The sequence below is a fragment of the Cynocephalus volans genome, chromosome 12 (genome assembly GCF_027409185.1).
Source record: "Cynocephalus volans isolate mCynVol1 chromosome 12, mCynVol1.pri, whole genome shotgun sequence".
NCBI classification, from domain to species: Eukaryota; Metazoa; Chordata; class Mammalia; order Dermoptera; family Cynocephalidae; genus Cynocephalus; species Cynocephalus volans.
Window position 1 is genome coordinate 101,441,090 of NC_084471.1, and position 72,089 is coordinate 101,513,178.

The 72,089-nt window shown below is 38.0% G+C and overlaps 3 protein-coding genes and 2 pseudogenes across 3 annotated transcripts; 3 read left to right on the forward strand and 2 right to left on the reverse strand.

Annotated features, from left to right (window-relative positions):
• The first annotated feature begins 1,207 nt into the window (after positions 1-1,207).
• LOC134361265 (olfactory receptor 9G4) lies at positions 1,208-2,164 on the forward strand. Its single transcript, XM_063076305.1, has one exon. The coding sequence runs from the start codon at positions 1,226-1,228 to the stop codon at positions 2,162-2,164; it is 939 nt and encodes a 312-aa protein (XP_062932375.1). The 5' UTR covers positions 1,208-1,225.
• Positions 2,165-5,892: 3,728 nt separating this feature from the next.
• On the reverse strand, positions 5,893-6,833 carry LOC134361220 (olfactory receptor 9G19-like; annotated as a pseudogene).
• Positions 6,834-33,208: 26,375 nt separating this feature from the next.
• LOC134360991 (uncharacterized) lies at positions 33,209-39,964 on the forward strand. The gene is given in 2 exon segments (XM_063075862.1): positions 33,209-38,729; positions 38,731-39,964. Coding segments are annotated over 2 exon segments (5,064 nt in total). The 5' UTR covers positions 33,209-34,076; the 3' UTR covers positions 39,142-39,964.
• A 110-nt stretch (positions 39,965-40,074) lies between these two features.
• Positions 40,075-41,010, forward strand: LOC134360372 (olfactory receptor 2G3-like). Its single transcript, XM_063074653.1, has one exon. The coding sequence runs from the start codon at positions 40,075-40,077 to the stop codon at positions 41,008-41,010; it is 936 nt and encodes a 311-aa protein (XP_062930723.1).
• Positions 41,011-52,251: 11,241 nt separating this feature from the next.
• Positions 52,252-53,223, reverse strand: LOC134391774 (olfactory receptor 5AR1-like; annotated as a pseudogene).
• Between the last annotated feature and the right edge of the window lie 18,866 nt (positions 53,224-72,089).

Below are 72,089 nucleotides of genomic sequence, written 5' to 3' on the forward strand. Positions count from 1 at the left end.
AGAAGCCTTGAGTTTGCATTCTAGCTATGACACTGACTGAAGCTTTGTCTGAAGGAAAATGTTTTAGACATTGAGATTATCAACATCCTCTCTTAGCTTCAGCTTTTTCTCCCTCTCCCTTAATAGACAGAAGAGCGTAAGCTGGTTTCTGGGACCTTGGCCTTAATTTGGCAATGTTTTAAATTAGACACCTTTTCTTAGCTTCTCTTTGGGAGCCTTTGAGCTTCAGGATATGAAATGTAATGAATTCATGGTTTCTCAATGCCTTGCCACCAAAAATTGGTTCTCCCTAATGTTCAGCATTCATTGTATCAAAATGTGCCTGAATATGAATAAAAATCTTAAGGAGAGGAAGATGGAAAATAAAGTATTCTGAATAGAAATATTTTTTAAAAACTCTTTTCTTTTTTTAGGGGTTGTTAGAGGGCTGTGCCTTAACTAGGAGTATGTGAAAGAAAAACTATTCACCTGAAAAAGAGAGGTAAATGGCTAAACCACTGAGAGCATAAATTCTTGACTAAGAAGATTCTGGGTTCAAATACCAGCTCTGTTGTTCACCAGTTCTGTGACATGGAGCATGTTACTTGAAATCTCTGTATTCATTTTTATCAAGCATGACATAAGGATTATAATAACACCTACTTGATAAAGTTGTGATGAGACTTGATTGGATTAAGTACAGGACTTAGAATAATAACTAGCACATAGTAATGTATGTATATATTTCTATTTGTACTAATAGCAGCAGGAGTAGTGTAATATATCTGTATTCATATACCTAACACCATAAGAATGCCTGACACATAAGAAGTTCTCGATTACTTCTGGAAGGATACTGAAATTTTTGAATGCATACTATGTACGAAACATTGAGCTAAGTGTTTTCAACTATATCTCCTTTGCTCATCAGACAATTTGTCAGGAAGTTATTCATCATCTTCTTGAGATTCATTTTTCTCATCTCTTTCATGAGAATAAGGGACTTGCCCTGCATTAAACAGTTCATAAGTGAAATCCCTAATTCAAAAATAATTTCTGACTCCATTCCAGGGGTTTCCCTAAGTCATAGACCGAAGTTCTATAATTCCAGATGGTAAGGGATAAAAGTTCACGTCATCTTTATAATTGATTTAATTAATATCCTTGTTTACTTATTTCAGTAGAAAAATCAACAAGTGATTTTTTCCCCCCTCTTAATGTTAATCAGGCTTTAACCTCTGTGGACATGGAAGTGGGAAATCGCACTGTCCTGACTGAATTCATCTTGATGGGCTTCTCAGCCAATCCTCAGTGGCAGCTGATTCTATTTGGAATATTTCTGACACTCTATTTGGCAACCTTGTCAGGAAACATGATCCTGGTTGTCTTAATCCGGATTGATTCCCGCCTGCACACCCCTATGTACTTTTTCATTGGCAATCTGTCTTTTTTGGATTTCTGGTATACTTCTGTGTATACCCCCAAAATCCTGGCCACTTGTGTCTCAGAAGATAAGCGCATTTCCTTGGCTGGATGTGGGGCTCAGTTATTCTTTTCCTGTGTTGTAGCCTACACGGAGTGCTATCTCCTAGCAGCCATGGCATATGACCGCCATGTGGCAATTTGTAATCCATTACTTTATTCGGGTACCATGTCTGGTTCTCTCTGTATTGGGCTTGTTGCTGGCTCCTACATAGGAGGGTTTTTGAATGCCATAGCCCATACTGCCAACACATTCCGCCTGAATTTCTGTGGTAAAAATATCATTGACCACTTTTTCTGTGATGCACCACCATTGGTAAAAATGTCCTGTACAGACACCCGGGTCTATGAAAAAGTTCTCCTGGGTGTAGTAGGCTTCACAGTCCTCTCCAGCATTCTTGCCATCCTGATTTCTTATTTCAACATCGTCTTGGCTATCCTGAGGATCCGCTCAGCCTCAGGAAGACGCAAAGCATTTTCCACCTGTGCTTCCCACCTAATCTCGGTCATGCTCTTCTATGGATCTTTGCTCTTCATGTACTCAAGGCCTAGTTCCACCTATTCCTTGGAGAGAGACAAAGTGGCTGCCCTGTTCTACACTGTGATCAACCCATTGCTCAACCCTCTCATCTATAGCCTGAGAAACAAAGATGTCAAAGAGGCCTTTAGGAAAGCAACACAGACCGTTCGACCACAAACATGAAGGTTGTCATTTTTGCTGAATGCTGTTATGGCATTTTCCAAATAACTGGGTTATAGCTATGTTTGTACCTATTTTTGTACTTCATTTAAATTCAACAAATTATACTTAAAACAATAAAATACTGAGCAAACCATTCTTCAATTATTATTTTGTTGTGATAATAATAATAATAATAAGTTTTAAAACTTATAGTACTGAATTGTTTGATGCTGTGCAGTATGGTATTTTGCCTCTTTGCAGTTCTAGATTTTTCATAAATTTCATTCTGTTGGTTGTCTTTGGAAGATCTTGGGGGAAAAGAAGAAAATCATGGTTTTATGGATATAGTTTGACTTTGAAGCTTGGTGAGCAATCTTTACTGGGTGAGGAGAAGATTTGGAATGGCAAGATTCCTGAAAATTTCCCCAAGAGTTTACAAATACTTGTTGGGTAAGGAGTTAAATTCTTTCATAAAGCTCAAAATCACAACATTAAGCCAAATAAAACAAATCAACAATAAAAACAACAACAACAAAACGTTTGGAGGGTCCCCCAGTTCCTTCTGCTTTTTCCTTTGTGCTGATGGAGAAAAACAGAGTACTCGACTGCTCTGTGACTTGACCAGTTGTGTGTTTTCTCCTGCGGGCCTGAACCCAAGCCAGAGACTTGAACATTCCCAAGCACTGAAAAATTTTTTTAGGTTGTTGCCTAAAAGACTGAAAGATCAAACATACTGCTAAACATGTAGGAGCTAGCGATGGTTCTGGGCCCAATTCCTTAAAACTTCATATAAATTCCATAACTCATTCTCTTAAGTTCCCCTAATAAATGCTTTAGACTGATCACTCTGGCATTTAGTGCTTCCTCCTTGGAATCGTAACGGGCCACTTCTCAGGACAGTACGGGGCAGTCTCATATGGGACTTCCCCTGCTGCTGCTTTTGTGAAAACTCCTGTCACGAGTTCTTGGGGATAGAACTACATTCTAGACCCAATGCTTGTGTTTTTTCACCTGATTTCAATTAGGAAAAAAACTTATTGCACATTATTCAGTATATAGCAGGTTGAGATGATATTTTATTTAATACCTTAAAAAGACTGCAAATTGAGGATAATTTTAAAACATATTTTAATCACTGTAATTTTTTTCTGATTTATTTTTTAATGAAATGTATTGATTATACATATTTATGGGGTACAGAGTTATATTTCACTAAATCTATAAAATGTGTAATGATCAAATCAGGGTAATAGCATATTAATCATTGCAAAACATAGTCATTTCATTGTGATGTGAATATTTGATCTCTTCTATACTACCCATTTGATAACATGCAATAATTATTAATTATAGACGCCAAGCTCAACTGTATGCCAATAGAACTTATTTTTCTCTTCTAGCTGTAATTTTGCATCCATTATCCAGTCTTTCACTTTCCCCCACCCCCTCCACTTTCCTACCTCTCATAAACTCAGTTCTACCCTCTCCTTCAAAAAGTTCAACTTTTTATTGATTGATTGGTTGACTGATTGATTTGCTCCCACATATGAATGAGAACATGCAGTATTTCTCTTTCTTTGCCTGGCTTATTTCACTTCGCATTATTTTCTCCAAGCTCATCCACACTGCTGCAAATGATAGAATTTCATTCTTTTTTATGGCTAAGTAGTATTCCATTGCATATATTCTCTCTATCCAATCATCCACTGATGCACATTTAGGTTGGCTCCATATCTTGGCTATTGTGAATAGAGCTGTGATAAACATGTGAGTGAATATATTCCTTTACATGATGGTTTCCGTTTCTTACAGTATATACCCAGTAGTGTGATTCCTGGATTATATGGTAGTTCCATCTACAGTTGTTTGAGAAACTACCATACTCTAAGCCATTTTTTAATCAGATTATTTGTTTCTTTTTTACTATTGTATTTTTGAGTCCCTTCTATATTCTTGATATTAATATCTTTTTTGTTGCTTAGTTTGCAAATATTTTCTCTCATTCTGCAGGTTGTCTCTTCTCCCTGATGATTCTTTTCTTTGCAGTGAAGAAGCTTTTAAGTTTGATATAATCCTATTTGTTTATTTTTTCTGTTGTTGCCTATGCTTTTGGGGTCTTATTCATAAACTCTTTGCCTGATCCTACATCCTGAAGCATGTTCCCTGTGTTTTCTTCTAGAAGTTTTTATAGTTTCAGGTCTTATATTTAAGTCTTTAATGCTTTTTAAATTGACTTTGGTATAGGGTGAGAGATAGGGGTGTTTTTCCATTCCTCTTTGCATGGATATCCACTTTATTCAGCACTATTTATTGAACAGGCTCCCCTTTTTCCAATGTATGGTCTCAGTGCTTTTGCCAAAGATCAGTTGCCAGTAAATACATAAATTTATGTTTGGGTTTTTTTTATTCTGTTCTACTGGTCCATGTATCTGTTTTTATGCCAGTATCATGCTGTCTTCGTTACTATAGCATTGTAGCATATTTTTAAGTCAGGTAGTATAATGCTTCCAGCTTTATTGCTTTTTCTCAGGATTGGTTTGGTTACTTGGGGTCTTTAGTTGTTCTATAGGAATGTTAGGATTATTTTTTCTATTACTCTGATGGATTCTGTTGGTATTTTGATAGGGGCTTCAAAGTAATCTGTAGATTACTTTGGATAGTGTGGTCATCTTCACAATATTATTTCTTCCTATCCATGAATATGGAATGTCTTTCTATTTTTTGTGTCCTTTTTAATTTCTTTCAGCAGTGTTCTGTAGTTTTCTGCACAGAGATCTTTCATCCCCTTGGTTAATTTTCTTTCCTATGTATTTTTTTTTTTTTTTGGTAGCTATCGTAAGTAGGATTAATTTCTTGATTACTTTTTCTTCCAGTTTGCTATTGGTGTATAAAACTGCCAGTGATTTCTGTATATTGTTTTTGTATCCTGCAACTTTCCTGAATTTATTTATCTGCTCCAAGAGTTTTTTTGGTAGCATCTTTTGATTTTTCTCTGTATCAGATAATGTCATCTGCAAACAGAGACAATTTGACTTCCTTGGCCAGCTGACAAAAATAATAATAATAATAATAAAAAAGTAAAAGATTATAGTTACATTTTACAAATTAGAAGCTTTCAGCTCAGAGGTTAGCAATGTTATATTGAAAGATTATAGCAATTGCTAGAATGAGCAAATTTTCAAAATTCATTAAAATTAAAAAAATTAGGACAAATTGTTGTAGCCACTTATCATTTTATTATCTCCAACATTTATCATCTTTGCTTTTCAACACAATTCTGTACTATCTCTTTCCATCAAGAAAATTAAAAAATTTCTGTTACTTTATTAACAAGAAAGCCCTGTGAGTACTTGACTAGACGGATTTGGAGTGTATTCTCCAAATGTCAATGATCCATATTATGTTTTATTCACATCTCTATAATACATATTATGTAGGGAGAAATTATTGATTCAGCATTATGGGAGAGAACAAAGTAAAATTAATTCTCTGAGATACAAGAAGTATTCACCCTTCTATTATGCATTAATTTGAGATACTGATTTAAAAATAGTATATTAATATTGAATTGAATCTGTAATTCTATAGGATAGATTACAATCTGATAACAGAAACAAAACAAATAAAAATTTTTCTTGTTGAATTTTTGAATTTAATAGGAAAACATTTTTTTTTTCCACTCCAGTTCCCCAACCTTGCCCTGAAGCAATGCGTTAGACTTAGCACTGATTAGAGAAATCGATGTCAGTTTAGACTTCGGCTTGGGCTAACTTGAAGAATTTTTTCAGAGCTTCTTTCACATCTTTATTCCTCAGACTGTAGATCATGGGATTCAACATGGGAAACAACACAGTATAAAAGGTAGAAACCACTTTGTCCCTCTCAAGGGAATAGCTGGAACTTGGGCGAGAGTAGATGGAGAGAATGGAGCCGTAGTACAAGGTGACAGAGATCAGGTGGGAGGAGCAGGTGGAGAAGGCTTTGAGGTGGCCCCGTGTGGAGTGGATCTGCAAGACAGTGGCAATGATGAAGAGGTAGGAGGCGAGTATGAGCAGCATGGGGGGGGGATGACATTGGAGGCCAGGAGGAAGTACAGCACGGCCTGGTAGCTATCCTTCACATCACATGCCAACTTCAGCAGGGGTGGGACATCACAGAAAAAGTCATCGATGACATTGTCACCACAAAAATCCAATGTGAATGTGTTGCTTGTTAATATTATTGTGTTGACAAAACCCCCAGTATATGAATGGACAACCAAACAGATGCACAATCTCCTTGACATGGCCTGAGCATAAAGCAAGGGGTTGGAAATGGCCACATAGCGGTCGTAAGCCATGGCAGCCAGCAGGTAGCACTCACTGTAGGCCAGCCCTGCAGGAAAGAAGAACCGAGACAGGCAGCCAGCAAAGGAGATGCTTTTGTCTTCAGAGATGCAGGTCACTAGGATCTTTGGGGTGTAGACAGAGGAATACCAGAGATCCAGAAAAGACAGATTTCCATTAAAACATACATACATGGGAATGTGGAGTTGGGAGTCATTACAGATCAACATTATGAGTGTGGTATTTCCTGCTAGGGTCACAGAGCACACGCCAAGGAACACCACAAACAGGACGAGCTGCATCACAGGGTCTGTTGTGAAGCCCAACAGTATGAACTCAGTCACTGTGTGATTGCTCCTCTCCATGGCTGTCGGGAATCTCACGTAAGAAGAAAATGTGAGCTCAGTTTGAATCACCATGCTGGATAAATAAAAAACAGGCTAAATAAATATCATATCTGTGGTAATTCTAGAAGTCTGGGATCCAAAAATCTAATTGGATTTTAGATTATAAAATCCGATTATATTATAATCAAAATAATAAAGATTTTTTATTTTGCAATAATCAGTCAGACTTTACAATTATGTATTTTTTAAAAAAATTTTTAATCATTTTTTAAAATTTGAATTGCCACTTTGTAATTTTACATGCTTTTGGTACAATCTGATATTTTGATACATGTTATGTTGTATATTAATCAGATTAAGGTAGTTAATGTATCAATCATCTCATGCATTTACATTTCTTTGTGGCAAAAATATTCAAAACCATCTCCTCTAACTATTATGCAATATAGAAAACTTAACTTTTAACTATAGTCACCTTACTGTGCAATAGAAAGTCAGAACTTATTTCTTCTATGTAATTGAATTTTGTGCCCATCAGTCAACCTCTTCCTTGCACCCTTTTTCCCCTTCCTTGCACCCTTCCCAGTCTCCGGTAACCACTGTTCTACACTTTGCCTTTATAATATCAAGTTCAAAAAATCTTTTTTTAATTGACACACAGCAATTGCACATATTTATGGAATACAGAGTTATGAGAGTATTTCAATACATGTACACAATGTGTGATGATCAAATCATGGTAATGAGCATATCCATCACTACAAAAATGTATCATTTCTCTGTGATGAAAGCATTTGAGCTCCTCTCTTTTAGTGCTTTTTTAAATTGGCTATTTTTTTTCATTAGGAATGACTATTCATCTAATAAAATGGATTCATAATTTCTATTCTTATACTTTGTTCCTCTTCCTCATGTCAGTTTTGTTTTTTGCTCAGTGTCTGAATTTCTAGTTTTAAGTGTCACTTGTTTGTATTTGAAATAATGGATTTTCCCCTTTTAAAATTTATTTTAAAAAGAATCTAGCATTTTTCTTTTAGTGATTCCATGTATTCAAACACCATGATGACATTATACATGTATATCTCGTAATATTATGTATAGGCATAATAAAGCCCTTTGGAAATTATAAGGAAAAAGAAAATAGACATAATGCCTTGGGAAAAACGTATACAGAAGAATTACATACAATGAGGGGAGTATGAAGTACACAGTATGTACTGTATTTTGTACATATTCCACAATAAATACTTAATATATGACAATAGTTTTAAAAGCCAATTTTAAATGTAATTTACATATATAACATAAATAATATAGTACTAGAAATTTATGCATTAATTTAAATTTTTATTAATTTTGTAATTTTACTGTTCAGGATATTTTTCTTAATGATAACAATTAAGCAACATATATAGGTCCTGGTAGATGATGATGAAACAGTATTCCATGTGATGACAGAAATCTGCCAACTCTCTTCTGGATTCTCTGTGCATAGAATTGTACACGTTTTATTGACATGAGTGGACAAGAATATCTGTAGCAAATGTACATCTATATGACACTTTAAGAACAATTCCAGTCACACTAACTTCTCATCAATCTCAGTCATTTTGTAGATAACTAAACAAAAATCCCAGTGTGCATGATTTTTAAGTACATTATTTTATTTATTTATGCCCATTCTCTTGGGAACTAGGAGAATACTCAATTTATACTCAACTCTCAATATTAGTGTTAATAAATATCAATGTAATAAATACTCTTATTTTTGAGTAATGTATGCAACGATATAAGATTGCTTCACTTGAGCTTTTGCTACTAGGACTCCACCAAAGTTTCAATGACCTCTCGTGGCTTAATCCAGTAAGTAAATTTGAGCCCTTATCTTGTGAGGTCTATTTGTAGCATTTGTCATAGTTTATCACTTTTTCCTGCTGGAAAATATTTTCTTTACCTGGTTTCCAGGTTGTGATACTTGCCTGGTTTTCCTATGCTTCTTGTGCTGCATGTGCTCTGTGTTACTGTCCCACGTTTGGAGTGCCTCTAGAATTGACTCTTGGACTTCTTGTCTTTTCCATCCACAGTCAGTCCCTGCTGATTTCATCCAGTCTGATGACTTGAAATGCTCTCTACACGTGAATGAGTCTTCGTGTTACATCTTTCGACCATGTCTCTTCTCTGAACTCCAGACTCATGGATTCAAATGCCTACTTCAAACCCCTTACCTGATGTCCTCTGGGAAGGTAAAGAAAAAAAATTGAGTTCCTGACAACCCTTTCTAAACCTGCTTCTTCTTCAGACTTCTCTACTGTGGTAAATGTCATTATTCCAGTGCAGGGAAAGTCATTTAATATCATTCTTGACTGCTCTTCAGCTTTCTCACTGTTTCTGTTTAGCCACATCTTTGGGCCCTACCTTCAAAATATATCCAGAATCTGGCCAATTTTCCCCAGCTCCAATGTTTCTGTCCTGGAGGAAGCCACCATTATCTTTCACTTGTATTTTTGAAGAAACCTGCTCATGGTCTCTGCTTCTATCCTTACCCCACTTGAGTCTTTCAATATGACACAGTGGTCGTGTTAAAATGCCAGTTAGATCATGTTACTCTTCTGTTCTAAACACTTTAGTGATATCTGAAGTTATTCAGAGTCAAAAGCAAAATCCTTACAAAGATCTATAAGCTGTATGTGATCTCACCCCCAATACCTCTCCGCTCCCAGGTCCTAGTGTTCTACCCTTCTCTGTTCACTCCATTCCAGCCATGCTACTCTCTTTCTGTTTTTGGATAAACAGCCATGATCAATGCCTTTGTCTTTGCTCCCACATGTAGTTGGAATGCTCTTACCCAGGTATCTTTATAGCTAGCTACCTCACATTCTCAGTTCTCAGCCGCCACTAACATTAGCTCTTTAAAGTGCTCCCTGATCACTCTGTTGCAATTTTCTTTTCTGACATTTCTCATATCCCTTTCCTACTCTGATTCCTACCTTCTCTGCAGCTCTGCTCATTATCTAATATTGTATACATCTCATTCATTTAACTCCTTTACTTTACCCTTCACTAGCAAATGCTTTTTCTCATCTGCATTTGATGAAAACAAGTATGAGTTTAGTTTGTATATCTCATGTTGATTCGAAGTTTTATTATGAGATTATGTGTGCTGTTTATTTTAAATTAATCACTTAATGCAAAATGAGAACGATTTATAGTGAGGCAAAACTCCCTGAGAGGAGTTTTCTGTTGGAAAGAGCTGACAACTCCTGGACTCAATCTTGATATCTCCTGATTTGAGTATTCTCTGATTTTAATGATGATCCAAGAATTTGATCGTTTATAAAAATAGCTAACAATTTTGAATACTTCATGCTGAGTCAAGTACTGTACTGATTGTTTCACTTGTAGTATTTTATTTATTTCTTCATAACACCCATCATATGTATTTTTAAATATTAGCAGCAATGTTTTCGATGATTAAATTGAGATTTAATAAGTAGCTAATAATTACACATGGTCTTGTCTTACTCCAGACACCTGATACTTAATCACTAAGCCACTTCCTTTCATATTTGATAATAGGTTAGCAATTGCTGGTGGAATCTATTGGTTTCCCTCTTTTTGCTGATAATGACTAACTAAAAACCAATTAGATAATGCTGAGAGATTCAGATGTTGTCACAGGAGAGTACCTCGTACATGTGGAATTGATATATGCTTCCAAGTACTGCCCCAATTATGTGCTGTGTCTCTTACATTTACAGCCAGTTCTGAATATGAGTGTAGAAACATTGTACTCTTTCCAGAACACTTATCTGTAACTCTCACAGTCGCAACCAAAAGAAGACCACACTGTGGATCCAGGTAACTTATACCTGCTCAGTCTCCCCAATGTATTTGATACTACCTCAGGGGGTCATAGTTTTGAAAATCTCTGAATAGGCAACTAACCATAAAGTGTGGTTTATTTTGCTTGCTCAATGCAAAAGAAGGAAATAATTAAAAATTATAATGATAACTATTACATATCGAGAACTTACTCTTTGAAAAATCCCTTCCTGGGAGCTTTATTTAATTGTCAAATAACTCTTTGAAGTACGTATTGCAGTTCACATTACAAACAAGAAAATATATTTAGAGCAAATAATCAACTTGCCAAAAGCAAATTCAGATGTAAGTGCAATTAGGATTTGAACCCGAGGTAATTTGATTATAACATCCATGATATATTTTTTTCTATACCCAGGGCAGTTCAGAGAAGCATAATCTTTGAGTTCCTATTTAGCTGTGACTATATTGCTTTAGAGGTAGACTTATCTCGAGTTTCAATACAGATAGATTTTGCAGCAAGCATACCCACTCCCACCTCTCAACGCAATACTTAGTTTTGAAGTGATAAGAAAGTTATCACATATTAGCTGATGTGACAACTTTGGCTAATGTGACAATTTTAACCAAGGTGTCATGCTGGATAAAAGCAATTAAAAGCTGAATAAACATTATTATGATAAATAATGGCAAAATAAGTTTCTTTATGATTATATTTAGTATCTTAATATTAATTGAGCATTAACTGTGTGCCAGATACTCTGCTAAGTGATTTAAGTGTTATCTTACTTAGACTTCACAATAATCTTTTGAAGTAAACATAATTATCATTCCCATTTTACAGGTAAGTTACCTGAGACATAAAAATGATTGTACATACATTGTGTAAGGCCATAAAATTGTAGGATGGTGGCTGGTATAGCCATAATTCAAGCCAGTCCCCCTAATATCCTAAAACTTATATATCTGTCCAGAATTTCTATTTACTATTATTATATTCTAGATATTCTGAAAGACACTGAAGACAAGAAATGGAATGAAGGTATGAGTTCTGCTCCCAAAGAAAATATAATTTATTGGGAGAAACTCAATTTTTTATGACAAGTACCTGCAATACATTTTGATGAAATTACTCTACCTGATAGTGGGAAGCAAGCCAGAGGAGAGACCCTGCCAGGAGCAGTTGTATGTGGTGAGAGGCGTCACTTAGGAGGAAGAACCATGCTTCTGTGTGTGAAGAACGAGTGGACAGTTGCCATGTGTTAGGAGGGCGATTTGGCAAAGCAAACCACGACTATCAAAGCACAGAAGCAGGGAAAAAAATGAAGGGTGGAGGGACTGTCAGAAGCTTGTCAGATCTGTCCGGAGCACACTGTGCATATGAGGGGACAGTAGGGATGAGGTTAGATGAGATCACAAAGATTTCCTGTGCCATACTCAGAATATTATTGGAGATTGTATTAGCCATTTTTTTCTTTTAATCTTCTGCATTTTTTGGTACTTTAACATCTTGTGGAAGGGGATCGTTGCCAATCCTCCAGACTTCCCCTCCCAGAGCTAGCTTATTTCTAGATATTAAAATCAACTTGCCTGAAAGCAAGATAATCTTTTTATTTGCAGACCTCTCAACCCAAATCCCATGTCCCCAACCACTTCCTTTATCTTATGTTCACATAAACCAAGTCGCTATTTCCCCTGCCTTAAATCACTCCAGGGCCAGGTACCTGACAACTAAGAGACCACTCCTGTAGTCCAGAGCCTGTGGAAAGCATTCAAACTATTCAATCCAAAACGTGCTTGAGGTTACATACTCTGCCTTGTCCATTCCTTCACACAGAAACCACAACAACAGAGCTGGGTTCTTTTGCTCCTTCTACCTCTTGACCAAACCTGGTGTATCCTCATGTGGTCCTGTGTGGTGTGCCCCCTTCTCTGGAGAAGTGTAAGCAGTAAACTTTTCTTTCAAAGGCAGTTGTCTGTGTATCTGTCACCACATCATATCTAATTAAAATAAATCCTGAGTGCATATTAAAATCAGAGATAATGGCTTATCCTTGACCGGTATTAAAATGCTTGAAAATTGGCTAGAAATGTCTGCATTTCTCTGCATAAACTTAGGCTCACATATGCACATGCACTCGCTTCAGCTGCAGCTCACAGGGTGTTCACGTTCAAAACATTTGCACTCATTGTTCATCATGCTTAGAACTTCCTTTTATTCCCTCATTTCCTCAAAAATATGCCATCTTCTCAGTGAGGTCTTCCTTGATCACCCTCTTCAAAACTGTGCCTCCTTCCACACCCCTAGCACTCTTTGTCCTCTTTCCCTGTTTTATTCTTCTCCAGAGTACTGACCATGTGATGTATTTATCTAATTTACCTATGACTTATTTATCTAATTTGCTATCTGGTCCCAGGCACTAAGATGCCAGTTCAAGAGAGCAGTTTTGTTTATTGTTTTGTTCACTGCTGGATGCCAGTGCTGAAACAGTACGTAGCACACAGTAGGCACAAATGATATTTGATGAATGAATGAATGATCTCCCCAAATTCTCAAGAAGCATCTCAACCAAATCCATATTTTAGTTTGCTCTAATGATGGTATTGAGCCCCTAAAGGAATTAATTGTTTGCTGTCCCATATTACTTGCTATAACTAGAAATCTCTGACTGTCCTGTACTCTTCACAGGCAGGTACAAGAAAAATCAGGGTGGAATAGTCATAGAATAGACAATATAACTACTGAAATGTACAAATTGTATTTCAAAATAGAGTGTGTTTGTAATGGAGGTTGGTTCCATTTGAGCAGCAAATTGTCTTTCATGTTAAAGAGCTATTAGTAACCATGTCTTCAAAATAAAAGGTTGCCATGTAAAGAGTGCTGCGATGAACATTGGGGAACAGGTATACCTTCGACTTGATGATTTCCATTCCTCTGGGTATATTCCCAACAGTGGGATAGCTGGAAAACCAGCCCAAATGTCCATCATCAGATGAGTGGATATGGAAAATGAGGTACATCTACACAATGGAATACTACTCAGCTATAAAAACGAATGAAATACTGCCATTTGCAACAACATGGATGGACCTTGAGAGAATTATATTAAGTGAAACAAGTCAGGCACAGAAAGAAAAATACCACATGTTTTTACTTATTGGTGGGAGCTAAAAATTAATATATAATTCACACACACACACACATATACACACACACACACAAAAACCGGGGTGGGGGGGTAAGAAGATATAACAACCACAATTACTTGAAGTTGATACGACAAGCAAACAGAAAGGACATTGTTGGGGGGGAGGGGGGAGGGAGGAAGGAGGGAGGTTTTGGTGATGGGCAACAATAATCAGCCACAATGTATATCGACATAATAAAATTTAAAAAAAAAATAAATAAAAAATAAATAAATAAATAACTTCAAAAAAAAAAAAAAAAACCCAACAAAACAAACAAACAAACAGAAAAACAAAATAAAAGGTTGCCATGATAAAGGGGCAGTCAGATCAGAGACAGCACTGGGCCTTCAGGTTTGACATGGATGCAAGTTCTATCTCGGTGCTTACTAGCCACCAGAAGACCTTGTGCAAATTTCTTAATTCTTCTAAGACTCTGTTGCCATTTTCCAAACAAGAGTAGCAATTGTAATTGCTAGATAGGGCTGTTGTGACAAAGAGTATCATATTTTTTTTTCTTCTGACCAGTAAGGGGATCGCAGCCCTCAGCATGGTGTGGTCTGCACCACGCTCAGTCAGGGAGCGCACTGGCCATGCCTCAGCGCTACCAGAGCCACGCTCTCCCGAGTGAGCCACGGGGCAGGCCCAAGAGTATCATAATTTGAAAACTACCTATCACTGTGCCCCACAAAAATGTACAAGTATGTGATATAAAAACAAAAACAAAAAAAAAGGAAAGAAAAAAGCCCTATGTACTGGAGGGCTTAACACATGGAAAATATTTAATAGAGTGGCCTTCCAATTGAGAGAACATGACACCACCTCACATATTGCTAAAGCTACAGCTTCCTGGGACTGATCCCAAAAGATTCCAATTAAGTAGGTCAGGGTTCCAGGGAACCACCTCTCCCTCAAGTAGTCCAAGAGATTTTGATGGAAATTGACTCCATGTAATAGTTGGAGAAACATTGTAATATTGCCCATTATTATTAGAATGACAGGAATTCTACTTTACAGGTGTGAGAAGAAAAAATGAAGTAATGTACATATGCACAAAAGTAGTTTGCAAAAATGTATATAATAATTTTGGGAAGCAATACGAACAGTTTGGCATGAGAAGTAGCTTAGATAGATCTGTATTGAATTCTGATTCCAACCATTTAGAGCTTGGTTATCTTTGAAAACTTAACTCTCTAGAGAATCAATTTCCTCATCTGTAATGCACTTTTTATTCGTAATAACAAATTCCTGCAAGATTGTGAAAAGATTATAGAGATAATGTATTTATGGAAATTAGAGAAGTGTCTAACATTCAATAATGAATATCACCTATTCAGCATTTAATTTTACGTTGGCTATTGTCGTCATATAATCATACAGTGGTAGGATTTTTGTTATGCAAAAGAGTGAAGATGGTAAAACCGGTGACAATACTGACCCTTATTACCTTTGCTATTTTCCTCTGTTGGTCAGTTCTACAGCTCGTTGGCCCAGGCTTTTTCGATGACTCCAAAGTTTCTGTAATGTTGTCCTATCCCCATCTTCTCTTGGCTTCTTTATTTCAAGTTATGTTTCATTCCTTTAAAAATAATAATGAACACTTTTGGGTTACTGATACCTTTGGGAACCCGAACTCTATGGATTTTCTCAATAGAAAATGCTCAAATCCTCCACACAAATTGTGTGAACAAAATAGTGCATGTGTTTTCACAGTGTTTTTCTTGAGGCTTAAACATGAATGCCAGGTCACACGTTAAAGTTTTGCTTTAAGAAAGGATTTCTCTTCTGGTGAATCCAGCCCAGAGACTATGGCAACTGGACTCATAGCAAACTGTTGTCTGACATTCTTTTAAAATGTATCTTGTGTCTTTCTGCCTTCTGGGAAACAAATAAAGTTTAAAAAAAAAAAAAAACTTTTCATGATTTATTTCGGCATCAGTATAGGAAGTCTCTCTTTTTAGTTTTCCAGCCTCTCAGACTTGAGATATTCACAAAAGCTTATTCCTTTGGTAAATGTTTCTTGATGGTTTTTCTTTTAGTTTTTGAGTCAATGGTATTGTTCTATTTCCATTCTCCCCCCCCCTTTTTTTTTTAACATAAATTGCCGTTTCTCACCACAAATAGTAAGTGAAGTTAAGCTTCCCTTTTTACTCTCAACAGTTTCAGAAACTGCTATAGGATGGGGTGGAATATGAAAATGAGAATTTATAGTTCTTGTAATACAATCAAATGTAAATAAATGTTGAGTTATGGCATCAGTAATACCTGAATTGTACAGCTTCTCAAAATTTTCAGCAACACCTTCCAACATTTCAACATTCAAATCATCTAGTTCCAGAATATTTTATAACAATTATTAGATCCCAGGGGTTTTATACTCGTGGAATTCCTCATGGTTTTGTACCTTGGGGGAATGGCAAACAAGGCAATTAAACAAATCCACATTGATGAGGATGGGTCAAATAAGGCAATTAAACAAATCCACATTGATGAGGTTGGGTCAAGCTCATTTAGTAAGACTCAGAAAGCTTTTGTTTAGAGAGTGAAATTCCCTAATGATGGGTGTATTCAGCCATAATTTTCCTTCACATGCATTCTGCATTACTTTTGCTGAGTCCAAATTTTACATGTATATATCTCCAACATATGTATCCATATGTGCATATTTGAATACTGATAAACACACAGGTACTGATATTTCTGTAAGACATTGGGTATCTTCCATTTGCCCTTCTAGACTTACTGTCATCCTTTTTTATCCTGATCTCTGCTCCAAGTGTCCAACCTCTGTGAACTGTATTAATTAAGTTGGCCAATACAGAAAGAAAAGAAAGGAGGGAAAAGACTGAGGACAGAACACTTATTCCCAGAATCTTCCCCACAGGGTCATTGAAGACCACAATCTTCCCTATAACAGAGCCAAAGCTTCTGTTTCATTGTTCTCTCCACACAATCTCTCTCTCCCTCTATCTCTGGGTTTTGATAACTGCTCTTTCCCCATCTCCCTTCAGCCTAGATGTAGTAAGACTCTGTGGCAAAAGTCTAGTCTATCAGCCTCAGTTTTCCCATACTCTGTTCACGTCTTTGTAAAAAGTTCCTTTATTAAACTATCTTTAAGTTGCATGATTTTACTTGACCATGTCTTTCCTGACAGATAGTCCTAGAATCAAATCTTCAGTCTGGGTTTCCAAGATTAGTTTGCTCACATATTTAAAAAAAACATGTGGATGTGTCTGTTTTCAGGGAAATGGGACACTGGTAACCCTTGGCATGTGGTGGCATCATGGCCAATTAAGTTATCATCAGTGATATCATAATTTGATGTGCAGGTGGAGGGTAAGGCACTGAAAGATCAATGGGTTGTGGCATTGATCATGACAATGATAATATTGATTATAAGAATCGGTGAAATCTTTTAATTTGAAACTATGAAAGTCCTACATTAAAGTCATTTGGAAAGCCCCAACTGTAGCTTTGAAGGAGTTTCTCATTTCCTGCTGTCCTTTAGCAAAAATAGGGTTGAGGTCCAAACCAGAGCGTAATTGTGAGGACTGCAGAGAAGCAGTGCCAATGGAATGCTAAATATTGTTGGAGTTTCTGTGATAAGCTAAAGGAATTGATGGGCGGGGGGCATGGAGAACTGGCACCATAAAATATGGGCTGCATTGGGAAGCCAAGGAAAGGGCTAACAACAGTAATCCCTGTCTGTAGAGGCAGTTCCTAACTTCCTCCCAATCTGAGGGAACCAGCTTTCCACAGGACAAAATTCTCCTAATGATTATGCCTAGAGAGTTGCCCCATGAGCTGATGTAATTCTCCATAGCACTCAACTCCACCCTGCCTCTATAGTGAAGGTTAAATATCACTACCAGAGATGAAGAAATCCAAGACTTGCTCTAATACAAAATATACACTAAAAGAATTATATAGTATTTCAGTAAACTGTATTGATAGGAGTCTGTAAAGCATGCATGGAATTGTATTCTAAGGGTGGTAAACCAAGGAGAATAAATTGGGAGGATCGATCAAGCCAGATTTATAAAAGCAGGTTCACTCATGTAGGATACAGAGATTCTTCTTGTTTCCTCAATTACCTGGAAGGTCCTTAAAATTTGAGTCTCCTAAATTGCCTCTTTATTTCTCATCAACAAAGATAACTCAAAACTGCTCGTCTTCACACAGCAGAGACAATAGCATACCCTTACTTTCTTTTGTCAGGACATATCAATCCCCTGTTCAATCATTATATAGTATGGAGGACCTTAGTATCCATAGGTTACAGAAATGATGAGAAAGTGGAGGTTTGAACAAAATGTTGTATCCAAGTGCAAAGGTCACAGCAATAGTTTTCTGGGGGATGCGTCAGGTGTTTTGCTTGTTGACTTTCTAGAGGCTCAAAAACTGTGACGTCTGCTTATCATGAGAGTGTTTTGAGAGAATTAACCAAAGCTTAGTGAAAAAAACCCTTGGGAAAGCTTTACCAGAGAGTCTTTCTCCATCACGACAATGCTCTTGCTCATTCCTCTCATCAAATAAGGGCAATTTTTGTGAGAGTTTTGATGGAAAATCATTAGGTATCCACCTTACAGTTCTGACTTGGCTCCTTCTGACTTCCTTTTGTTTCCTTAACTTAAAAAATCTTTAAAGCGCACCCATTTTTTCATCAGTTGATAATGTAAAAAAAGACTGCATTGATATGATTAAATTCCTTGGATCTGCAGTTCTTTAGGGATGGACTAAATAAATGGTATCATTGCTAACAAATGTGTCTTGAACTTGATGTAGCATATGTTGATAAATAAAGTTTATATTTCTATTTTTACCTTTATTTGTGTATTTTTAATTTATTAATTTGTTTATTCTAACATAGTTAATCGTACATATCTGTGGGGTACAGAGTTGAATATCATTACCTGTGTGCAATATGTGATGCTCAAATCAGGATAATTAGTATATATTCAACATTAAACAATATAATCATTTCTTTAAATTCCATTTTTTTCCATGAATTTTTGCAAGTCCCCTGGTATGTGAGTTTCATGTCCTTCCCCCCAATTGTTTTTGCCTTTTTAATTTTAGCCATTCTGGTGGATATGTAGAAATATTGCATTTTTTAAGACTTTAATCTTTAGGGAAGAATTAAGTTCACAGCACAAATGAGAAGAAGGTACAGAGATTTCCCACATATCCCCTGCCATGCAGAGCTCCCCTCTGTATAGACATCTCCCATCAGAGTGGGACATTTGCTACAATTGATGGGCCAACACTGACATCATTATCATCCAAATTCTGTAGTTAACATTAGGATTCATTCTTGGCATTGTATGTTTTATGGGTTTGGACAAATGTATTTCATTTTTATTATGAAATCATTCATAGTTTTTTTACTACCCTAAAAATTCTCTGTTTCACTCATCACGTATTGTCCCTAATCCTTGGCAGTCACTGATCTTTTTACTACCTCTGTACTTTTACCTTTTCAAGAATGTCGTAATAGTATGGTTGGAATCGTACAATAGGTCGACTTTTTAGATTGGCCACTTTCTCTCAGTAAATATACATTTAAGGATCCTTTATGTCTTTGTATGGCTTGATAAGTCATTTCTTTTTTGTGCTGAAAATTTTATCGTATGAATGTAACACCATTTATTCATACACTAACCTACTGAAAGGCATCTTTGTTTTTTCCCAGTTTTTGTGATCACAAATAAAGTTTCTATAAGCAGTTGTGTGCAGGTTTTATGTGAACAAAGAGCATGATTGCTGGATCATGTGGCAAGAGTCTGTTTAGTTTTGGAAGAACCTGACAAACTGTCTTCCAACTGACTGTACCATTTTGCATTTCCACCAGCAATGAATGAATGTTCTTTTTTCTCAACATCCTCACTGTATTTGGTATTGTCAGTGTTTTGGATTTTTGCCATTTGAATAAGTATATATTGGTATCTCTGTCATTTTAATTTGCACTTCCTTGATGATACAAGATATGTGCTCTCTTTTCGTGTGCTTATTTGCCATCTGTATTCTTCGGTGAGGTGTCTGTTAAGGTCTTTGGTCCATTTTTAAATCAGGTTGTTTGTTTTTGTACTGTTGAATTTTAAGATGTCATTGTATGAGTTGGGTAAGAGCCCCTTTATAAGAGATGCCTTTTACAAATATTTTCTCAGTCTGTGGCTTATCTTTTCATTCTTTTTAGAGTGTCTTCTGCAGTTCAGAAATATTTAACTTTAATGTCGTCTAGGTTATCAATTCTTTTATGAATCATACCTTTGGATTCTTATAAAAAAAAGTTATTGCCAAACCCTAGGTCATCTGTGTTTTCTCCTATGTTATCTTCTATGAATTTTATACTTTTGTATTTTATGTTTAGGCTGTGATCCATTTTGAGTTCGGTCCCAACTCAAAAGATGACAGTGTAAGTACTGTGTCTAAATTCATTTTGTTTTTCTAGAGGATGTACAGTTGTTCCAGAACCATTTGTTGAAAAACTATTTTTCTTTCATTGTATTACATTTGCTCTTTTGTTCAAGATCAGTTGACTATATTTAATGGATCCATTTCTGGGGGCTCTGTTCTGTTCCATTGATCTACTTGTCTATTTTTCACCAGTATCACACTGTCTTGGCTACTCTACCTTTACATAAGTCTTGAAGTTGGTTACTGTCAGTCCTCAGACTTTGTACTTTTTCAAAATTTTGTCTGCTATTCTTTTTTTTTTCGGCCTCTCTATATAAATTTAGAATCAGTTTGTTAATATCCACAAAATAAAAACTTGCTGGAATTTTGGTTGGGGTTGCAACATATCTATAAAACATTTTTGGAAAAACTGACTTAATGATATTGAGTTATTCTGTCAACGAACATAGAACATCTCTCCATTTATTTAGTTCTTTTATTTTTTTCCATCAGAATTTTATAATTTATCTGAAAAAGATCTTGTACATATTTTGTAAGATTAATACCTAAGTATTTCATTCTTGGTAATTTTAACATACATGGTATTTTGTTTTTAATTGCAAATTCCACTTATTTATGTAGGAAAGTAATCGGCTGTTGTACATTAAGCCTGTATCCCATAACCATGCTATAACTGCTTATTAGTTCTAGCAGTTTCTTTGTGGATAAGTATGGATCTTCTACACAGATGATTATGTCATATGCAAAGACAGTTTTCTTTTCTTCTTTTCCAATCAGTACACATTTCATTCATTTTATTGTCTTATTGAATTAGCTAGAAATTTCAGTACCTTGTTGAAAAGAATTGGTGAGAGAGAACATCTTTACTTATTTCTGATCTTAGGGTTTTTTTTTTAGGATCATCTAATTTTTTTTTAAATCATCTATTTTCTTTCTCTCTCTCTCATATTCTATACCCACCCTTCTTTTATGGGTTTTCTTTCTGTTTGTTGTTCATATCAGGGTTGTGCACTAGTGACCTCTTTTTCCAATCTTCACTGCTTGGCTGCATCTCATCACCTAGAAACCATCTTAAACATCACCTTCTTAAAGCCTCCTCTCTGACCATCAAGGCCAAAGCAACCCTTTTTTCTTTTCTTTTTTTATTTGTCGTTACACAATGTAACTGATTTTTTGGCCCTTTACCAATTCATCCCTTTTCCTCTCTTCCCACCCCCAGCAATCTCAGTTCTGTTCACTTCTCTTAACAAATTCAAAGAATTATTGTAACTTTTTTTCCTATTTGTTTGTTTATTTATTTTTATTAGCTTCCACATATAAGTGAGAACATGCAATATTTCTCTTTCTGTGCCTGACTTATTACACTTAACATAATTTTCTCTAAGTTCATCCATGTCGCTGCAAATGGGAGAATTTCATTCTTTTTTTTATGACTGAGTAGTACTCCATTGTGTCAATATACCACATTTTCCTTATCTGCTCATCCGATGATGAGCATTTAGGATAGTTCCAAACCTTGGCTTGTACAAATAGTGTTGCAATAAACATGGGAGTACAGGTATTCCTTCGACATGATGATTTCCATTCCTTTGGATATATACCCAGCAGGAGGTTAGCTGGGTCGTATGGCAGTTCTATCTGTAGTTGTTTGAGGAACCTCCACACCATTTTCCATGTGTGCAGTAATTTACAGTCCTACCAACAGTGCAGGAGTGTTCCTCTTTCTCCACATCCTCACAAGCATTTGCAAAGCAACCTCTTTTTTTCCAAGTTAGTCCTTCTTACCATAGCAAATTTAATTTTCTTCATGGAATTATTAAGTATCCAATTTTATTCATTTATTTTTCACTAGTTGATTGTCTGTTAGTTCAATGAGAATTCATGCTCTTCTCACCACTGCTTAAATCCCAGCACCTAGAAGAATCCCTAACATATAGAAGGCCTTCAATAAATAATTGTTGGCTAATTGACTGACTTTTTTTTTTTTAAAAAGACTTGTTTGGAGTAATTAAATACCAAAGACTACATTTAGTATATAGTACCCAGATGCTAAGCAATGTCTGCAAACTTAAAAATGGTCAAGCTCTGCTCATGGCATTGACGTAGGATCCCAAACTGCTTCAAATACCTTACAGGTTTTCCGTAGGCCCTTGGGCTGAGCATGCCCTACAGAATGTACATTTTAATGTGAGAAATCTCCAAGTGATTTGCATATCATGTATGTAGTACGGAAACCTAGGCACTTGATCCGTCTCCTGTCTCCTGTGGATTTTAGTCTCTACAACTCTAAAATGGGGACACAAGTGGAGTCTCTTTCTTTCCTAGAGTCATGAGGCTAAAATGAGAAAATATATTTAGGAAGTGCTATATGTACCATGTACCATTATTTCTATTGTATATTGAGAAGCTTCCAAGGCAATTCCAGAATCAAATTACTCTAAGGGGGGATGATACCAGGTGGGGAGCTGATCTGGGAGACTTCGACTGTTTTTTTTTTTTTCCTGACTGGTAAGTTGATCATGTGACCCTTGGCACAGTGTCGTCAGCACCACACTTTCCAAGTGAGCCAACCGGCCATCCCTATATAGGGATCCGAACCCGTGGCCTTGGTGTTATCAGCACCACACTCTCCCAAGTGAGCCACGGGCCAGCCCTGACTTTAAATTTATAAAATCAAAGTTGAATTGGAAATTCCAAATGATCTCAGATGGATGTGGGACTTTTCATATTCTTTCCACACAGCAGCTCTTAAATGTAGGAATGCAGTAGGGAAAAAAAAAATGGCAGTGACAACATGGAATTTCTCAACAGGATGAATATTTGAGTTTAGATTTGGCCAAACCCACAAATGTATCTTTTTTTCCAGGAAGAGTATTGGAAAATAAGGCTTCAAGAGCTCACCTGGGAGCTTTTAAAAACATCTGTACTTGAATTCTATCTGCAGCCATTCTGATTTAGTTGGTCCAGTGTAGGGCCTGGACATTGAAATTAAAAACAACCGACCAACCAAGTACTGTGCATTTAGGATTTGAGAAGCTCTAGATTCAGTGATATTATTATGTGAAAACATTATTTGGCACAGCTGGCTCTTTTTATATTAAAGGAACATAATTAATAATGCTGACTTTTACCTCTCTCCTTTTCTTCCCTTCTTTATTTTTTTCTTTCTTTTGGGCTCCTTAAAAACAGAGCGATGTAGCAGTGTTGATATTTTTATGCCCATTAAAAAAAATCTTTTGATAAATGTCTGTTCAGATCACTTGTCCATTTTTAATTGGGTTTATGTGATTTTTGCTATTCAGTTGAGTTCTTTATATATTTTGAATATTAGACTCTTATCTGCTATATAGTTTGCAAATATTTTCTCCTAATGTATGGGTGTCTTTTCACTCTATTTTTTCCTTTGCTGTGAAGAATTTTTTAGTTCTATATAATCTCATTTGTGTAATTTTTCTTTTGTTTCCTGTACTTTTGGAATTCTATCTAAGAAATTATTTCCTAGACAAATATCATGGGGCTTTTCACCTATGTTTTCTTCTAGTAGCTTTAAAGTTTCAGACCTTACACTTTAAGCTGTTTATTCATTTTGAGTTGATTTTTGTATATGGTGTGAGATAAGAGTCCAATTTAACTCTTCTGTATGTGAATATCCAGTTTTCCCAACATTATTTATTGAAGAGACTGTCCTTTTCCCATTGTATGTTCCAGGCATCTTTGTCAAAAATCAATTGACTGTAAATACTTGGGTTTATTTCTGGGCTTTCTATCCTGCTCTATTGCTTGGTGTGTCTGTTATGCCAATGCCATGAGGTTATAATTATAATAGCTTTATATTTTGAAATCAAGGAGTGTGATGCATCTAGCTTTTCGCCCAAGGTTGCTTTAGCTAGGGGTATTTTCTGGTTCCATACAAATTTTATGATTGTTTTTGATTTTTCTATTTCTGTGGAAAGTGGCATTGAGATTTTGATAAAGATTATTATAAATCTACAGATCACTTTGGGTAACATGAACAATTTAACAGTATTAATTCTTCCAGTCAAAAGCATTCGATTTCTCTCCATTTGCACTTTTTAAAAAAATTTGTTAATGGCTTTATTGATTTTAGTGTATGGGTCCTTCATTTCCTTGGTCATATTTACTTCTATTTCTTTTTTTTTATGTTACTGCAAATGTATTTTTGTCATAATTTCTCTTTGAGACAGTTGGAAGTTTGTGTGTAGAAATGCTATTGATTTTTGTATGTTGGTTTTGTATCCTGCAACTTTACTGAATTTGTTTATCCATTTTAACAGTTTTTTTCATAGAGTCTTTAGGGTTTTGTGTATATATAAGATCATGTAATCAGGAAATAAACACAATTTTACTTCTTTCTTTCCCATATGGATGCCTTTTATTTCCTTTTCTTGCCTAATTGCTCTGGTTAGGAGTTCCAGTTCTGTGCTGAATAGAAGTGGCAAGAGTGGGCATTCTTGTCTTGTTCTGGTCTTAGAGAAAAAAGCTTTCAACTTTTCACCATTAAGTATGATGTTAGCTGTGGGCTTGTCACATGTAGCCTTTATTTGTGTTGAGTTAGTTCCTCATATACCTGATTTGTTGAGAGGGATTTTTTTTTTAATCATGAAGTGATATTGACTTTTGTCAAATGCTTTTTCTGCATCTTTTGTGATGATCACTTGTTTCTGTCTTTCCTTTTGTTAATATAGTGCATTACATTTATTGATTTACATATGTCAAACCATCCTTGCATCCCAGGGATAAATCCCACTTAATCATGGTGAATAATCTTTTCAATGTTCTGTTGAATTCAGTTTTCTAGTATTTTGTTGAGGATTTTTTTTTTGCAGGGATATTGTCCTGTAGTTTTATTTTCTTTCATACCTTTGGTATTAGGGTAATGCTGGCCTCATAAAATGAGTTTAGAAATATTCCTTCTTTAATGTTTTGGAACAAATGGCCATCAGGTATATATGAAAATAATGCTCAGTATTTCTAATCACTAGGGAAATATAAACAAAGAACAGAATGAAATATCACCTCACACCTGTTAGAATGGCTATTATGAAAAAGATGAATGATAATAAGTGTTGGCAAGGAGGTTAAAAAAAAGAGGATACCCTTGCACACTGCTGTTGGGAATGTAAATTAGTATAGTCATTTTGGAAAATCTTACGGAGGTTCAAAAAACTAAAAATAAAATTACCATATGACCCAGCAATCTCTCTTCCAGCTATATGTACAAAGGAATTGAAATCAGTATGTCGAAGTGATATCTGTACTCTCATGTTCATTCCATCATTATACACAATGGCCAATATATAGAAGAAACCTAAGTGTTCACCAAGAGATGAATGGATAGAGAAAATGTGGTATGTATATATATAATGGGATACTATAGAGCCTTAAAACAAAAAAGGAAATTCAGTCATTTAGAAAACATGCACTTAACTGGAGGAAGTTATGCTAAGCCAGGCATATAAAGACAAGTACTGTATGGTCTCACTTACATATGAGATATCTTAGAAACAGAGTGGTGGATGGCTAAAATCCAAAAGACTCTGAACGATAAATGCTGGCGAGGTTGCGGAGAAAAAGGAACTCTCATACATTGTTGGTGGGACTGCAAAATGGTGCAGCCTCTATGGAAAATGGTATGGAGGTTCCTCAAACAATTGCAGATAGATCTACCATACGACCCAGCTATCCCACTGTTGGGAATATACCCAGAGGAATGGAAATCATCAAGTCGAAGGTATACCTGTTCCCCAATGTTCATCGCAGCACTCTTTACAATAGCCAAGAGTTGGAACCAGCCCAAATGTCCATCATCAGATGAGTGGATACGGAAAATGTGGTACATCTACACAATGGAATATTACTCAGCTATAAAAACGAATGAAATACTGCCATTTGCAACAACATGGATGGACCTTGAGAGAATTATATTAAGTTAAACAAGTCAGGCACAGAAAGATAAATACCACATGTTCTCACGTATTGGTGGGAGCTAAAAATTAATATATAAATTCACACACACACACACACACACACACACACACACACACACACAAAACCGGGGGGGGGGAAGAAGATATAACAACCACAATTACTTGAAGTTGATACGACAAGCAAACAGAAAGGACATTATTGGGGGGGGCGGGAAGAGGGAGGGAGGTTTTGGTGATGGGGAGCAATAATCAGCCACAATGTATATCGACAAAATAAAATTTAAAAAAATAATAATAAAATAAAATTTAAAAAAAATAAAAAGAAACAGAGTGGTGATTCTCAGAGGCTCAAGGGAGAGAGGTGTTGGTGGAGGGGGCCAGGGGAAAGAGGAGATGTTGATCAAGGGGGGAAAAGTTTCACTTAGAGTGAAAGAATAAGTTTTGGTGACCTATTGTGCAGCACTAGGACCATGGCTAATAATAATATGTTATGTTGGTGGGACTGTAAATTAGCACAGCCATTATGGAGAACAGTATGGAGGTTCCTTAAACAACTACAGATAGATCTTCCATATGATCCAGCAATCCTATTCCTGGGGATATATCCAGAGGGTTGGAAAACATCATGTTGAAGGGACACCTGCACTCCCATGTTTATTGCAGCTCTATTTACAGTAGCTAGGCAATGGAACCAACTTAAATGTTCACTGATGGATGACTGGATAAGGAAATTGTGGTATACATACACCGTGAAGTACTACTCAGCCGTGAAAAAGAATAAAATTTTACCATTTGCAACAGCATGGATGAGCCTGGAGAAAATTATGCTAAGTGAAACAACCCAGGTACAGAAAGGGATTATAGAACCTGTTCTCACTCATAACTGGGAGCTGAATCCATAAGTAAAAAAATGAACAATAAAGAGAGACAGAGAGAGAAAGAAAAAAGAAACAACAATCACAGTAATATGTTGAACTTTTAGAAAACTAGAGGTGGAAAAGGGGAGGGAAGGGGCATAGGGAGGGGGGCTAATGAGGAATTGGTCAATGGGCACAGAGACTGATTGCGTATTATAATGATGAATAAGCTACCTATACTGATTTAACCACCACACATTGTACACAATTATTTAAAATCAATGTTTTACCCCACATGTATGTATAATAAAAAATAAAGAAATTAAAAAAAAATTTTAAAAACAAAATTTCTGAAGAATAGATTTTTAAAGCTCCCCACCACATAAAAAATAAGTTGGCAAAGTGATGGATATGTTAATTAGTTTGATTGAATCTTTCTCTATGTTTACATAATTCAAAACATCACGTTATACCCCAATAATATATAATTAATACACAAATAAACTGAGGCTCATGGAGTGAAATGGTATGTTTGAGGTCACATGGCTACTAAGTTCCAGTGCCATTCTTGCTGTTTTCCTTCTCAACTGTGTTTAGCTCCTACACAGCCTGTATTTTAGGTATTGCTGCTCCTAGATGAATGCACTCATTTTCATGATTAGCAGTGTGAAACAATACAGAAGGATGAAAACACCTGGTCACTCCGAAAGCACGCCGCATTTAAACCATGGAGAAGTTTCATATTTGGGGAGAGGGGATAGAGGAAGAAACCAACAAACACGTAAACCAGGAATTCATCAGAACAAATACTTAAATGTTAATTATTGTTCTGGGACATCATCCCTCAAGTATTTAAAATTCAGCCAAAGGCCCTGAAATGAAAAAAAAAAAAAAGAAAGAAAAACTCGGATGACTTAGGGATTTCACTGTGCATGCATTCTTTTTTTTTTTTTTTTTTAATTTATAAAAGTGCTGAGTTGTATTATAACACTATTTAATTTGTGGTTATCAAAGAAGGAGATTTATTTGATCTCCACGGAATTGCATATTTTGCACATGGATATGGTCTGTTTTGTCTTTTATGAGCTTTTGTTTGCATGCATATGTGGAGAAGACAGGTATGAAGCAGATTATATCCATACACTTTTTATAACGGGGGGTATATTTTGCCTGCTGTGCAGCTGTACTTATATCTACAATAGCCCAGTGAGGTGTAAAATAATTATAATAATTATAATGATAGTAATAATAATAATAAAAACCAGCAGTTATTTAACTAAGGGACATATTGGGTCTAATCAGACTTGAATACAAATTATGGCTCTGCTAAACGTTCTGACTTTGGGAAAGTTATATAGCCTTTCTTATATGAAATGTTTTCATCTTTAAAATTGTTATAAATATATTTTGAAGTTGTTGTGAAGATAAAAGTTACAATCTGCAAAGTACCTAGTAAAATGCTTCCCATGTAATAGAAAACCATAGAAGATACCATTTAATATCAGTTTCTTTTGGTAAATTTTTTCCTTTTCTACAGAGAGAATTTTTGCTGGCAGAAAACATGATTTTTTTTTGCCTCTCTTTAACAACAGAATTTGTTAATCTTTTTTTGTGATGAGGTTTCCCAGCATAGCATTCTTGCTGACTTAGGGCTTGACTCTCTCCTAGGGCATGACCTTGCAGGAGCCCCTGCTCTGGTCCTCTACTCTTTTCTCCTACATATTTCATCAAAACTAGATCCCAATTATTTGTTCAAGAGGATTTGTGAAACTAACTTACACTAAGTGGTAAATTATCATCAACAGTGTAAATTGTAAGCACTGCAAGTGGTGTTATTTCTTTATGAAGTGATAATTCATTTTCTAGCAAAATTTTTACAATTCAGTGATTAAACTCATTAGAAAGACATTTTTTTTGGATTTCCTGGTAAACTTTCCTAATGTTTTTACTTTAATTGAGCAGGGGATAAAATTATGATATGATGTAATCTTTATTATACTTAGTCCTTAAACTTCTCAGTTCTTAAATTGATTTTTTCCCAATAAATATCATTTGTTGATGAACTGATAATCATTAAAAGGACATCATAAATTTTGGCAATTTTAAACACACATACGGTTTTTTAAAGTTTAGGTAGGCTCTAAATGCCTCTACGGTGATATGTCAAGTACTACTGATATGATTATATCTACTAGTACTTTTGCTCTTACAACCCAAGTCAATTTGTAACAAATTGAATAAACTTGAAGTCTATAAATACTGTAATGTATTTCTAATGTATATTATATATATAATAGCTATAATTTATAATGTACTTATCATGTTTCAGATACTATCTAGCTAGAACTGCTAGATATACTTTTGAATATAATCATCAAGATAATTCCATGAATTAATTATTGATATATTTCTTGCTTAACACAGGAGAAAGGTGAGGCTTAAAGAAATTTGGAAACTTGCCCAAGTGATCCAGCACAGAAGTGAGGGAGTTAGAATTTATGTTTAAGTTGTCCTTGCTCAGAGTTTATGCTTTTAACCTTTACATTACATTGTTTTGCAAAATTGTCCCTGGAAAATGAGATATTAGTAAAAACCAACAATATTATCACTATTTGTCAAATCTATCTACCAAATGTAAGTAATAAATGTAATTACACATTGGAGAAAATAATATATTCAGTGATAAACAAGTGGTTTAAATTACAAAGATTAAAGAGTTAGTTTTTGCAAATCCTGAATTTATGAAAGAACACCAGACTTTTCTAGTCTGATGTAAAAGATATTTTAAGTTTCTTTCTGTGACTTGAAGAATGGCAAGATGAGTCATTTATCCATGTAATACATAGAATACTTAATCTGTCTATATGATGTCAAATAACCTGACCTAAAGTAAAATGTAAATTAGACACACATTGTGTCTTCTTGTCATAAACCCACATCAACTATTTTTTTTAAACTGAAATTCAACATGGCTTTTGTGCATTAGTCAGTGTTCTTCAGAAAAAGAAACTATTATGGAGTAAGTGCCTTTGCTTGACTATGCACTTTGACTATTAAACATGGTTACCATGAATGTGAGTTTATTCTTAACCTAAGCTCAAGGTTTAAGAAGAGTAGGAAACAGGAAGGGTTCATTTGTGTTTTAGCAGCATTTATTAGTGCTTATTATGTGTTAGGAACTGGAGAAACATAAACAAACATGACAAGATCTCTGGAAACACAAAGTTAAAAATAAATAAATAAATTGAAGAAATAAATGGATAAGCTTTTATTTACACACACATACAGAATAGTGTATGTTCAAAAGATGGAAATGGTTCAGCAGAAGAGACTGATTCATTCTGTGTGGGTGAATGAAATTAAGGAGTGTTTCAAAGAGGGTGTCATTCATGCCTTATACATAAAAGATTTAATAGGAATTTTCTAGGCAGACCATTTGGATGAAGGCATTTGGCAACAGCAGACTTTTCCCTGTGAGGCAAATTGAGGGTGTACAATTAACTGTGAAACTGCTGACTTGATCAAGATTCCTATATAGAATCCATGGGTAATTACAAGACATCTGAGTCTCTTGAAACTCCATGTTTAATTTGGTGAGTTTACTTCATACTGTGGGTGCTAAATTAATTTTCTGAAGTGTCTTCATTTCTCATTCCTTATGAAAGATTTGAAACTCATTGTGTTCTGATAGAAACAATAGATTTCTATACTGAAAATCTCTACAATTAAATGGGTTCTAGCTGGCTTTCAGCAATTTCAGCTTTAAAGTGATTGAAGATGCTATTCGAGGCAACTGTGTATTCAGAGGGATTAAGGAACGATCTTTTTTATTTTAATTTTATTTTTTATTATACATACATGTAGGATACAATGTTGATTTTCAAAAATTGTGTAGAAAGTGTGGGGTTAGATCAGTATAGTTAGCTTATTCATCATTACAATATACAATCAATACAGACAGTGTTTAGAAATCAACCAAAAATGTTTAGTTTTCACGTGGACAATTTTACTCATACACGCATGCCGAGTGAGTTAAGACTATTATTACCAGTGTGGTCTTACTGTATATAGATAGAAATAGAGATAGAGATAGAGATACAGAGTATGTAGATATACATATATTACGTACATGTGTGATGTGTGTTGTAGGTTCTTCCACACACGTATGTTCACTAAACCTTCAAGTGATGCTGGACAAGTTGTTTAACTTCTTAAAGGCTTAGTCTCTCTGTCATCTTTTGGAGGGTTGACAATAATTTCTGTTCCTTACACTTAACAAGAATCCTCTAATGAGGATCACGTGGCATAATGATAATAGTCGACATGTATTGGGCACTTACTGTCTATGTCTAACCCTGTTCCAGGTGCTTTACATGCATGATCTCACTCAATTTGCCCACCAACTCTATGAAGTAGATGCTACTTTTGCCCCTATCCTACAGATGGGGAAAATGAGGCACGGATTGGTGGTGTGAACTGTGCAAGGCCTCTCAGCTGGTGAGTGGAGCAGCCAGGCATGGAATCCAGGCTCTCTGATGGCAGATCCTGTGTGCTTCAGCACCAATCACACAGTCTCCTGATTACGTGTCATCATGTTGTCAATGGAGAAACTCACTTTGGGTGTCATTTGTTGTCATTACAGCTATTATAGTTACTTTTCAAGATTACCGAAATATTTTTGACTACTGAAAAACTGTTTTTGATTACTTTTGATAAAAACAGGACTGCATCTCTCTCTTCTTTCCCTTCCATCCTTTCTTTATCTCTGGACTGAATATTTTCAATAATTTAGTTTGCCATTTCATAGAATTATTTGATTTGAAATCCTGACTTAATTAAAATTACATGAAAGCCTTCTAAAATACATTACACATGAGTCAACATTATTTGGAAAAGGATATTTTACATGATGTAAACTGCTTGCTTGTTCTTTAATGTCTTCTTGAGCAAGTTTTCCTGCTCTTTCAGCAACCAATGTGTTTCCTTCATTGCAGCTTTCCTAGGACTGTAAACTCTGTGAGAGTGTCAGGAACATCTGTTATGCTTACAAGTGTATGCCCCAGATTTGATACATACTACAATATTAAGAAGATAGTTTCCAAAGGAAGAAAAAATGAGCCATTTAAAAGAAAGAAAGAATGAAAGGAACAAATGAATGGATGAATGATTGACAGCTACTTCTTGTTATTGTAACTGAGCCTCCCTCTTAAGCTGCTCAGGGTTGGAAGTCAGTTAACCAAACCTACTAACACTGTGTGTGTAAACTACAAGCAAATAGGCACAAAGCAGTCTAAGGAGCTGTCAGTAAATAGACCTAGTAACTTTAACTTGTCTAGATCCTTTTTATTAATATTATTTCTCTGAAATGGTTATTGATAGGGAAGTAAATTCCAGATAAATGTAGTTTGCTGTATGTAATTAAGACTATTACTAATAGATTCTATTTCTGAATGGCTTTCTAAGTGTAGACACTGTCTTAAATTCTCTGTACACAGTATTTCATTTAATCCTTAAAAATTCTCACATAATTGGGTCTATTATTATTCTCATTTTATACATAATGAGAACCACCTGTGATCAGAGTATGGAAGTGGCGAAGCTGAGAGAACTGCAATTAGAGTGCCTCATGGCAGCTTTTGGTGGTGGTGTGCACAGTCAGTTCTTTTAGGCCTCAGTGATTCTAAGCAGGAGAAGGTTGCATCAGGGTGATACAGAAAAAGCCTAGGCTGATGTTTCTGCCTTAACTTGTAGTTTGGTGGGACAGCATGTGAAGCAATGGCTCTTCATAGCTTTTAACTTGAGTGCTGCACTGTGCTGCTCTGTAGTTAGGTGTAGAACAAAGAGTTGGATCAGTTTGAAGTAGGTGAGGGATGAGTAAAGCTTTGAAGAATGAATAGGGCTTGGAATGATTATGAACAGACAAAAGAAACATTCCCTTTTAAAAAAAGCCAGAACATCTGCTTTACTCTAGCCAGTATTTGAATTTGGTATTCTCATCTCATCAGAATATTGTCTCTAAAATCAGAAACAAAACTTTCCATTTGTACTAAAGCTCAGATACTCAAGACACAATGTCACACCAAGATTTCTCCTTAATTTCTACATCTTTAGTTTCCAAAACTGACATAAGAAGTGTTTTATTTTGTTTTCAGGTTGAAGGAAGTGCTTTTTACAAGGGTATAGGGAAAGTACAGCCAAGAGGGCAGGTCTGAGATATCTGCAGTTATGCACCTGGGCCCCAGCCCGGAGCCAAGGGCGGATAGTTCCCAGAAATAGACAAGTCAGTTAAAGTTTCAAGAGTGCCCCTCAGCTGTTTCAAGGACTCCCACTTGACCGAAGTTCACCCCTGGCTTGATTTAAACTAACCAATTACCTTGCTTCTCGCTTCTGTACCCGCGCTTTTTGCTATAAAATGAGCCCAGAAATTCCACTCGGCGCGCCAGTCTTTCGAAAGACTGAGTCGCCCGGGTACCTGTGTGTTCAATAAACCTCTTGTTTTTGCATCCGAAGCCGTGGTCTCGCTGTTCCTTGGGAGGGTCTCCCTGAACTGACTGACTACCCACTGCGGGAGTCTTTCATTTGGGGGCTCGTCCGGGATCGGAGACCCCTACCCAGGGACCACCGACCCACCTGCGGGAGGTAAGCTGGCCAGCGACTGCTCTGTGTCTCGTTTCTGTGTCTAATCCTGTGACTCTGACTGTCTTTTCTGAGCGCGCGCATTTTGGTTTCAGTTTGTTCCGGGTTAGTCGCTCTGGGAGCGAAGTGCGGGTAGCGAACAGACGTGTTCGGGGGCTCGCCACCCGGCAATCCTGGGAGACGTCCCAGGATCAGGGGAGGACCAGGGACGCCTGGTGGACCCCTTGGCAGAGGATTATTGTGTTTTGGTCTCACCGCGTCTCGGGAGGCGCGCTCTGCCATCGGACTCTTTCTTCTATTTCTACGGCACTCGGTCTCGTCGCCGTTTCTGGTTTCTCTTTGTCTTGGTTGTGATAGGTCTTTGCGTCGTCGTTCCCCTATTGGAAATTTTCGAGATGGGGCAAGGTGCCCTTACGCCTCTCTCCCTTACTCTAGATCATTGGAAAGATGTCAAAACCAGGGCTCACAATCTGTCCGTGGAGATCAAAAAAGGAAAATGGCGGACTTTCTGTTCGTCTGAGTGGCCCACATTCGGCGTAGGTTGGCCGCCAGAGGGAACCTTTGATCTTACTGTCATTTTTGCAGTTAAAAAGATTGTTTTTCAGGAGACCGGAGGACACCCGGACCAGGTTGCCTATGTCGTGGTATGGCAAGACCTCGCCCAGAATCCCCCTCCCTGGGTGCCACCCTCCAGCAAAGTCGCTGTTGTTTCGGGATCAGAAAATACTCAAAGGCCACCTACAAGGAAGCCTTCCGCCCCTCCCCAACCCCCCGTCCTCCCGACACCAGATGACCTATTTTCTCTCTCTGAAACCCCACCTTACCCGGCGGCTCCGCTGCCCCCTCTGGCCCCTCAGGGAAACAGATCGGCACCAGGCCGAGCGCCCGGTGATCCTAGCCCTGAGGGACCGGCTGCGGGGACTAGGAGCCGCCAACCTCGCAGTCCGAGAGACGGCTCAGGTCCTGACTCCACTGTGATTTTACCCCTCCGAGCCATAGGACCCCCAGCCGAGCCCAACGGCCTAGTTCCTCTACAATATTGGCCTTTTTCCTCAGCAGATCTTTATAATTGGAAATCTAACCATCCTTCTTTTTCTGAAAATCCAGCAGGACTCACGGGACTCCTTGAGTCTCTTATGTTTTCTCATCAGCCCACTTGGGACGATTGCCAACAGCTACTCCAGATCCTCTTCACCACTGAAGAGCGAGAAAGGATTCTCCTGGAGGCCCGCAAGAACGTTCTCGGGGACAACGGGGCCCCTACACAACTCGAGAACCTCATTAATGAGGCCTTCCCCCTCAATCGACCTCAATGGGATTACAACACGGCCGAAGGTAGGGAGCGTCTTCTGGTCTACCGCCGGACTCTAGTGGCAGGTCTCAAAGGGGCAGCCCGGCGCCCCACCAATTTGGCTAAGGTAAGAGAGGTCTTGCAGGGACCGGTAGAACCCCCCTCGGTTTTCTTGGAACGCCTGATGGAGGCATATAGGAGATACACTCCGTTTGACCCCTCTTCTGAGGGACAGCAGGCGGCAGTTGCCATGGCCTTTATCGGCCAGTCAGCCCCAGATATCAAGAAAAAGTTACAAAGACTAGAGGGGCTCCAAGACTTTTCCTTACAAGACTTAGTAAAGGAGGCAGAAAAGGTGTACCACAAGAGAGAAACAGAAGAAGAAAGACAGGAAAGAGAAAAAAAAGAGACAGAAGAGAGAGAGAGGCGGCGTGATAAACGCCAAGAAAAAAATTTAACTAGGATTTTGGCCACAGTAGTAAGTGATAAAAGGTTTACAGATAAGCAGAAAGGGACCCTGAGCAACCGGGCAAGACCGACACCTAGGGACAAAAGGCCTCCCCTCGACAGGGACCAGTGCGCCTACTGCAAAGAGAAAGGCCACTGGGCAAGGGAATGCCCCCGGAAAAAAAACGACAAAAAAGCCAGGGTTCTATCCCTAGACGACTAGGGGAGTCAAGGTTCGGACCCCCTCCCCGAACCTAGGGTAACATTGACAGTGGAGGGGACCCCCATCGAGTTTCTGGTCGATACCGGGGCTGAACATTCGGTACTGACCCAACCCATGGGGAAGGTAGGGTCCAGGCGGACAGTCGTAGTAGGAGCGACCGGCAGCAAAGTCTACCCCTGGACCACACAGAGACTTTTAAGGGTCGGACATAAGCAAGTGACCCATTCCTTTTTGGTCATACCTGAGTGCCCTACTCCTCTGTTGGGCCGGGACATCCTGACCAAACTAAAAGCTCAAATCCAGTTTTCTACAGAGGGCCCACAAGTAACATGGGGAGATCACTCTACCATGTGCTTGGTCCTAAACCTAGAAGAAGAATACCGGCTGTATGAAAAGCCGGCCTCTCCCTCCATCGACCCATCCTGGCTCCAACTTTTTCCCGCCGTATGGGCAGAAAAGACAGGTATGGGACTGGCCAATAACGTCCCACCAGTAGTAGTAGAGCTGAAATCAGGTGCCTCACCGGTGGCCGTCCGACAGTATCCAATGACTAAAGAAGCCCGGGAAGGCATCAGACCCCACATCCAAAGGTTCTTAGACCTAGGGGTCTTAGTGCCCTGCCAATCGCCCTGGAACACCCCTCTGCTACCAGTAAAAAAGCCAGGGACCAATGACTATCGGCCAGTCCAAGACTTGAGAGAAATTAACAAAAGGGTGCAAGACATTCATCCCACGGTCCCAAATCCATACAGCCTCCTGAGTTCCCTTCCGCCTAGTCACACTTGGTACTCAGTCCTGGATCTCAAGGATGCCTTTTTTTGCCTCAGACTACACCCCAACAGCCAGCCACTGTTCGCGTTCGAGTGGAGAGACCCAGAAAAAGGTAACACAGGTCAGCTGACCTGGACACGGCTGCCACAGGGGTTCAAAAACTCTCCCACTCTCTTCGACGAGGCCCTCCACCGAGATTTAGCTCCTTTTAGGGCTCTCAACCCCCAGGTCACATTACTCCAATATGTGGACGACCTCCTGGTGGCGGCTCCCACATATGAAGGCTGCAAAAAAGGGACACAGAAGCTCTTGCAGGAACTGAGTAAGTTGGGGTACCGGGTATCAGCTAAAAAGGCCCAGTTATGCCAGAAGGAGGTCACCTATTTGGGGTACCTGCTCAAAGAGGGAAAAAGATGGCTGACCGCGGCCCGGAAAGCTACAGTTATGAAGATCCCCACTCCCACAACCCCCAGGCAGGTCCGCGAATTTCTGGGCACTGCCGGATTCTGCAGGCTCTGGATTCCTGGGTTTGCTTCCCTGGCTGCACCCTTGTACCCTCTGACAAGGGAAAACATTCCTTTTACCTGGACTGAAAAGCATCAAAAGGCTTTCGACCACATAAAAGAAGCCTTGCTGTCTGCCCCCGCTTTGGCTCTCCCAGACCTCACCAAACCGTTTACTCTATACGTAGATGAAAGAGCCGGTGTGGCCCGAGGAGTGCTTACTCAGACCCTAGGACCATGGCGACGGCCAGTAGCTTATCTATCAAAAAAACTGGATCCAGTGGCCAGTGGGTGGCCAACCTGCCTAAAAGCGGTTGCTGCAGTGGCACTCCTCCTCAAAGACGCTGATAAGTTAACCTTGGGGCAAAATGTGACTGTGATTGCTTCCCACAGCCTCGAAAGTATCGTGCGGCAGCCCCCCAATCGGTGGATGACCAATGCCAGAATGACTCATTACCAGAGTTTGCTGCTAAACGAAAGAATATCGTTCGCGCCCCCTGCTGTCCTGAACCCAGCTACCCTACTACCAGTCGAGTCAGAATCCACTCCAGTACACCAGTGCTCAGAAATCCTTGCTGAGGAAGCTGGGACTCGACGGGACCTGAAGGACCAGCCATTGCCCGGAGTGCCTGCCTGGTATACAGACGGTAGCAGCTTCATTGCGGAAGGTAAATGGAGAGCAGGGGCCGCCATCGTAGATGGAAAACGGACGGTGTGGGCAAGCAGCCTGCCAGAAGGGACATCAGCCCAGAAGGCCGAGCTAATAGCCTTAACGCAGGCATTACGCTTAGCCGAAGGGAAAAACATCAATATCTACACGGACAGCAGGTATGCTTTTGCCACTGCTCACATTCATGGGGCAATATATAAACAGAGGGGATTGCTCACTTCTGCTGGAAAAGACATTAAAAATAAACAAGAAATTCTGGCTCTGCTAGAGGCCATTCACCTCCCTAAGCAGGTCGCCATTATCCACTGCCCGGGCCACCAGAGAGGGAATAACCCTGTGGCGGCCGGGAACCGGAGGGCTGACGAGGCTGCAAAACAAGCCGCCCTGTCGGTCAAGGTGCTAACAAAAACTACAAAGCTTCAAGAGCCAATCGAGCCTGCTCAAGCTAGGACCAAGCCAAGAGAGCTCACTCCTGACCAGGGAAAAGAATTCATTCAGCGGTTACATCAGCTAACACACTTAGGACCAGAAAAGCTCCTTCAACTAACGAGCCGCACCAGCCTCTCCATCCCGAATCTCCGGTCCACCGTTCAAGAAGTCGCCAATCGGTGTCCGGCTTGCGCCATGACTAATGCGGCTACCACCTACCGAGAGACCGGAAAAAGACAACGGGGAGATCGACCCGGCGTATACTGGGAAGTAGACTTTACAGAGGTAAAGCCTGGCCGGTATAGAAACAAGTATCTGCTAGTATTTGTAGATACTTTCTCTGGATGGGTAGAAGCTTTCCCTACCAAAACTGAAACGGCCCTGACTGTATGTAAAAAGATACTAGAAGAAATCCTGCCCCGTTTCGGGATCCCTAAGGTGATCGGGTCAGATAATGGCCCAGCCTTTGTTGCTCAGGTAAGCCAGGGACTGGCCACACAACTGGGAATAAATTGGAAATTACATTGTGCGTATAGGCCCCAGAGCTCAGGTCAAGTAGAGAGAATGAATAGAACCATCAAAGAGACCTTAACTAAATTGGCCTTAGAGACCGGTGGAAAAGACTGGGTGGCCCTCCTTCCCTTAGCGCTGTTCAGAGCCAGGAATACCCCTGGCCAGCTTGGTCTGACTCCTTATGAAATCCTCCACGGGGGACCCCCCCCCCATACTTGAGTTGGGAGGAACACTGGGTCCCGATGATAACTTTCTTCCTGTCTTATTTACTCACTTAAAGGCTTTAGAAGTTGTAAAAACCCAGATCTGGGACCAGATCAAGGAGGTATACGAGCCAGGTGCCGTGGCCATCCCTCATCCGTTCCAGGTCGGAGACCAAGTGCTTGTTAGGCGCCATCGGACCGGCAGCCTTGAGCCTCGGTGGAAAGGCCCGTACCTGGTGCTACTGACCACACCAACAGCGGTAAAAGTAGACGGCATTGCAGCCTGGGTACATGCTTCTCACCTCAAGCCTGCGCCACCCTCCGTACCAGATGAATCCTGGGAGCTGGAGAGGACTGATAATCCTCTTAAGTTGCGCATTCGGCGGCGGCGGAGCAAGCCTACCAAGTAATAACCCTAACCAGCCCAACACCCTCACCTGGCAGGTACTGTCCCAAACTGGAAAGGTTGTCTGGTTCAAGACAGAAGTCCACCCCCTTTGGACTTGGTGGCCCTCCCTTACCCCTGATATATGTGCCCTGGCGGCGGGTCTCGAGGCTTGGGATATTCCAGAAATTGATGCACCGGCCTCTAAAAGAGTCAGGCCTCCTGACTCAAACTATGAAAATGCTTATAACCAGATCAAATAACTCCCCTTGGTTGACCACCCTACTGTCAACCATCGCCGGGCCCCTATTACTCCTCCTTCTGTTGTTCACCCTTGGGCCCTACGTCATCAATAGACTAGTCCAATTCATCAATGATAGGGTAAGTGCAGTTAAGATTCTGGTCCTTAGGCAAAAATACCAAACCTTAAATGGCGAAGATAACTTTTAATTCCGCTCTAAGATTAGAGCGATCCACAAGAGAAATGGGGGAATGAAGGAAGTGCTTTTTACAAGGGTATAGGGAAAGTACAGCCAAGAGGGCAGGTCTGAGATATCTGCAGTTATGCACCTGGGCCCCAGCCCGGAGCCAAGGGCGGATAGTTCCCAGAAATAGACAAGTCAGTTAAAGTTTCAAGAGTGCCCCTCAGCTGTTTCAAGGACTCCCACTTGACCGAAGTTCACCCCTGGCTTGATTTAAACTAACCAATTACCTTGCTTCTCGCTTCTGTACCCGCGCTTTTTGCTATAAAATGAGCCCAGAAATTCCACTCGGCGCGCCAGTCTTTCGAAAGACTGAGTCGCCCGGGTACCTGTGTGTTCAATAAACCTCTTGTTTTTGCATCCGAAGCCGTGGTCTCGCTGTTCCTTGGGAGGGTCTCCCTGAACTGACTGACTACCCACTGCGGGAGTCTTTCAAGGTGAGTGGATGGATCTGTGAGAGGCAGGTGATTTGAAAAATGGGTTTGATAAAAGTAAACTTCACTGTCACTGAATTTGTGTTCCTGGAGCTCTCATCTGAGCCAAACATGCAGCTCATTCTTTTTATTATATTTTTGTTCTTCTACTTATTAATGGTGGCTGGAAACATTATCATCATCATTATTATCCAGATAGAACCTCGTCTCCAAACTCCCATGTACTTCTTTCTCACTAATTTATCCTTTCTGGACATTTGCTACACATCCACCAATGTCCCACAAATGCTTTCCAACACTGTGCGTAAGAGGAAGACTATCCCATTCTCCAGCTGTGCCACTCAGATGTACTTCTCCCTCTCCTTTGGGATGATTGAATGTGTTCTCCTTGTTGTCCTGGCTTATGACAGATATATAGCCATTTGTCATCCTCTTCATTATACTCTCATTATGGACAAAAGCACCTGTGTCCAACTGGCAGCTATTTCTTGGTCCAGTAGCTTCCTGAGTTCCATGGTTATCAATGTCCTTACCTTGAGTTTGCCATACTGTGGGCCCAATATCCAAAATCACTTTTTCTGTGAGGTACCTTCTGTTCTGAGGCTGGCTTGCACCGACACCTCACTCATGGAGCTGGTCGTTTTTATCTTCAGTATCATCATTGTCTTCGTCCCTTTTCTCCTCATTGTTGTTTCCTATGCCCAGATCCTTCAGTCTGTTCTCAGTATGCGGCCAGCCTCTGGGAGGTACAAGGCACTGTCCTCGTGTGCCTCTCATCTGACAGTGGTGGCCTTATTCTATGGAACTGCCATCTTCATGTACATGAGACCCCAGTCGAAGTCCTCCCAGGCTGGGGACAAGATCATTGCAGTGTTCTACACTGTCATCACCCCCATGTTCAACCCCTTAATCTACAGCCTAAGGAACCAAGATGTGAAAGGAGCTTTAAGGAGAGCTATTGCAAGACAGAGGACGTGAGAGACGTTAGTGGGACACTAAGCTTAACTGTCCATCTAAAATAATTACCTTCTGAACATGAAACAAGGGAGTAAAAAATAGCTTGGACAGTCAACATCTGCCCTGCCATTCATCAAAGATGCATCAACCCAGCTGCAAACTCAGTAGGAGAAATGTTCCTCTAAGGACACAGCAGAGCTTTAATGTATCAAAACAACTTTCTTCTTGAGTGGCTACTATTTTGTTACTCACTTAAAAAACTTGTTTTTTTTAAAAAAATCATAGACTACTTGAAATTAATTGTTTGAAATTATATCAGTACGATGAAACATGGACCTCTTGCCTGGAGGATCTAGGTCACTTTGATACACAGAAGAAGTCTAAATTTTCCACCCTGGTCCAGAACTTCAGATTAAGAGTTTTTGGAGTCAGTAATCCACATCTCTGTTTGTTTTGTAGTTTCCAAGGAAATAGGACCCTGCATCTACTTTTTGGTTTAGACTTGATGTTGATCCCTTCATGTATGGCTCTGATTTGCAATGAGTCTTTCAAAGTATTGCTTTGCTTAGATTTCATCAAATTTCTATCCTTCCCCCAAATCTTATAATAGCTCCATTTCTTTCATGCTTGATGAGACACTTCATGGTTCATCTGGTGTGCATTCCCAGTCTTAGCAATAGATTAAAAAGTCTTATTTTATGTAACTACCAGTTTGTTCCTGGTAGTCCTAGACCAGTTTATGTGAACAGGAGGATAGAAATGATTAGAAGTAGAAGATTTGGACAAATGTTAATAGACTCATTCATTTATTCATGGCTTATTATTGAATGACTATGTAACATCATGTTAAAATAGAAATGTTTTCAATCCTCAAAGATACATATATTTAATATGCTTATTATTCATAGTCACAAATGTTTATAATGTACATGTAATATATGTACACATACTGAAAAATTGTGACAACTGCAATAAAGGGGATAACCATCAAGGAGCAGTGACAGACAGTAATAGGTAGAGAAAAAGGCAGCATGCATGGACCAGAAGGAGAGATAAGAGTGAGATTGAGGGGGAGAGCTTTATTAGTAGAGGGTGGTTGTGAAAAAATTGTGGAGATGAAAGAATGGGTTCCACTTAAGGAAATAAAAGAAACCAGTCAGAAGCAAAGCTGCAGGGGGTGTGGCTGGGGAGGCAGCTGCCAGACCCTGCAGGGCTGAGTTCACTGTGGTAAGGAGTGGGGATTTATTCTTAGGTAAATGTAAGTATTCTGAGCAGAGTGATATGACACCACACATGTTTTTGAAAGCTCTCTCTCTCTCCATATCTGTGTGTGTGCTGTGTGTGTGTGTGTGTGTGTGTGTGTGTGTATTAGTTAATGTCACAGATTTGTGAAAAGGAATATTTCCTGTGTTTTGAAGCTTTTCAGGCAGTGGTATCTTTAAGGGAAATTATTCTTTGAATGAAAACAATACACAAATATAATTCGGTAATGTAATTAATAAGTTAAATATCGTCTGTGATTTTAACACTGTTAAATTAGAGATAAACTTGTTTCTAAAATCATTTGTTTATTCTACGACTTAGACTAAAATAGAAAGAGTTTTATTCATCACACAGAGATGTCCAACAACTAAAATGCAAGCATTTCTTCTATTTAAATATAAAGGTCATACACAACCAGTAAATAAGGCAGCTATGATGTATAGATAAAGTAGACATCACTGGCTTAAAATTGAAAAGATTTAAAAAGTAAAAGCTCTATCTGCAATTGTTTGAGGAACCTCCAAACTATTTTCCACAGAGGCTGCACTGTTTTGCAGTCCCACCAACAACGTATGAGAGTTCCTTTTTCTCTACAACCTCGCCAGCATTTATTGTTCACAGTCTTTTGGATATTAGCTATCCTAACTGGGGTGAGATGGTGTCTCAGTGTGGTTTTGATTTGCATTTCCCAAATGCAAATTGATGTTGAACATTTTTTCATACGTTTGTTGGCCCTTTGTATATCTTCCTTAGAGAAATGCTTATTTAGCTCTTTTGCACATTTTTTAATTGGGTTGCTTGTTTTTTTCTTGTAAAGTTGTTTCAGTTCCTTGTATATTCTGGATATTAATCCTTTGTCAAACATATATTTTGCAAATATTTTCTTCAACTCTGTTGGTTGTCTTTTAACTCTGTTAATTGTTTCTTTTGCTGTGAAGAAGCTTTTTAGTTTGATATAATCCCATTTGTTTATTTTTCCTTTGGTTGCCCATGCTTTTGGGGTCATATTCATGAAGTCTGTGTCCAGTTCTACTTCCTAAAGTGTTTCTCCTATGTTTTCTTTAAGAAGTTTTATTGTTTCAGGGTGTATATTTAATTCTTTAATCCATTTTGAGTTGACTTTAGTATATGGTGAAAGGTATGGGTCTAGTTTCATTCTCCGGCATATTGATATCCAGTTATCCCAGCACCATTTGCTGAAGAGGCAGTCTCTTCCCCAGTGTATAGGCTTGATGCCTTTGTCAAAGATCAGATGACTGTAGGTGTGTGGGTTGATTTCTGGATTCTCTATTCTATTCCATTGATCAGTGTGTCTGTTTTTATGCCAGTACCATGCTGTTTTGGTTATTATAGCTTTGTACCCAGCTATCCCACTGCTGGGAATATACCCAGAGGAATGGAAACCATCAAGTCAAAGGTATACCTGTTCCCCAATGTTCATCGCAGCACTCTTTACAATAGCCAAGAGTTGGAACCAGCCCAAATGCCCATCATCAGATGAGTGGATATGGAAAATGTGGTATATCTACAGAATGGAATACTACTCAGCTATAAAAACGAATGAAATACTGCCATTTGCAATGGCATGGATGGACCTAGAGAGAATTATATTAATTGAAACGAGTCAGGCACAGAAAGAGAAATATCACAGGTTCTCACTTATTTGTGGGAGCTAAAAATAAATAAATAAATGCACAAAAAACTGGGGAGGGGGGAGGGAAGAAGACACAACAATTACAATTCCTTGAAGTTGATATGACAAGCAAACAGAAAGCACATTGTTGGGAGGGAGGGGGAGAGGAGGAGGGAGGGAGGTTTCGGTAATGGGCCACAATAATCAACTACATTGTATATTGACAAAATAAAATAAAATTTGGAAGAAAAAAAAAAGTAAAAAGCAAAATCACTAACCAAATAGTCAAATTCATTACACAGTACTTCTATCTTGTTTTTGTTGTTTTTTGTATTCACCGCGCTATAGAAATGACTTGATATTTGATATATTTCCTGAACACATGAAAAAGAATTAAAAACATATATTTCTAATAAAGTTTCTTTTAAAAAATTTATTTATTAATATTATTTTTTTTACACTCTAAGATGTTATTGTGGAGCATTTAGGGGAGGGGGAGAGGGGAAGGGGAAGGAAATAAGGTGGAAGAAAGAGGAAGGAGATGAGTATGGTTGAGGCCTGTGGCACCCCCTCTTTCCTACAGGGGAGACCAGGTGGCTTCCAGTGGTGGCTCAGTTGTTGTAACAAACTTTCTTTTGAACAAATTTATTTAAAGCAAAAGGTAACATTTAAAATTCTCCCAAATGTGATCAAATAAGACAGGCACGATTAGTTGAGAGTTTGTAATTTAGAAACATAACATTACATTAGTTTTGGAAAAGAACACAAATGCCTAAAGTTATATCCCATTGTAATATTTACATTTGTGATTTAAGAGAATTGCCAATCCATCTTACCTGTTAAACTTTATATATGGGAGAATTAAAAATGCATAAAAAAATTGCAAAGCCATTCTCATAAGAGTCACACTTACCAAAAACATGTAAAATGTGTGAAAGTGAGTTTTGTCTTTTTAGTAATTCATTATTTAGACCAAGTGCTTGACCTGATCTGTTCATTCTGACCAGCTTGTTGTGACTAGTATTTTGGAATTGGGTGAGCTAAAACAAATAATGCAGTTCAGACAGCTCATGTCCTATCCTAGGTCTCATCTTGACCTCTTCTAGCAAACTTTCCTTCTTTCCTATGTTTTCTTTTTTTGACATAAAAGAAAAATGAAATATCTTATAGACATTTAACTGGTAATTCTATGTATTATATATTACCATAATTGGCAGAACAAGAAGAAATTGATTTTTTCTTATTGGTTACGAATATCCATGAGATACAAAGCTGGTTGTCACCCCTTATGGTCAAGATGTGAAGGCCAGATTCATACTGGCAGCATGCACATTACCACAAATTGTGTTTGTACCCTGTGTCCCCCACCCAATTATCCCCAACCTCCCTCTTTCCACCTCCCTCTTTCCCCCCTACTCCACTTTGTATCCTAAGGTATGTTCTCCCCTGAATTGATTTTAATACTAAAACAAATAATGGTAAACCAACAGCTATTGCTCCTTTATAACATCAAATGTCCAATTGGATGATTTCCTTTCTAAATTTATTTGAAATTATGTCAACATAAGGACAATATAGCTAGGAAATACACTAGAATTTTAAAATAAAAGTCTACAATAAATCAAATAGATAGAGAATGGACTATTGCCATAAACTACATTTTCTGAGTGCTTGATGATCAGTATTATTGTGTTCTAATTTATCTCTGTTAACATGGGAAGTTATTTCTTTTCAATGGACTTGTGTTTCTTCTAACGTTCACAAAGTGAAAGCTGTTGGATTACACAATCTCTTAATATCTGTCTATCTATCATGTATCATCACCTCTATTATGTCCAAAAATAGATTTACTATAGACCTGTCAAAATTTCTTATGTAATGGCTTTTTATTTTCACTTTTTGTATTTGGCTGGTTAATTTTAAGGATAATAATGCAATTTTTGAAGGTTTTAATGTCATCACTGTTGGTATAGATAGAACAAACACTACTATCATATATCATGTTGCTGTTTTCCATAATGGGTTTCTTCTTCCTTAACATCAAACAAAAATACTTAGTGTAACAATTAGAAATTATGAGGATCTTCCAGCATGATCTGAAATACGAAACACTTTTTGGATATTATCTCCTATTTTGCCTCTTTCTTTCAACTTATTCATGTCCTAATGACTTCTCTAGTCTATTTGGCCTTGCAGTGATTTAGCTCACCACAGTCATACCATAGGCAAATGTGGATCTTTCAGCAAGTACTTCATAATACAGTCCTTTGTAAATACTGACTAATGAATCTAATCAAATCACCAGACTGAAGATAACCCTTTATAGAGGTTTGCCAAACTTCTCTAGTTCTGATCATGACTGTCACTATCTGCAATACTATATACTTCCCTATGTTATAAAATACTAAAGTAGATTGTCTTTTAACTCTGTTCATTGTTTCTTTTGCTGTGCAGAAGCTTTTTAGTTTGATATAATCCCATTTGTTTATTTTCCCTTTGGTTGCCTTTGGTGATGGGGAGCAATCATCAGCCACAATGTATATCGACAAAATAAAAATTTAAAAAAAAAAAAGAAAAAGAAACTGAGAACCCCCCCCAAAAATAAATAAAAAAATAAAATACTAAAGTAGAAATCAGAAAATATTAATTCTAATTTCAGCTCTGTTACTTACAGTCTAAGCACACATTGGCATACTGTTTAAACTTCCATAACTCTGGTTTTATCATCTTAAAAAATGGAGTTACTAATGCTCTCCTACAAATCTTAGGGAGCTCATTCATATCTCTAGAATGTTCTCTGAGACCCAGAATTGGGTCAAGGTTTCAGTAGTTCTCCTCTAGCCCAGCAGGGTGTTCAATGAACACTTGTTTCTCACTTAATACATCCCAGGACTTGAGGATAAAAAATGAGCATTCCTTAAAATTTCACAGTCTACCAGTGGAGGCATCCACGTATGTTTTCATTCTATAGCAGAATTATATGCTCAGTATTTTCTAACACATTGGACAGCAGCCATTTATTAAGCCTACAAGTGTTTCAATACACTACTTTAGTTTTTCACATATACTCATTCATTGCTTAGTGACAGGGATATTCTGAGAAGTCCATCATTAGGTGGTTTTGTTGTTGGGTGAACGCCTTAGAGTGTTCCTACACAAACCTCCATGGTATAACCTACTGCACACATAGGCTATATGCTATAGCAACCCTATTTTATGTAATCTGTTGTCCACTGAAATGTTCTTATGTGGGGTGTGGGGCCTTACTATATTTTAGTATCTGGACTAAAGCAATTTTGAGAGTGAAAGGTAGCACTATTAATCGTTACTCCAGGACAACACCAAAAATGAAAACCACCCTGAGCAAGAGGGACAACTGGCCATGGAAACATTACCTTGGCTTAATCCTTACAGTGACCCCATGGTATAGGTATTATTGGCACTGTTTTGCAGATGAGAAAACACTGGAGGGTAAGTCCAGGAATGATTTATAGAAGAAATGATGATTGACTTGTCGTAGGAAATAGAAGTATGCATTTTCTGGGTGGGTGAGTGGAATTTGGAGCATAGGGACTAGTATCAGGAAAAATATACAGAGAGAAAAATCTCATGGTGTACTTAAGTTAATGTGTCTTGAATTTCTGGGAGGTGGAATGTGGATTTTCATATGTCACCTGTGGATGCAATTAATGGTGTTTATTTTGTTATAGGCTCGGTTCCAACTCCTAAATCCAGATCTGGTGAAAGGACTTGTTTTCATTAACACTTGTCTAACAGACAGTATGGCTGGTTCCACAGCCCCTCATGTGGCTGCAGAGTTTGTAGTGAATGGAGCTGTTAAAGCAGTGTAGACAACAAACATTTCTTCTCACTCTGTTCTTTCCACAAACATTCCTTAAGTATGACTTATGAACTTGCTATTGTGATGAGGAAAACCTGGATGCATCTTATATAGTGTATGCTTTTAAACATTTTCAAGTGTACGTGCATGACTGTAATATCCACACACACAACCATATAAGAGTTACAAATTAAGTGATTTTGCTGTTCAGAAGGGAGAGTTTTCTAGATTAGAGAAAAGAGGTTTCTGAGTAATGGTATTTAATTTGGTTTTTAAAGGAGGACATCCTGAATCACAGAGTTGAGACTCTCAAGGAAGCATGGAGTGAAGAGGAAAGAGAATTGGCAAGGACACAGAGGCAGGAAAACGTAAGTGTCATTCATGAAATAGTTTTACAGGAGTATCTGGTGGATGAAGGGTATCATGAAGAAATAACACCAGAGAGATGGTTTAGGTGAGAGAAGCAGGAAGGCTGAGCAAAAGACTCTGGCGATTTTATAGCTTCTGAATTAAGGAAGAGGGGTAACTATGGGATAGATAAAGAATCTTAGACCCTAATAAATCCAGATATCCTCTCTAAGGCAGAGATTAAAGGCAAGAAGTTCAGTCTAAATTCTTGACTTTGGAGAAGACTAGATGTGGGGCTAAATGTAAGAGTTTTATGCCAGCCCCATTAAGATTAGCACTCCATCTATGCCACTAAACCTGAACCAGAGTCTCCCGGCATTTACCAACCTAATACTTTTGTTTCTACACTGGTTTCCCCAAAGTAGCTCTATTGATGGATATGTGACAGGATTTCAGGGAGCATAGCGGACTGTTCTCTGGAATCCACATATGATAATCTCCCTGCTACCCAAGAGATAGACTGCCAGGTCCTTCAATTCCTGCCAGATCATCCTGCTACATTCCAGCGTCACCACCAAACCCTCCCACTGAACAGTCATCCCTAACGGCTGATGGACATGTCCCATTGTTTCCATTCTCTTAGTGGTCTTCCTTCACTGTTTCCTCCCTCTGGTATTTCCTTCTTCATTTACATCTTTTTTTCATTTCCAGTCCATTCTTCAAAGTATCAACATGAGAAAAGAAACTAAGGCACTGATAAAATGTCAGAGAGTTTATTTTAGCCTAGATGAAGACTGCAGCCTGAGGGACACAAGCCCAGTTGCCATGGGAATGTGCTTCAAAGTGAAAGCAGAGCTTCAGCTTTTTATAATCACAAACGGAAGGCAAAAGGAGAAGGGACAACCTCTTAATCAGTACATAGGCTTTACCTTGGTTGTCTAGCATGGCATGAGTTAGAGATTGATTATTGATTACATGTTGCTTTTCAAACAGTTGCTAATTTAATGAGTAAGAGTCACATTTTCCATTTCAACATTCTTTAGGTTAATTTATAGCCCTACGAGATGACACCATGTTTGAATTCTAGACTTAAATAATCTTTTTAGCAATGTTTCAAGATGTGGGGGGACATGATTGCTGCCACTTATCAGATCTCTCAAGGCCTTAAGACCTAGTTCACCTCTGGTATTGATGTTGGGGCAATTTTCAGTTCATCAAAAGACATCTCAGATGTCCCCTCCTCCATGAAGTCTTCCCTCTTCTCCCAGGAGCATGTGCTGTTTTTCTAATATAGCTACCATAGTACTTTTTTTGTGATTCTTTTGTGGCATTCATTATTTCTTTTCTTGTATTGCATTTATCTTACCTCCATATGAGTGTAAACTCACTGAAGTCAGTTGTATATATCACATTGTTCATCAAATCTTAAACATAGATTGTTTTAAAAATTCTCACTTGAGGTCGTATAGTTCAAGAGTAGAGGAAGAGGAATCAAATTCCAGCTTTATCTTACTCGGACATCTCTGCTCTTCACCTCTTCTGCATCAATTTTTGCCTTCACAGACCCTAGCACAGTGATGACCAGCTCTATGTGGATTTAAGGAAACATCAATTCATATGATTATTGTGTCCTTTTATACAGAACATAATCAAAATGTTTGCCATGGTTATGATTTTATTGCTGGAAAAGTTTTTAATATATGAAAGAGAAGTCAGGCCTTTTCAGACATAAAGCATTTATTGATCTCTGATTTGTATAAACTAATCAAATAGATAAGGTATAAATAATAGTTCTCATTTTACCGATAAAGAGACTGAAGTAGAGATGTATTAAGGGATTTCTTTTGAGACAATTATTGGTGGTACTGGGAGTGGAATTAAGATCAAGATGATGCAACTTGTATCCATTTTTCTCTTGCCATTATATGTTTATGAATATTTCTACCATCAACTACATGGAAAATAGAACCCTAGTGTCCCCACTTTATTATGTCACATTGATGTTGTAATTATGAATGGTTACTATACAAATGAAGAAAAATTGAAGGAATTACTGTTTATTAAGCATCTTTTGTGTGACTGATGCTTTATAGAGATTGCAGCATTACCTTTGAAAAATGCTAAAAGGTAAGCATTACTATTCCCATGTGTTGATTGAAGAAACTGAGGCATGGAGAGTTCAAGTAATTTGGTCTAGGTCACACAACTACAAAATAGCAGAACCTATGTGAGATCTCCATTCTAAATAATCCAAAATTTGAGTGTTTGCCAGTAGTCAGTGGAAAGTGTAGCCCTTGAGATAAGTTTTCTATTCTATCACTTAACTTTGATAAGTTTGTTGACATGTCTGAGCTTTAGTTTTACAGTCTTGATTAAAATGAGGATAATGCCTATCTCTAATGTTTGTTGTAAAAACTTAATAAGAAAGTGCTTCATTCATTGAATGAATACCACAAACAATTAAGAAAAAAAGGTAGTCCTTTAGCAACAAGGTCACTGATGAGAGATTTAGAAATGGGATTGGAAGATCTTCCTGATTCTAAGGCAACTGTTCTTTCAATCATAACATAGATGTAGTTTGTAGTTAATGGGATAGGAAAGCCTTATTCTTATATTTCATACAGCATATATGATTTGCACATTGAAGTATAAAAAAAGAAACTGAAGCCCAGATTTCTGGACTGTTACTGAACTGCTCAATCTACAGCTGTTCATTAGCTACAGGCAGTTCTTTCTCCACTATATGACACCAAGGGTATGGTTTGGAATTCATGATGTGACTGAGTAGTTTTAAACCAGGTCAATTACAACGTATGCACAGAGACACCCTTAGCAAGCCTGGTAAATCCTGGGTCTTTTATCCCTAAAACTTAATGGTGCTTTTCATAATGACTATGGCAGCTTTACACTTTAGGGCAACCCCTGAGTTTACCTGAACTTTGACTATATTGCACTGGAGGAAGGGTGTAAAAGGAATGATTATTGATTGTAAGTATTCGAAAATGGTACTGTGATGAAATTTCAGCATATCTGAAAAAGAGTTAGCTTTCCCCAGATCTCAGTCTGAACTTCACCTGCTGCTGATACCTGTATTCTTGTTTTTCATTGAAGACTTGCAGCCTTGAGAACATACAAAGAGAAAGTATAAACTCTTCTTTGGTCAGTTATTGATACATCAATGTTAATGAGACTCTTCTTTGATAAAAAGCATGGAGACCCATGGTACCTGAGGAGAAGGCTAAGATCTAACCAAGATTAGAAAAGAAGAAAATATTTATATCAGAGCAGGTAAGCTAATTTTGTAGACATTACAATATTGCTGAAATTATCCTTAGAGATTGCTCCAAACTGTGTATTTCTTAAGAGTCCCAGAGTTCTAGGGTTTCCCTAAGGCCTCAAAAGATTTTCATATGAGAAGCTGACAAAACTCAGATGCCCACATCTTTTTAATATTAGGCAGAGAAAATTAAAGGGATCCAGTGGTTTCTTAGGTGAAACCAACCACTTGATTAAAGAACAACCTGAGGACCTAAAAAGGTCTTAATGTTCATACAGCTAGCTACCAGCAGAGGGTAAGTCTCTAGCTTTTATCCGTGAACTTTACATACTTCCCAATTTTGTTATTGGTGGCAGCAGATTCAGAGATTTAATACAGTAACTGGAAACACAACAAACTTCTTGAGCAAACATGTCATACATTTATATCCTACAGTTACTGGCACATACCTAGCACATATAAGTTTTTGCTAAATATATGAATAGATAGATCTGAAACTGAGTTAAGTCATCCTTCACACCAGCCCCATTCTCCACATGTTTAATCATACTTTCTCTGATTTTATTTCAGAGTGGAAACATGCTCAACATTTAGACCTTGTATTCCTCATGATCCTGAAAACAAGTGCTTGAGAATGATTGGCTATTTCTTTCCTCCATCAAGTGCTGTCTCTGTTTCTAATCAATATGTAAAGCAACTTTAAATAAAAAATTAATGCACCCTGATCAGCATGTCTTTCAAAAGAATTAATTTAATTTACATTTCCTTCACAGTTAGGGGTTACAGAACACCCTTCAGAATTTAAGATTTGCTCAGCAAGGATGTGGTAACATGGGTAATGTGTATTAGACAGATATTTGCATTTTCAATTACCTAACTCCATTCTACTCCTACCATTAATTACCTATGGTAAAAATCAGATTTTTTTGGTTTGTTTTCATTGAGGGAGGTTTTTTCCCCAATTAGCTTTTTGAAAGCAGTTTTCACATCCTTATTCCGCAAACTGTATATAAAAGGATTCAACACGGGGATGATAATAGTGTAGAACACAGAGGCCCACTTGTCTTGGTCCAGGGAGTAGCTGGATGTGGGTCGCAGGTACATAAACATGACTGTGCCATAGAAAAGAGTGACACCATTAAGCTGAGACCCACAGGTGGAGAAAGCCTAAGGCGGCCTTCAGCTGAGCACATTCTGATGATTGCAATAAGGATAAAGGAATAGGAGACAAAGATGATGAGGACAGTGCTGAATTCAATGAAGCCACATAAACTGAAAAGCAAGATCTCACTGATGTAGGTGTCTGAGCAAGAGAGGGCCAAGAGTGGTGGGATTTCACAGAAGAAATGGTTTATGATATTGGAGCCACAGTAACTCAGGCTGAAGGTGAGCGAAGTGTGGGCTACTAAACTTACTATGTCAGCCAGGTATGAGCCTAGCATGAGTGTCAGGCAGACCCGCTTGGACATGAGTGTGCTATAGTGGAGGGGTCAGCAGATGGCAACAAAGCGGTCATAAGCCATGGCAGCCAGGACATAGCACTCAGCATCCACAAAACCTATGAAGAAAGCAAACTGGGTGGCACAGCTGGAGAAGGAGATAACTTTGTACTTTGTTAGGAAGTCAGCCAGCATCCTGGGGGCAATGGCTGAGGAGTAGCCCAGGTCAACAAGGGAGAGGTTGCAGAGGAAAAAATACATGGGTGTATGAAGCTGAGTGTCTGTTATGATAAGGATAATCATACCGACATTCCCCACTACATTGACCAGGTAGACGACGAGGAAGACCACGAAGAAGATGATCTGCAGCTGAGGGTCCTGAGTGATGCCCATAAAGATAAACTCAGTCACCATCGTGGTTTTCTTGATCCATCACTTCAATTGCATGTGTATCTAGATTTGGCTTACTGCTGTGTAGTAAATTTCCCTGTCACTGGAAATATTCAAGCTAAAGAAAAGCAGTCATATGCCAGGGATGTTGTAAAAATATGTATTTCTATAATAAACAACGAAAAATGCTTTGTTTTGAGTGATTCTTAAAAATCCTTTTAGTATTTAAATTTTATGAATGATTATGTACTTCAAAAGAATTTCTGAAGATGATGGTTGTATTTCCTCCCCAGATGCCCTGTCGCAATAGGAGAAGATGTTATCTTCTTGGAAATGGCAAGTTCTGTTTCTCCAGTGACCTTGGTGCTCTGAGGTCATTTACTGCGTAATTCCTGGTGCTTGACCTCGGCTGCACAATTATGCAGCTTATTAATTAATAAAGAAGAACAATTTTGAGTGTTTCTTCCCCTTTTCTAAAACAAAGCAGATATTGAATAAACATAAATTTTCATTGCAGATGGGCAAAGAATGCAGAGGAAAAGGAATGACCCAGGATTATCAAGGTATAACACATCACACACACACATACAGAAAGTGGACTATTTGGAGAAGGGAGTCAGAAATATTAGAAAAGGCAGTGGAAAATAATAATTTTTTAAAAGCCAGGAATTACCGAGTATTTACTATATGCCAGACGTTTACTGAGTGCTTTACATTAATTACATAATTTCATACTCACAGCAACTCTGTGAAGTAGGTACCATCATTACCTCCACCTTATATCTGAAAAGAACAAGGCTAGATATTAAGGAACTTGTACAAAATCACCAGCCAGTAAGTAGCAGAGCTGCGTCTGTCTGACTCTAGAGTACATTTCACTTTATTGCCTTCTGAGTATATGTGATTGGGTGGAGGTTAAAATTATTTACTTTTGTGCTGTCTTTCCTTTTTCTGTTCTGTCTATCCTGCATGGGCACAGCATTAGCCCTTGACTTCCCGGATCTTTAAAAACACTCTGAAGTGAGACAAGGGCATCATCAGGGTGAAAACACAGCTGTGTCTTTCGATAATTGTATTGCCTAGCAGGCTGTTGTGTAGCTCAGCTCAGAGTTAAGATTTAATAATGATCCCTCATTCAGGGAGAATAGAGAAAGCATTTTCCAACTCAGTGGTCACACAGAAGCATGGATTTGTTAAGCATTTTCTTTTTCAGATGAATATCTGGTCCAGTGAAGAATTCTAAGATACCAGTGGGCAAAAGCAAATTCCAAAATATTAAACCAAAACAAAGCACAAAGTAATATAGAAATAAGTTACTTTCTCTACCTAAACTTGGAAGTAAAAGCAGACTGTATGTGCTTTAATAGCTTTGCTGCTTAGGGAAGAAGAGAAAGCAGAGTAAGTGTCTTTCATGGGGCTGTGGACATTTATAATAATTTACCCTAAATTCTAGGATTTAAAAATTATGAAAGCTGTGCCCTCATCTTTCAATAGAATATAATCAGCTGCAGCAAAGAAGGGGTTCTAATAATATCATATAGTGTCCTGAGAATTAATAGTTTATACTGTATATATGTTCAAATCATTCTTTGTGTGTGTGTGTGTGTGTGTGTGTGTGTGTGTGCTTTGTGCTCCCAGAGCAGCACTCTGCCGAGTGAGCCATGGGTTCGGCCCCCAAATCATTCTTAACACATTGTGAATGCATGCATCATTTGACACATAGGTCAAGTAGGAAATAGAATGGAAAAATCTACCCCAGGAGAAATTATTTGAAAAACATATTTCTGGTAAAGAACTTGTACCCCTAAATATAGAGAAATTTAACTAAGAAAATAAACAATCCAATAAGAATGGGACAAAGATTTCAACAGGTACTTACCAAAGAAGATATCTCAGTAAGAAATAAATGCATTAAAAATATCAAATATTGGGCCGGTCCCGTGATTCACATCGGGGAGTATGGCACTAGTAGCGCTGAGGACGCAAGTTCAGATCCTATACAAGGATGGCCGGTGCGCTCACTGGCTGTGGGGCAGATGACACCGAGCCGAGGGTTGTGATCCCCTTAGCGGTCAAAAAAAAAAAAAATCAAATATTTATGTTAGAGAAATGCAAATTAAAGCCACAATGAAGTATTGCTACACATCTATTAGAATAATTAAAATTTTAAAAGACTGGCCATATAAAGTGTTGACAAGGAAGTGGAAGAATTGGAATTTTCACCATTGTTGGAAAGAACATAAAATAGTACAACCACTTTGGAAAATACTTTGGCAGTTTCTTATGAAAATAAACATACATACCAACTCTATGATCTAGCAATTTGATAAAAACAAACAAACAAACAAACAAATAAACAAACAAACAAAAACCCTGGAAGTAATCTAAATGTCCATCCATAGGTGATACGATAAGTAAATTGTGGTATGTCCATAAAATGGATCACTACTCAACAATTAAAAGGAAAAAAACCATTGATACAAGCAGCATAATGGATGAATGTCAAAATAATTAGGCTGACAGAAAAAAGAAACACTGATGAAGAGCATACCTGTGATTCCATTTAGAAAAATGTAGAAAATACGAGATAATCAATAGTGACAGAAAGCGGATAAATTATTGTTTACAGAAAGGTGTGTGTGAAGAGAAGGAGGAGGGAGAACGTCCTGAGAGGCACGAGGGAACTTTTGCAGGTGCTGGGTTAGTTTACTATCTCGGTGATGTTGGTTTCATGGTGTTGGTTTTTAAAATACATCAAATTTTGTGTCTGAAATATATTCAATTTATTGCATACCAGTTATACCTGAATAAAACTGTTAAACAAACAAGCAAGCAAAACACAAACAAAAACAGTACTTGCCCCTACTCCAGCTCAGATCATTCTCACTACTTGTGATTGCATACGTCATTTTATAGGTTAGGTTGATGAGGAAAAGGAAACTCAGGCTGAGGGGACTTGCAAAGTCACTCGGAGTTAGTTGTAGAATCTGTAATTGAATCTAGAATTGCCAATTTCACATACAGTGCTGTGTTCTTTTTTTCCCCTACTGCTTCACTTAGAAATTGTAAAATAGTCCACCAGGAAAAAACAAAACAAAACAAAAACAAACAAACAAACAAAAACAACAACAACAAAATTAAATTAAAAATATATATATATGTATACATATTCCATTGGTCAGCATCCTCTAACACTTTAGTAAGACAGAAAATAATCAATGGTTGAAAATGGATGGACACATTTAGCCAATCTCACAATTTTATGATGAGGAAACAGATCCAGACATCAATTTTTAAAATGCAGGGGTTATACCAGACGGCAGTCTTTTGTGGAGTATGAGGTGCCTCATGGGGTCACAGCCCCAGGAGCCAGGACTCTGTTTCACAGCTGGCTATGTGCCAGCCAATTCATTTCACTCAGTTGAAAAATGTGATTAGAAAATCACTTTAACCCCCCTTGTAGATTCAAGGGTCTTTTTAAAGGAGGCGATGTATGAGAAGGCACTTCACCAATAATAAAGCCTCCTCCTGTCTTATGGAGGACAGACAAATCTAGACTGCACCATTTACTACTATTGATTTCTGGCCCATTACGTTAAATCCTGCAGTCATAAGTCTTCATCCATTAAATGAGGTTAATAATGCCTATCTTAATAACTTTTTGTAAAAAATTGGTTAGAATATATGCAAAGTGCTGAATTCAGTGACTGTCATGTGCTAAGTGCTTAATGCATTTGGCCATTGCGTGTAAGTATAGATGTTTTGATTCAGTAGATGAGTGTGCACTCACAATTCCTAGGAAAAAAAGTTCAATTCTATGTTGTATCATAGACTGCCTTAATTTTCAGGAAGAACATTATTTTAATTCTACAGCATTTCCATGAATTGATAATACAAGTGCAGATGAGGCTGTAATATTCAAAATAAGGGCTTGACTAAGACAAAAGAAAATAAAACATTTACACTTTTCTTTTTAGTCTCATGGAGCGAACATTCAGCTCACCTGACTCCTAAAGAAATGGTAGAATATCGAGTAAATGACCATATTCTATTGTTAACAATAAACACAAATGTTTAACAAAAGACCAGCAAAATCATTAACCTATGGAAGCAAATAAAGGCCAAATGAATCTCAGAAGTCTATTTATCACCGGCTTTTTTATAAGTACTGCGTGCTAACCGATTGCGCCACTGGAGCTCCCATCACCGGCTTTTGCAAGTTCATATGAGAAGGATACTGGACTCAGAGTCTGGAGGCCTTGACTGGAGTCTTATTTTTTTTTCCCACTAATTAATTGTTCGATGTTGATAAATTTTTGCATTAGATACAGCTTTTAAAAAAATTGTTCAATAGGTGAGAAAGAGAATACAAATTCTACATACTCTTCCATTTTTGGCATTTTTTGAATTCAGACTTGTGGTGAGATACCTAAAATCCATGGCCTATGCCTCCTTTTAAAATATTACGATGGCAGAGATTTGATGCCAAAAACCCAAGCTCACAGGATCAATGGACAGTGTAATGCCTCACTCCCAATATGTCACATCTCTTTCTCTTTCTGGCCCAAAGACTGACCTGTGACCTGACCTGTTTTCTATCTGTTGGTGAGAGATTGAGGGTTTCCTCTTTTTTAATGGATTATAGTGGACAAATATTCTGAGAAGATTCCAAAGATGATGAATCCTTCTAGTAGTTGTCTCTGAGCTACTTGTGCATCCCACCCTCACTCCTGCGTACAGGACGTATTTATGTGTCAGAGTAAAATAATTCCCAGGGGAAATGCGATGAAATGCTTTCTGCATTCACAGGAGACTCAAAGATTTGATGAACTGTCATCCCCTAAGGAATTTCACTATCACTGCCTTCAAATTTAATGAAAAAGAGGGCTTATTTTCCCCCCCAAGTTGCTGTAGTGATGATTGAATCTGTCATAAGCACTACGTGGGCTGTTTGCCCTGCCCAAAGATGCCTACATTATGTGATTTGGGGAGAGTAATTAAGAAAGGTCTTTTTGAGTAAGCTCCGAGTTTCAAGATGGCGGCGGCTGCGGCGGCTGGCGCGGAGTAGCTGAGGTGGAAAAGGTGGCCACTGGGCCTCAGGCAGCCGGGAAACTTGTGGACCTTCCTCTGGCCATCTCTTAAGGGAGGACTGCTGCTGCTGGCCGGTCGTGGGGGCTCAACGCCACTTTGCCCCCGGCAGGAGAGGCTGCCTCATTTACAGGCAACAGCTTTGAAGTGTGGAGCAGGAAAAGAACTGATTCTTAGCTGCAAAAGCGAGTCTTGAAACAGGGAACACGGCGCCAGGGCTGCTGTGGATGCAGACAGGATCCCGGAGGCTGGGGCCGCACTGAAGGCGGCCAGCGGCCCTATTCAGGATTCGAGGTTTCAGGCCGGCATTAAAGAAGATTCCTGGGAGCGCCCGAGCGGCGCCGCGAAAGAACAGCCCGAGGCGGCAGCGCCCAGAACACGGAAGGCAACAAACCAGAGACAGAGCGAGCGCCCGACCTGGCACAGCACTGTGAGTGATCCCTGGCACAGCTCTGTTCGGGGGGGTGGATGCCCACGCGGCTCCCGCCTGCACCACCAGGCCACTCACTGCCCCGGTGCTGCCTCCATTTTCCCAGGTGCGGGCAGCTCCGCCCTGCTCGGCCATCACTGAGCCCATTTGCTTGGCCTGGCGCAGGGCTTTCCGGACCCTGCAGGCCGGCCTCCTCTCCCACTCCCTCCGCGGTTCTCTGGCGGGGCTGGGGGTGTGGGGCGTCCCGACCAGTGTTGGGAGGGCTAGGAAGTACGGGCGGGCCGACTGTCACTACACCACACCCTGGACTCCGGCCCCGGTAAACTTCCTGTTACTGGGAGGCAGACACCATCTCTGCGACCACCAGTTTGGAAAAAAGCCTAACGAATTTCTGGTTGGGAATAGTGTGGTAGGAGAGTTCCCAGGTCCGCTTGAACCTGCCGGAGAGCAGGCTGCAGGCGGGCACTAGACTCGGTTTATACCGGGGGGATACAAAGGTGAACAAGACCCGAGAAAGATCTACACAGTGCTACAAAGGCACCCAGAGAGACCGGTCATCTGTGCCTAGCAGAAACCTGGTAGACTTCCTGGGCGAGGCGGTGCTGAGCAGGGTCTTGAAGGCCCAGCTGATAGAGGAGGGGTGCAGCAGACACGCCCCAGCCCAGCACAGTGCGCACAGAGTGGGGAGACGTGCGGCCAGGGAGGCGGAGACTCGACAGAAACCACACACCCGGTGGGGTCGCCACTGCACGATCTAACAGCCTGGGCCAGAGCACACGGAACGGGGAGAAGTCCTGTACAGAAAGTGAAAGCTCAACAGAGATCACACACCCTGTGGTACGTGATCCACCAGCCCAGCAGAGTACAAGCTGACCAGAAAGGTGGATCCCCGGAGAAGCCCAAGACCCGAGGCAACCACACACACAAGACACTAGAGGCCAACTGAGCAGTCACGGCGGGAGCCATACCAAATTGGCAACCACAGCAACATCCTAGTTAGTCATTAGTCTCAAACCGGTGGACTGTGAAACCCCCTGCCACAATGAATAAACACCAAAAAAAAGACACCAGAAATACAAAAAATCAAGAAAGTACACCACCAAAAGTCAATAAATCTCATACTCTAGATCCTATAGAACAAGAAGCCCTTGAAATAACTGACAAGGAATTTCGAGTGATAATTCTAAGGAAACTGAATGAGATACAAGAAAACTCAGCTAGACATCATGATGAAATGAGGAAAAGTATACAGGATCTGAAAGAGGAAATATACAAGGAAATCAATGTCCTGAAAAAAAATGTAGCAGAACTTGCTGAACTGAAGAAGTTATTCAGCGAAATAAAAAACACAACAGAGAGTATAACCAGCAGGCTTGTCGAAGTTGAAGAGAGAACCTCTGAACTTGAAGATGGGCTGTTTGAAATAACACAAGCAGACAAAAAGAAAGAAAAAAGAATCAAGGACATGGAAGAAAATCTGAGAGAGATATCAGACAACCTCAAGCGCTCAAATATCCGAGTCATGGGTATTCCAGAAGGGGAGGAAAATGGAGATTCCATTGAAAACATATTCAACAAAATAGTGGCAGAAAACTTCCCAGGTATAGGAAAAATCACAGATCTTCAGATCCAGGAAGCTCAACGATCTCCAAACGTATTCAACCCAAAAAGGCCTTCTCCAAGACATGTCATAGTCAAATTGGCAAAACTCAGAGACAAAGAGAGAATCTTAAAAGCTGCAAGAGAGAAGCATCAAATCACCTATAAGGGAGCCCCAATCAGGTTAACATCAGACTTTTCATCACAAACCCTAAAAGCTAGAAAGGAATGGGATGATATTTTCAAAATACTAAAAGACAAAGATTGCCAGCCAAGAATACTCTACCCTGCAAGGCTATCCTTCCGAAATGAGGGGCAAATAGTATATTTCTCAGACAAACAAAAACTGCGGGAGTTCACTACCACAAGACCACCCTTACAAGAAATCCTCAAGGGAGTACTGGGTTTGGTTCCTGAAAAATAACTACCACTACCATAAAAACCTAAGAAAAATCTAAACCCGCTAGTACAATAAAAATGGCATTCATGAAGAGAAAACAAGCTAACAAAAACACTATCTACAACCTAAGGAACCAACAAACAAAGAAACCAAACAGTAAATCAGAAAGCAAGGAACAAAAGACACCTAAGACAACCAAACAACCAATAAAATGCTAGGAATAAATCAACACCTTTCAATAACAACTCTTAATGTTAAAGGCTTAAATTCCCCAATTAAAAGACACAGAGTGGCTGACTGGATCAAAAAGCAGGACCCAACTATATGCTGCCTACAAGAGACCCACCTCACCCATAAAGATTCACACAGACTAAGAGTGAAAGGATGGAAAAAGATTTACCATGCAAACAGAAAAGAAAAACGAGCTGGAGTGGCTATTCTTATATCTGACAAAATAGACTTTAAACTAAAAACCATAAAAAGAGACAATGAGGGACACTACTTAATGATAAAAGGACTGATCCATCAAGAAGACATAACAATCATAAATATGTACGCACCCAATGTTGGAGCAGCCAGATTTATAAAACAAACTCTATTAGACCTAAAGAAGGAAATAGACACTAATACCATAATAGCAGGGGACCTGAACACTCCACTGTCAATATTAGACAGATCATCTAGGCAAAGAATCAGTAGAGAAACACAAGATCTAAACAAGACTCTAGACCAATTGGAATTGGCAGATATCTACAGAACATTCCACCCAACAACCTCAGAATATTCATTCTTCTCATCAGCACATGGATCATTCTCCAGGATAGATCACATATTAGGTCACAAATCAAGTCTCAATAAATTCAAAAAAATTGGAATTATCCCATGTATCTTCTCAGAACACAATGGATTAAAACTAGAAATTAATAACAAACAAAACTCTGGAAACTATACAAACACATGGAAATTAAACAGCATTCTACTTAATGACATATGGGTCCAAGAAGAAATCAAGCAGGAAATCAAAAAGTTTATTGAAACTAATGAAAACACTGATACATCATACCAAAACCTGTGGGATACTGCAAAAGCAGTATTGAGGGGAAAATTTATTGCATTAAATGCTCACTTCAGAAGAATGGAAAGATGGCAAGTGAACAACCTAACACTTCACCTTAAAGAACTAGAAAAACAAGAACAATCCAATCCTAAAGTTAGCAGACGGAAAGAAATCATTAAGATCAGAGCAGAACTGAATGAAATTGAAAACCAAAAAACAATTCAAAAGATCAACGAATCAAAAAGTTGGTTTTTTGAAAAGATAAATAAAATTGACAAACCATTAGCATGGCTAACAAAAAAAAGAAGAGAGAAGACTCAAATAACAAAAATTAGAAATGAAAAAGGCGATATTACAACTGATTCATCTGAAATACAAGGAATCATTCGAGACTACTATAAACAACTATCCGCCAACAAATTTGAAAATCTGGAGGAAATGGATAAATTTCTGGACACACACAAGCTCCCAAAACTGAACCGTGAAGACGTAGAAAATTTGAACAGACCAATAACAATAAAGGAGATTGAAGCTGTTATCAGAAGGCTCCCAACAAAGAAAAGCCCAGGACCAGATGGATTCACAGCAGAATTTTACCAAACATTCAAAGAGGAATTGACACCGATTCTTTACAAACTATTCCAAAAGATTGAAACGGACGCAAATTTCCCAAACTCATTCTATGAAGCAAACATCATCCTGATACCAAAACCAGGTAAAGATATAACCAAAAAAGAAAACTACAGGCCGATATCCTTGATGAATATAGATGCAAAAATCCTCACTAAAATACTAGCAAACAGAATACAGCAACACATACGAAAAATTATTCATCACGATCAAGTGGGATTCATCCCAGGGATGCAAGGTTGGTTCAACATACGCAAATCAATAAATGTGATACACCATATTAATAAACTCAAACACAAGGACCATATGATCATCTCTATAGATGCTGAAAAAGCATTTGATAAAGTTCAGCACTCATTCATGACAAAGACCCTCTATAAGTTAGGTATAGAGGGAAAGTATCTCAACATAATTAAAGCCATATATGACAAACCCACTGCCAATATCATCCTGAATGGGGAAAAGCTGAAAGCTTTTCCTTTAAGAACAGGAACTAGACAAGGATGCCCACTCTCACCACTCCTATTCAACATAGTGTTGGAAGTACTAGCCAGAGCAATCAGAGAAGAGAAGGAAATAAAGGGCATCCAGATTGGAAAAGATGAAGTCAAACTGTCCCTGTTTGCAGATGACATGATCCTATATATCGAACAGCCTAAAACCTCTACAAAAAAACTCTTGGAATTGATAAATGATTTCAGCACAGTAGCAGGATACAAAATCAACACACAAAAATCAGTAGCATTTCTTTTCTCCAATAGTGAACATGCAGAAGGAGAAATCAAGAAAGCCTGCCAATTTACAATAGCCACCAAAAAAATAAAATACTTAGGAATTGAGTTAACCAAGGAGGTGAAAAATCTCTATAATGAGAACTACAAACCACTGCTGAGAGAAATTAGAGAGGATACAAGAAGATGGAAAGATATTCCATGCTCTTGGATTGGAAGAATCAACATAGTGAAAATGTCCATACTACCCAAAGTGATATACAAATTCAATGCAATCCCCATCAAAATTCCAAAGACATTTTTCTCAGAAATGGAAAAAACTATTCAGACATTTATATGGAACAATAAAAGACCACGAATAGCCAAAGCAATGCTCAGCAAAAAAAATAAAGCTGGAGGCATAACACTACCTGACTTTAAGCTATACTACAAAGCTATAATAACCAAAACAGTATGGTACTGGCATAAAAACAGACACACTGACCAATGGAATAGAATAGAGAATCCAGAAATCAACCCACACACTTACTGCCATCTGATCTTTGACAAAGGCACCAAGCCTATTCACTGGGGAAGGGACTGCCTCTTCAGCAAGTGGTGCTGGGATAACTGGATATCGATATGCAGGAGAATGAAACTAGATCCATACCTCTCACCATATACTAAAATCAACTCAAAATGGATTAAGGATTTAAATATACACCCTGAGACAATAAAACTTCTTAAAGAAAACATAGGAGAAACACTTCAGGAAATAGGACTGGGCACAGACTTCATGAATACGACCCCAAAAGCACGGGCAACCAAAGGAAAAATAAACAAATGGGATTATATCAAACTAAAAAGCTTCTGCACAGCAAAAGAAACAATTAAAAGAGTTAAAAGACAACCAACAGAGTGGGAGAAATTATTTGCAAAATATACATCTGACAAAGGATTAATATCCAGAATATATAAGGAACTCAAACAACTTTACAAGAAGAAAACAAGCAACCCAATTAAAAAATGGGCAAAAGAGCTAAGTAGGCATTTCTCTAAGGAAGATATCCAAATGGCCAACAGACATATGAAAAAATGCTCAACATCACTCAGCATCCGGGAAATGCAAATCAAAACCACATTGAGATACCATCTAACCCCAGTTAGGATGGCTAAAATCCAAAAGACTATGAACGATAAATGCTGGCGAGGCTGCGGAGAAAAAGGAACTCTCATACATTGTTGGTGGGACTGCAAAATGGTGCAGCCTCTATGGAAAATGGTATGGAGGTTCCTTAAACAATTGCAAATAGATCTACCATACGACCCAGCCATCCCACTGTTGGGAATATACCCAGAGGAATGGAAATCATCAAGTATCTTTTCTTTTTTGATAAAAATTTAATTTCTAACATTGACATAATCACAACCACTATAATACATATTTGTTATTAAGTTGAATTTTGATTTAATTTACTCTTTAAGTAATGTAAAACATTCACATGCTTTTTTAGTCAAAATTTTACAACATAGAATATGGAGAGAAGTCTAACTTGTATCCTTGTTCTCTTTACTCTATAACCTCTCCCAGTCTACAGGAAGCCACTTTATCTTTTTTTTTTCTTCTTGTATATCCATTATTTACTTGTGAAGTGTAAGCAATGCATATATGTTCTTATTTTTCATATTCCTATACAATAGTTATCATTTATACCATACTGTACCTTGATTTATTTTTCAATATTCTTCCTATTGCTCTTTCCATGTCAATGCAAAAAAATCATGTTTTCACTTCTCCAGTTGCATAATAATCCATGCTGTAAATGTACGATTGCCTATTTATCAAGTATCCTGTTCATATACATTTGAGTTTGTTTTGATATTATGCTATTAGAAGACATAATGCAACAATAGATAGCTCAGTATATGCTTTTTCCTGCTTTGACTGGTATATTACTGGGGTGGATTCCTAGAGAAGGTACTGTTGAGTCAAAGGGAAATTTAATATGCAGTTTTGCTAAATGTTGCCAAATGCCCTCGCAACCTACAAGTGTTTGTTTCCCACAGTCTTTCGAATAAAGTTTGTCATCAAGAGTTTGGATTTCTCATATAAGTTTGTCTATCTATCCATCTATCATCTATCTATTCCTATTTTAGCTAGTATAAAAGGTAGGAAATGTTCTCTGAAGCTAGCTGTAATTTGTATTTTTTCTTATTAGAAATGATATAGTTCCAGTTATAGATTTTTTGTCTCTCAGCTCCAAATCAACCCATCTTTGTCCTGCTTTGGTCATCCTGAGCCCAGACACTGTAAATGAACCACACTGGATGGTTTCTTGTTCACCATCTCTGGCCAGGAAATGTCTTTGCCATGCAAGGGGCATAGCCACACTCAGTACAACCATGTCTGAAGGATCCTTGGAGGTGGAAGCCTCTTCCATGTTTACTGTTACCTTAGCTGCTCTGCCTCAGCCCCAGAGGTAGTGGCTGCTCTCTGTATCTGTCCTTCCTGTATACTTTACCCTGTTCCTGATCACTCGATAGATAATTCCCTGTTTCCGGGTGATAATTCTTTTACTCAATTTTGCCTGTTAGAATTATTGTCTGGTTTTCTGTCTCCTGATGGATACAAAGATTGAATGTCTTTTTATATATTTAAAGGGCATTTGTACTTCTATTTTTGTAAAATTTTATTCATATCGTGTCCATATTTCTATCAGTGCATGTTTCTTTTGTATTTTGGAATTTTTCACAGATATTTTTCTTAGTAATTTCCACATATTCTTCATAGATTGGGGACATCATTTATTGTCCTAGTTTTATAAGGTATAAATTGTCCCCAATTTATAATTTGTCATTTGGTTTTGCTTAAGATATTTATTAATATGAAAAAGGTTTCTCTTTCTCTCTCTCTCTTTTCTTTCTTTCTTCCTTCCATGTTGTCAAATTCATCAGTTTTCAATCTTATTATATTTGGATTTTGAATCTTATTTATGTTCAAACCTATATAGAATTAAATTGAAAATTGCTATATATGATAACACACAATGAAAAATAACTTGAGTATTTTCAAATAATGCTTCTACTTACAAAGAAACTTACCTAGTTTCTTCAAGTACTTGCATGGCTTAATTTTTTTATTCTTGTGATTATGATTCATTGAAATTTTGACAGTGTCCTGTAAGAGTAAAATATGGTTTTATCTTTTCCTATAGGTTATTCAGTTGTCTAAACACAATGTATCAAAAAGTTTATCTTGCCCCACTGTTTTGAGATGCAATGATAACATACTGAATTTTCACTTCATTTCATTGGACCTTTACCTGTATTATTCTATTCCCTTGTTTGTTTACTAATTCTACACAAATCATCCATCAGTAATACATTGTTTGAATCATATAGGCTTCTTGATATATTTCATAACAGTAGGTCTAGCCTCATCTCCATTAGTTTTCTTTTTTCAGGGTTTTCATGGCTATAATGTGTGTGTGTGTGTGTGTGTGTGTGTGTGTGTGTGTGTGTGTGTGTGTGTGTGTGTGTGCATGCGTGTGTGTGTTTGTATATCTACCATATAAGCATTACAGTCAGCTTATTTAAGAAAAAAAAGCATATTATTATTGGAACTTTGTTAAATTTATAAATTAACTTATGGAGAATTGCCACATTCACGCAACTGAATCTTGCTATCTAAGAGCATGTATGTCTTCTTACTTGTTCTAGTCTACTTTTATATATTTATGGAGTTTTAGAGTTTTTCTAACAGAGTTTTTAGCACATATCTCATTTGGTTTATGCTTAGGCATTTTATGTTCAGCAATTATAAATGGGAAGCTTCTCTTCCATTTACATTTCCTAATTGGAGATTGGTTTGTTTACATGAAGGCTACTAGGTTAATTTTACATTTTGCTAATTTACTAAACTCTCCCAACTCTCTGTCTCCTCCCCTCCCTGCTTTGTAGACATATAAAACTTCATTTAAAATAAAATGAGCCTCTGAGGCCTAAAAAGAGAATTTCTCTTCTTGGTTTTGCCAGGTGATATAAAATCGATTTGAATACAATTTTATTGATGGCTAGTGACCGGTATGTAATTTTCCACCAGCATTTTATAGCAAGTAGTTTATCTTGCTTCTGAAATGACATGGACAGATAATATAATTTATCTGCACACATAATTCAATGAGGAAAAATAAAATGAAAGTAATTGATTATATAAAATAATAATGCTTATTTTAGTGAGTAACTGGTGAGGCACAGCTACATAATAAAAAATGCAGATGTTTGTATATGTATGTAAAACCTCCATAATTGTGGCTGTTAAAAATGCAGGATGATACGAGGTTGCCCTATGAACACCTCAATATTCTAGCTAAGGGCATAAATTTTTGAAATGATGAACAGCTCTTGGTAAAGTTCCAAATCAATTTTTTCCCTTTGAGTTCCTTAATAGATGCACTCATGGTGAGGTTTTTTGTATGTTAAATCCATTTGGCAATATTCCATATTTATACATAAAATTTTTTTTGCATGTAAAATGGGGGTAGACATTAAGACATACAGTTGTATCAAGTGCCTTATAACTGGCAGAATACTTAAAAATCCCATGGAGCCTGGCCGATTCTTTGATGTTAGGGGTTGCCCTGTATATTGCAGGGTTTTGTATTCTATCTCCCACCTACTAGATTCAATAGTGTACCCCTCCATTGTGACAAACATGAATTTCTATAATGTCCTCAGTGGAAAAACAGCACCTTCTCTGAGATATCCTTTAAATTCTATGCATCCGATATTAAACAATTCTTCTCAACAAAGGGACGACAGGTTCACTAACTTAGACCTGTAGCCACTTCATCATCCTTCTAATACTTTTAATTCATTCTTTCTCCCATTAACTAACACCATTAATACTACACCAGAATTTACCAGTATCACCCAGAAGATATCACATAAGCCAGAAGTCATTATTGTAATTTATATTATTCATATTTAACACAGAAAGATATTTTTCACAAACTCTCTTCTACTTTTGACTGCAGTAACACAAAATGGTTAGCAATGCACACATTCAGGAGTAAGAGAAACCTGTGTTTGAGTCCCAGTTCTGATCTGTATTAACTATTTGGGCAAGTTACTGTTTAAGGTCAGTTCACTTTTCTGTGTTGGATGATCAGAAACACGCACATTTAAGAGGGCATTTGGCAAGTAATATGAAGGGGTCTTCAAAAAGTTCATGGAAAGGTTTGTACCATCTCTTAATTCTATTTTTCCACAAACATTTTGAAGTACTCTCTTATATGCACAGTTAATGTTAGTTGGTATTTGACCCTAGTTTCTTCCACTTATGACCAGGGAGAGGACTGGCTGAACAGGTTCTCACCATTTTTCATAATTCATATTAACATATAAGCTCACTGAGAGTGAAGGTCACATTTTTATTCATCAGCATTGCCTCTATTAGTTGCTCACTAAATGTTTGTTGATTGGTTATTGAGCTTTATACTCCTGTTATTTTTTTTTTCAGGTTGAAACAATTACAGCATTTTATTAACTTAAAATCCTTCTCATCTGATATAATGAATATTTTTAAATTGGACAGTTTTTAAATTGGATAATCATATTTAAAACGACCTAGCGGTGAAAAGTATATCACTTTAAATTTAATCCTGTAATTTTAAGTGACAAAACCCACAAAGAGGCAAGAGTTATGGCATATAAAAGTTATGGCACATATTTCAATATTGCTATTAGGTTCCCTACTTGTCACTTCAGGCTCATTCCTATATTTCAGAGTGTCATGTTTCATTTTTCTCTCATTTTTTCTTTATTTTTCACTAATTAATTAATTAATTTTTATTTTATTTTATTTTATTTTAGCAATAAACGATGTAGTTGATTTTCATGTCCTTTTACCGAATATTGCAACTTAACTGTTAATAATCCATCTCTATGGTACCAAGCTCAAAATCCTATCCAGAGAGAATGCTCAGATTGCACCATGGAGATCACATTTCATCCTAACTTTTGGTGGTCCCCATCCTGGTGTCAGGGAGATATGGCATCATCTGGTGCCTCTTTGAAGACACTCAAGCTTGGATCAGAAATGAGTTTACTTCTTATTCTGAAGCTCTTTGAAATGCTCTGCTTCATAGCCTGGGGCTGACTGGGTCCTGCCACCTATGCTGTCCATGACCTAATTGCTCCTTTGTTGCCCAGTGGTTTTATTCTCCCACTGTTATTATTGAAAGTCCTTACACTCTGTATTCTTTACGACTGACCTCTGAATGCCATGTGATCTTTCTTCCAACCTCCACCCATACTTCAACTGCACAAACTGTAATCTCATTTAGTTTATCACAGTCTGTTCCCATATAACAACTAAATAACACTTAGATGAATAAGGATTATTCATTTATTTCTTAAATAAATCTTGATTGCTTGCCAGGTTTCTTCCAGACTCCGCATTGATAGGAGCCTTCTGTATCTTCCTTCCAAGGTTCCAACAGGAAAAAAAAAAAGTAAGGTGTTAAGACTTAAACAAAATAATGCAAATATTTCTTGTCTGAATTGCTAGAGATAAAGCAATACATCTTTTTCAGTGTCTGCGTCCTCCAGCATTTAGTGCAAATTGCATTAATTAATTGTCCCTGACAGACAGATTAATTATGGTGTCTTCTCAAAGTAGCTGAAATATGTCAGATATTCAGCAATTTGTTTTTGACTCTGTCTCTTGTATGAAAGATATGTTTGGGCAGTGAGCAACTAGTAAGTCTCAATTTAGGCTACATAGATATATAACTATTTCTTACTCTGGAGAGTGGGGAAGTGTGCCAGGGAGGGTGAGGAAAGATCCTATTTATGGTTTTCTCTCTATATATATTATTGGTTATATATATACATTATATATATATATATAATGTGTGTGTGTGTGTGTGTGTGTGTGTGTGTGTGTATAGGATTCAGCAGCAGTTCACATTCATTAATTTATTTTATCTTCAGTGTCACCCTCTGAGGTAGGCATTAGACATGAAAAAGCTAAGACACAGAGAGATTTAGGGAAATACCCAAAGCCGCACAATTGGTGAGCCACAGAGCCAGGACTTCAAGCCAAGAGAGCCCTTGGCTACCTCCCCGAGTCTCCTGCCTCCCTGTGTCTCCTCCACTCACTTCCTCATCATGATACAGGTGGCATAACTTCTTAGATGCACACCGAGACCTTACAGAAGGAGGGGCAGGGGTAGAGCTAACATGCCCTTTTGTGGCTTCTTTTGATTCTCCCAAGGGGATCAAACCTCCAGCTTTCAGGAGCGACACAAGAGGGATATTTAATGGTGGTTAGGAATATGGAACTCAAAGTGTATTCTCCACTGGGCCCAGGTGTCCTAAGGGTAAAGGAGAGAAATAGGAAAGAGACATGTGATTTCTTGATCTTCAGAGGGGAAAAGCAGGTAGATTACAGTGATGTAACATGAGGGATACAGCCCACAAGGACCTTAGAACAGGAAATATATTCTATTTAAAATAAATTAGGATGCTTACTTCAGAGGCTATTCTAAAGACTCTACAATTAGGAGTAACTACAAATTGTATTTCAGCTACACCAAAATGACATACTCCATATTTAGAAATGTACTTTATCCTATTATAATAAATTAAGATAATTATCTTTGAGGAAAAGTTAAATAAAGAAAGACTCAAACTGCTGAATGCACAGTAACTCCCTTATCACAGGTAAGGGTGTAAAGGGTTTCAGTTTTCTTATTTCTGTAATGGATGGTCTCTAAAGTTCATTCCAGCTATGCCTCCTACTTAAACCGGGAGAATTAGAGTGAGTGCCTTCTCTAAGTAGGACTTATATTTTGGGGGTTTCTGCTTTTATTTTTTTATTTTACTTTTTATTTTTGGTGAATTAAGGCATTGAACAGGAACAAACAAAAGGATCAAATAGAAGTTAAGCAGTTTCAAAAGGTAAGAAAAAGATATAAAGTGTTCTGCCCATTTAATTTACTGCCCTGAAGAATAATTCACAATCTGGCTAATTTTCTCAGTCAACCATAAAACCCAAGTTTGAGAGCACTCAGTGGTTAAGAAAGTATGTTAAATAAATGCTCTGTCCATTTTTATTGTCACAAGATTTATAAGTCATTAGGAGAAATATAAGCAGCAGTAAATATGATTTTTGAGGCCTGTTTTAAGCACCACGAATATCTCAGAAAACCTCACCATTATTTGTAGAAACTCTTAAAAGTTTAAAACCCAGATCAAGCATCTCTGTACTGGAAGGTTGACTGAAAAATCTCAACAGGGTGAGGGGGAATAGTGTAGAAAAGCAGAAAATGTATTTGCCAGAGTACATTTTGGCAGAAACATGTGATTAATATCAAAGATGTAAAACAAATGGCAGTTTGCCAATAATGTAAATTAATGATTGTGAGCTCTAAGAAAGACAATTTTTGCCCATTGTAATTGTATTTCCTCTTTAGGAGATATATGGCTCTTTAATGTAATTAAATGTATTCTAGGCTATTAACAAATCTCCGAGAATTACAGTATCAAGTACTCTGTGTATTAGCACTCACATCTGTTATTGACAAGCTCATTCTATATAACCTCAAATGTAAAGAGATTGAGAGTTATATTAGCTGGGTATGAATTTGGACTTCATTAGTCTAACTCTGTGATTCTGGTGAAGTTAATTATTTGTATCTCACATTTCCCATCTGCAAAATAAGGAATAATAACACTGCCCATTCCACAGGATCTAAATAATACAGGCAAAACACTTAAAACTGTGCTTGTAGGGATAGGAGATCCTCAGCAGATTTGAGTACTTGTTAATACTTGTTATTTTGTACTCATGATTACTTTCTTTGTAAGTTTAACACATCTGAATAAATATATTCTTTTCACTATTTCTGTTACAATAATATTGTCAAGGAAACTTTTTGTTTGGGAATGAGAGAAAAAAGATCCATTTCTTCTATTTCATTCCTTCTGG

Coding starts and splice junctions, on each gene's coding strand:
- LOC134361265 (XM_063076305.1), top strand. CDS start 1,226: ATGGAAGTGGGAAATCGCACTGTCCTGACTGAATTCATCTTGATGGGC.
- LOC134360372 (XM_063074653.1), top strand. CDS start 40,075: ATGGGTTTGATAAAAGTAAACTTCACTGTCACTGAATTTGTGTTCCTG.